Raw genomic sequence first — 72,089 nt, forward strand, 5'->3', positions numbered from 1 at the left:
AGGCACAGCTTCATCCTCCTTCTCCTCGGTAGCCTTCTCCTCGTCAGCCTTCTCCTCGTCGCTATCCTCCAAGAAGGTCTTGACTAAACCTTCGAGCCCGGTTACCGAAGCAGACATCTCCACTACAACAGAGAAACAAATACATTAGTCGTGAAGATGGCAAGAGTATATTAAATGATAAACAATACAAAACTACAAGACAAAACAGCTCACAAATATAACTCCAAGCGGCCTCCCGTTCACCCATAAGGAGGTGGGGGTTCACGGGGTTCTTCCCAAAAATCGCAAATAACACGTCGGCAATTCTCTTATTTACAGGAGACATCCCCTTGTAGGTCACCTTAATAAAGGTGTTCGACCCCGCCCCGAAGCTCCAATACGTCGGGATGAGGCGTTCTCCCTCTAGCGACAACCAAAAGGGATGGCGACCTTTGACGGGACGAACTTTGAAATATTTGTCCTTGAACCCATGATAGGAGTGCTCGAACAAACCAAATATCCTCCGACCTTGGGCAGATCGGAAAGACAGGAACCCTTTCCTCGCTTTCCCTTGTTTGGAAGGGTTAGTAAGATTGAAGAAGAAGAGAAAGACATCCACCGACACCGGCAGCTCAAGATATTCACAAACCATCTCGAAACAGCGGATAGAGGCCCAGCTGTTCGGATGAAGCTGCGACTGTGGCACGGATATCCGATTAAGAAGCGACATCTGGAAGCCGAAAAACGGTATGCGAACGCCGACCTGGGTGAACATGGCTTTGTAAAACCAAATCCAGTCGGCAACCCAGGGGGAGTGAAAATTAATCTCATACAGCCGCTCATGGGGGGCAGGAACGAAGGATTTATAATTGGCCTCCTCGTCTGTCCCCCCCGCACAGATACTCGGCTTGCCGGAACTTTGTCAACTCCTCCAGATCCATCTGATTCAGCGAGTCCTTCACATCGGAGGTCACCCAGGCGTAGAGGTCATAGTTCGCGGTGGAAGGAGAAGCCCGGGAAATGACGCGAGGCATACCTACAGTGGGGGTACCACTCCATTAGTCTATGAGGTCGAGAGTTCAGGAAAAACCCAGGAACTATGTCCATCCTATTCAACAGTTAAGATCAAGCATGGCTAAAGCTATATCTATCATGCAAGCCACCTAAAAGCCTACCCTGAAATGGTACCCCTCCCCTAACGCATTTACTTGACACTAGAAAGCCATCTAGCAACAAAGATCAAACAAAAATAGCAAGAACATGAAGCAAATGCAAGCAGTAAACGTACGACAATGAAGCAGAAAAGAGAAAGGATCAAAGATTAACTGAATCGGTTGCGAAAACTGAGAAGGAAGAAGAAAAGATGCACGAAGACGCCAGAACAAAGCTCTGAGATTTTCTGAGTGAAGAAGAAGGAGATGGTAGGGAGATAGTAGGAGCAAGAGTGTAAAGGGAAAGATCAAAGCAAAACTGTTTAAAACTGCCACCCAGGAAGCGCGAAAGACCTGGGGGCAAAATAGTCTTTGCATATGGAGTTTTCCAGCCCATTATGAGCATTAAATGCCCTGCGCGAAGAACGAGGTGACAAACGGTCGTTCCAACAACGAACAAACACGCGCGCAAGAGGCACGTCCACCCCACGGACGGCCGACCTGACGACAACGCACGAGAGGGGAGATGACGCGCCACCAACGATCCTCACGGTCGTCGCTAGCGCGTCGGGGGCACTGTTACGGCCTGGCCCAAGCAGTTTACGGGCCGGCCCGACCCAAGCAGCACCTGACCCGAACGGTCGGAGGCGAGACGCTCAGAGGCCGACCCGGACACGCGTCCCTGACACGCGTCCCTAACAGCTTCGCCCCAGCTGTGCGAGGGAGGCCTCGAAGAAGGTGGGCCTGTCCTTGCAGGGCCCACCTTTGACACGATATATATGGGGAAGGACCTGCCCTTCCCCCAAGGTACGTCACACATCATTCTACCCCTTTTCGGCTGCACACTCACTAACTAGAGCGTCGGAGTGTCTTTGCAGGTGACACCCCCTTCCACGTGAAGTGCTCGGGGGCCCGCCTACTCTAGCCCGGTGGCCTACGACCAGACGATACCTACCCGAACTGTCCGGTACCCGACCTACCGAACACAAATCAAGAACAGCAAACCACAACAAGAACAATTTATAAAATTAACAATTTATCAAAAGGTCAAGAACAACACAACAACCTAAAATTTAAAAGTTAAGAACAGCACTAAAATATTAATTTATCAAATTAACAAGTTAATAAGATCAATTAAAACTGAAAATCAAAATAACAAGAACAACTAAAGCTTTAAAATATAGCAAATTAAACCAACAACAAAACAAGAACTGGAACAACATACTAATCATTAAAAATAACAATTAAATAAAATAATAACTGAATAATTAATACAAGAAAGAACAAGTAAAGGAAAATAAATTACCTAAGGCTGGAGCATGTTCCGAAATTCGAACAGAACAGGGAGAGGGAGCTGGAGCTTTGAAATGCGACGAAGATGGTTGAACAGAAATAGAACGGTGGTTGAACGGCAGCTCTAACACGTGAGGAGAGGTCGGAACAGAGGGCTAAGCAGGTCGAACAGAAGGACAGGGGCTGGAGTGCGGGAAAACAGAGCTTGAAGAGCGGTAGAACCTCAGCGAGACAGCGGTGGAAGCTCGGCCAAAAAGGAGGCAGAACACGCGTTGTGACGACGCTGTTGGCCTGTTGCAGTGCAGACGACAGCGGTGGTTGGACGTTGAAGAACGGCGACGAAGAAGAACGGCAGCGGTGGCAAAACGTTCCAGTTCAAAGGTTGAAGAAGAAGAATGTGGGAGTAAGGGAGGAGATCGAGATGAGAGGCGCAGGTGAGAGGAAGGAAAAGGAATGACTGAGTGAGTGAGAGAGTGCGTAGCTTTGGTTAGGGTTTCAATGAATGAAACAGCGCCGTTTGAGCGAAAAATTAAAAACCGGCCGGGTCCCGATTCGGTTCGATCGGACGGTTTCCGACCGGTTCGATGGTTCAACTCTGATTTTCAAATTCACCTATTATGCTTTCTATTCGATCCGTCTTTCTTGTTGGTTCAACCGGTTTGAACTGGTTTTCAAAACCATCGAGGAAACAAAACATCATTCTTGATGTTTTTTTTTTTGTCATTCTGAGACTTCTAAGGGGAGAGGCAGGACGGGAATGAATCCTCTCAATTGTTAAAAAAAATTGCTCTCTCCTTCATATTTATTTTTGGTTCCACTTATAAAATTAATGGTGGGAGATCACACTTTACTCCCTCAATTGTTAAAAAAAATTGAGAGGATCCATTTTTGAGGGAGGACAAATGTAATGTGAGTTATGACTCATCGGCATCATTATTGATGCCTTATCGGTTTATTTATGTTTATGTTCAATCCTTCGGGTTAGAGAATTTTGCAACTAGGGCTACTCCAATAAGAAGGCCATCATTTGTGGATTATGGAAATTATATGGGGCTTGTAGCATTCGAGACCCAAAAATATCGTTAATATTGTGAAATAAATAAGGAAGATGTTCTAAATATAAAATAAAGATATGTAAATAGAAGACTCTAATATTAATATAATTAACTCGATAAAATAATTTATATATTTATATGCAGTAACGTAAAGATATATATATATAGAGAGAGAGAGAGAGAAAGAAACTATTAGTAGTGTATAAAAGAGAAGATAATTTTATTGTTGTAAAGAGAGAGAGAGAAAGGGGAGTATTTGTAATTGTGTGTATAATCTTTTTTCCACGTTCATGCTTTTCTAGGCAAACAAATTCTACTTTTCAAACTTCATTAATTATGCTTTGTCATGAAAACTTGCTCCTTTTAGCATAGAAAAACTGATCCGCCCATAAATGGGCATCCATCCTTATCCATCCTTGTTGTAACACTCCCCCTTGGATGCTCATTTAGGAAAATGCCCCATTAAACCCTTACTAAAGAAAAACCCATTGGGAAAAAACCTTAGTGAAGGAAAAAGAGTAAAATGTCCTTTGTGATAGGGACTGCCTCATTAAAAACTTTGTCAAGAAAAACCCAATGGAAAAAAAACTTGACCAAGGGAAAAAGAGTACAGTCTCCCCCTCTTGTCGACATCATTTAATGTCTCGAAATCGGCGCATCCCAATCTTATGTACCAATCTTTCAAAGGAGGATTTTGGGAGTGACTTTGTGAATAAATCTGCCAGATTGTCACTTGAGCAGATCTGTTGGATATCAATTGTCTCTTGATTTTGAAGATCATGAGTGAAGAAGAATTTAGGAGAAATATGCTTTGTTCTATCACCTTTAATGTATCCACCTTTAAGCTAAGTGATGAGCGGATAATTTATACGCTTTTTGACATTGTTTTTAGTATGTTTTTAGTAGGATCTAGTTACTTTTAGGGATGTTTTCATTAGTTTTTATGTTAAATTCACATTTCTGGACTTTACTATGAGTTTGTGTGTTTTTCTGTGATTTCAGGTATTTTCTGGCTGAAATTGAGGGACTTGAGCAGAAATCAGATTCAGAGGTTGAAAAAGGACTACTGATGCTGTTGGATTCTGACCTCCCTGCACTCAAAATGGATTTTCTGGAGCTACAGAACTCGAAATGGCGCGCTTCCAATTGCGTTGGAAAGTAAACATCTAGGGCTTTCTAGCATTGTATAATAGTTCATACTTTGGCCAAGTTTAGATGACGCAAACTGGCGTTCAACGCCAGCTCTCTGCCCAATTCTGGCGTCCAGCGCCAGAAAAGGAGCCAAAACCAGAGTTGAACGCCCAAACTGGCACAAAAGCGGGCGTTCAACTCCAAGAAGGACCTCTACACGTGCAACACTCAAGCTCAGCCCAAGCACACACCAAGTGGGCCCCGAAAGTGGATTTATGCATCAATTACTTACTTCTGTAAACCCTAGTAGCTAGTTTATTATAAATAGGACCTTTTACTAGTCTTTTGACCATCCAGAGTCTTTTTGACAATCCCGGATTGTATTTTGATCCTGTGATCACGTTTTAGGGGGCTGGCCATCTCGGCCATGCCTGGACCTTTCACTTATGTATTTTTAACGGTAGAGTTTCTACACTCCATAGATTAAGGTGTGGAGCTCTGCTGTTCCTCAAAGATTAATGTAAAGTACTACTATTTTCTATTCAATTCTTCTTATTTCGCTTCTAAGATATTCATTCGTACTTCAATCTGAATGTGATGAACGTGACAATCATCATCATTCCCTATGAACGCGTGCCTGACAACCACTTCCGTTCTACCTTCGACTGAATGAGTATCTCTTAGATCTCTTAATCAGAATCTTCGTGGCGTAAGCTAGAATGATGGCGGCATTCAAGAGAATCCGGAAAGTCTAAACCTTGTCTGTGGTATTTCGAGTAGGATTCAATGAATGAATGACTGTGACGAGCTCCAAACTCGCGATTGCAGGGCGTTAGTGACAGACGCAAAAGGATAGTAAATCCTATTCCAGCATGATTGAGAACCGACAGATGAATAGCCGTGCCGTGACAGGGTGCGTTGACCATTTTCACTGAGAGGATAAGATGAAGCCATTGACAAGGGTGATGCCTCCAGACGATTAGTCGTGCCGTGACAGGGCATTGGATCATTTTCCCGAGAGATGATCGAAAGTAGCCATTGATAGTGGTGATGTATCACATAAAGCCAGCCATGGAAAGGAGTAAGACTAATTGGATGAAGATAGCAGGAAAGCAGAGGTTCTGAGGAACGAAAGCATCTCCATTCGCTTATCTGAAATTCTCACCAATGAATTACATAAGTATTTCTATCCCCATTTTATTATATTAAATTCGAAAACACCATTATCAATTTATATCTGCCTAACTGAGATTTGCAAGGTGACCATAGCTTGCTTCCTACCAACAATCTCCGTGGGATTCGACCCTTACTCACGTAAGGTATTACTTGGACGACCCAGTGCACTTGCTAGTCAGTTACACGGAGTTGTAAACCGTGGTTTTGGCATCATGTTTTTGGCGCCATTCCCAGGGAAAGAAAGAGCAATGAACTTTACATAATTAAAGTGTAATCACGATTCCGCGTACCACTGAGCAATGCATGTTGTATTATCTTCAAACAGGATAGTTGGAGCTATCTTATGATCAATCAGTCCACATAATGACAGAATATATTGGATCAAACTCCTGAGCCAAAAACACTCGCGACTTGCTTCATGAATCGCTAGTATTTCGGCATGATTAGAGGATGTTGCAGCAATTGTCTGTTTCGTGGACCTTCATGATATAGCTGTTCCACCATATGTGAACAGGTATCCTGTTTGAGATTTTCCTTTATGTGAATCAGACAAATATCCTGCATCTGCATAGCCAACTAGTTGTGACTTAGATCCATAGGGATAAAACAATCCCATATCAACTGTTCCATGAAGATATCGAAAGATTTGCTTGATTCCACTACAATGTCTTCTAGTTGGAGGGGAACTACACCTTGCTAGTAAATTCACCGCGAATGATATGTCAGGTCGTGTATTATTAGCAAGATACATTAGCGCTCCAATGGCACTAAGATATGGTACTTCAGGACCAAGGATATCTTTATTCTCTTCTTTAGGACGGAATTGATCATTTTCCATATCCAAATATCTTACAATCATTGGGGTACTTAATGGATGTGACTTATTCATATAAAATCTCTTCAAGATCTTTCCGTATATGTTGTTTGATGAATAAAGATTCCATTTTTTGTATGTTTGATCTGCAGGCCGAGACAAAATTTAGTCTTTCTAAGATCTTTCATCTCAAACTCTTTTTTTAGAGTTTTTATAATTGTTGGAATCTCTTCAAGAGTTCCAATGACATTTAAATCATCAACGTACACAGCAATTATAATGAACCCAGATGCAGATTTTTTTATGAAAATACACGGGCAGATATTATCATTCTTGAATCCATTTTTTTTTAGATTCAAAATTTTTAAGAATGAATTCTAGTGTTTCATGAAGCATGCGAAGCCTGGCTGGCTATAAAGCCATGTCTAAATTTATTTGGACTGAGGCAGCAATTTGTTATCAAGAGCAAGCTAGTTGTTGTTAATCCACCTGCTACTGTTCCTGATTTACATGCTAAAGCTTGGCTGGCCATTGGCCATGTCTAGTGTTTTGGACCGGAGCTTTCATTGAAAGCTTGGCTGGCTAGTGAGCCATGTCTAATTCCTGGACTGAAGCTTTAGACTAAATATGGCAAGATTCCTGGAATTCATGTTAAAAATTTTGGAATCCTTATTTTTTCTTTTTTCATATAATTTTTGAAATAAAAATCCAAAAAAAAATTAGAAAATCATAAAAATCAAAAATAATTTTTGTGTTTCTTGTTTGAGTCTTGAGTCATATCATAAGTTTGGTGTCACTTGCATATGCATCTTGCATTTTTCGAAAATATCATGCATTCATAGTGTTCTTCATGATCTTCAAGTTGTTCTTGGTAAGTCCTCTTGTTTGATCTTGATGTTTTCATGTTTTGTGTCTTTTCTTGTTTTACATGTGCATTTTTCGTTTCTTAGAGTCTAAACATGAAAGATTTCTAAGTTTGGTGTCTTACATGTTTTCTTTGCATCAAAAATTTTTCAAAAATATGTTCTTGATGTTCATCTTGACATTCAAAGTGTTCTTGGTGTTCATCTTGACATTCATATCATTCATGCATGCATTCATTGTTTTGATTCAAAATTTTCATGCATTGAGTCTTTTTGTTGTTTTTCTCTCTCATCATAAAAATTCAAAAATCAAAAAAATATCTTTCCCTTTTTCTCTCATCAAATTCAAAAATTTGGATTGACTTTTTCAAAAATTTTTAAAATCAAATTGTTTCTCATGAGTCAAATCAAATTTTCAATTTGAAAATCTTATCTTTTTCAAAAATCTTTTTCAAAAATCAAATCTTTTTCAAAATTCTTAGTTATTTTCGAAAATTCCAAAAATATTTTTCAAAAATCTTTTTCTTATTTTTTTACCAAATTTTCGAAAATAACAATAACAATTAATGTTTTGATTCAAAAATTTCAAGTTTGTTACTTGCTTGTTAAGAAAGATTCAAACTTTGAGTTCTAGAATCATATCTTGTGATTTCTTATAAATCAAGTCATTAATTGTGATTTTAAAAATCAAATCTTTTTCAAAAACTAATTTCAATCATATCTTTTCAAAAATATCTTCTTATCTTATCTTTTTCAAAAATATCTTTTCAAAATATCTTTTCCAACTTCCTAACTTTTTATCTTTTCAAAATTTGTTTCAACTAACTAACTAACTTTTTGTTTGTTTCTTATCTTTTTCAAAACTACCTAACTAACTCTCTCTCTCTATTTTCGAAAATATCTTCCCCTTTTTTTAAAAATTTCTTTTAATTAACTAATTATTTTATTTTTATTTTGAATTTTCGAAAAAAAAAAAAACTACTAACCTTTTTCAAAAACTATTTTCAAAAATCACTAACTCTTTTTCAAAAATTATTTTCGAAAGTTCCCCTCTCTCATCTTATTCTATTGATTTATTCATCTACTAACATCTCTCCCTCACCCACCAAAAATCCAAACCCTCTCTCTCTCTTTCTGAGTTCAGATTTTTCTCCTCTTCTTTTCTTCTACTAACAATAAGGAACCTCTTTACTGTGACATAGAGGATTCCTCTTCTTTTCTTTTTCTCTCCTCTTTCTTATGAGTAGGGACAGAGAAAAAGGCATTCTTGTTGAAGCTAATCCAGAACCTGAAAGGACTCTGAAGAGGAAATTAAGAGAAGCTAAATTACAACAATCCAGAGACAACTTGATTGAAAATTTCGAACAAGTAAAGGAGATGGCAGCCGAACCCAACAACAATGCAAGGAGAATGCTTGGTGACTTTACTGCACCAAATTCCAATTTACATGGAAGAAGCATCTCCATTCCTGCCATTGGAGCAAACAACTTTGAGCTGAAACCTCAATTAGTTTCTCTGATGCAGCAGAACTGCAAGTTTCATGGACTTCCATCTGAAGATCCTTTTCAGTTCTTAACTGAATTCTTGCAGATATGTGATACTGTTAAGACTAATGGAGTAGATCCTGAAGTCTACAGGCTCATGCTTTTCCCTTTTGCTGTAAGAGACAGAGCTAGAGTATGGTTGGACTCTCAACCTAAGGATAGCCTGAACTCTTGGGATAAGCTGGTCAAGGCTTTCCTAGCCAAGTTCTTTCCTCCTCAAAAGCTGAGCAAGCTTAGAGTGGATGTTCAAACCTTCAGACAGAAAGAAGGTGAATCCCTCTATGAAGCTTGGGAGAGATACAAAGGACTGACCAAAAAGTGTCCTTCTGACATGCTTTCAGAATGGATCATCCTGGATATATTCTATGATGGTCTGTCTGAGTTATCTAAGATGTCATTGGATACTTCTGCAGGTGGATCCATTCACCTAAAGAAAACGCCTGCAGAAGCTCAAGAACTCATTGACATGGTTGCTAATAACCAGTTCATGTACACCTCTGAAAGGAATCCTGTGAGTAATGGGACGCCTATGAAGAAGGGAGTTCTTGAAGTTGATACTCTGAATGCCATATTGGCTCAGAATAAAATATTGACTCAGCAAGTCAATATGATCTCTCAGAGTCTGCATGGAATGCAAGCTGCATCCAACAGTACTCAAGAGGCTTCTTATGAAGAAGAAGCTTATGATCCTGAGAACCCTGCAATAGCAGAGGTGAATTACTTAGGTGAACCTTATGGAAACACCTATAACTCATCATGGAAAAATCATCCAAATTTCTCATGGAAGGATCAAAAGCCTCAACAAGGCTTTAATAATGGTGGAAGAAACAGGTTTAACAATAATAAACCTTTTCCATCATCCACTCAGCAACAGACAGAGAACTCTGAACAAAATGCTTCTAATTTAGCAAATCTAGTCTCTGATCTATCCAAGGCCACTGTGAGCTTCATGAATGAAACAAGGTCTTCCATTAGAAATTTGGAAGCACAAGTGGGCCAGCTGAGTAAAAGGATCACTGAAATCCCTCCCAGTACTCTCCCAAGCAATACAGAAGAGAACCCAAAAGGAGAGTGCAAGGCCATTGACATAAGCACCATGGCCGAACCTACAAGGGGAGTGGAGGACGTGAATCCCAAGGAGGAAGACCTCCTGGGACGTCCAGTGATCAATAAGAAGCTTCCCTCTGAGGAACAAAAGGACTCTGAGGCTCATCTAGAGACCATAGAGATTCCATTGAACCTCCTTATGCCCTTCATGAGCTCTGATGAGTATTCCTCTTCTGAAGAGAATGAGGATGTTACTGAAGAACAAACTGCCAAGTTTCTTGGTGCAATCATGAAGCTGAATGCCAAATTATTTGGCATTGATACTTGGGAAGTTGAACCTCCCTTGTTCATCAATGAACTAAGTGATCTGGATCAACTGACATTGCCTCAGAAGAGACAGGATCCTGGAAAGTTCATAATACCCTGTACCATAGGCACCATGATCTTTAAGGCTCTATGTGACCTTGGTTCAGGAATAAACCTCATGCCCCTCTCTGTAATAGAGAAATTGGGAATCTATGGGGTGCAAGCTGCTAAAATCTCATTAGAGATGGCAGACAGTTCAAGAAAACAGGCTTATGGACAAGTAGAGGACGTGTTAGTAAAGGTTGAAGGCCTTTACATCCCTGCTGATTTCATAGTCCTGGATACTGGAAAGGAAGAGGATGAATCCATCATCCTAGGAAGACCTTTCCTAGCCACAGCAAGAGCTGTGATTGATGTTGACAGAGGTGAAATAGTCCTTCAATGGAATGAGGACTCCCTTGTGTTTAAAACTCAAGGATCTCCCTCTGCAATCATGGAGAGGAAGCATGAAAAGCTTCTCTCAAAGCAGAGTCAACCCAAGCCCCCACAGTCAAACTCTAAGTTTGGTGTTGGGAGGCCACAACCAAACTCTAAGTTTGGTGTTGAACTCCCATATCCAAACTCTAAGTTTGGTGTTGGAGAGTTTCAACAATGCTCTGAACATCTGTAAGGCTCCATGAGAGCCCACTGTCAAGCTATTGACATTAAAGAAGCGCTTGTTGGGAGGCAACCCAATTTTTATTTATCTAACTATATTTTTCTTAGTTATATGTCTTTATAGGTTCATGATCATGTGGAGTCACAAAATAAATATAAAAATTGAAAACGAAATCAAAAACAGCAGAAGAAAAATCACACCCTGGAGGAGCATCTGTCTGGCGTTCAGCGCCAGAACAGAGCATGGTTCCGGCGCTGAACGCCCAAAATGGGCAGCTTCTGGGCGCTGAACGCCAGAACAGGCATGGTTCTGGCGTTCAACGCCAGAAATGGCACACAAATGGGCGTTGAACGCCCAAAATGGCCACCAACCTGGCGCTGAACGCCCAGAGTTGTGTGCAAAGGCATTTTTACATGCCTAATGGGTGCAGGGATGTAAATCCTTGAACAACTCAGGATCTGTGGACCCCACAGGATCCCCACCTACCTCCACTCACTTCTTCTCACCACTCTCTTTCACACAACCCCATAAACACTCTTCCCCATAAACCTACCTCATAAACTCCACCTACCTTCAAAAATTCAGAACCAATTTCCCACCCAAACCCACCCGTATGGCCGAAACCTTTTCCCCCCTCCCTTCCCTATATAAAGCCCTCTATTCTTCATCAAATTCACACAACACACCCCTCTACACCCTTCTTGGCCGAAACACTTCCCACTCTCCCTCTCCTCCATTTCTTCTTCTTCTTCATCTATTCTTTCTTTTATTGCTGGAGGGCGAGCAAAATTCTAAGTTTGGTGTGGTAAAAGCATAAGCTTTTTGTTTTTCCATTACCATTGATGGCACCTAAGACCGGAGAATCCTCTAGAAAGGGGAAAGGGAAGACAAAAGCTTCCACATCCAAGTCATGGGAGATGGAAAGGTTCATCTCCAAAGCCCATCAAGACCACTTCTATAATGTTGTGGCCAAAAAGAAGGTGATCCCTGAGGTCCCTTTCAAACTCAAAAGAAATGAGTATCCGGAGATCCGACATGAAATTCAAAGAAGAGGTTGGGAAGTTCTAACAAACCCCATCCAACAAGTCGGCATCCTAATGGTTCAAGAGTTCTATGCCAATGCATGGATCACCAAGAACCATGATCAAAGTAAGAACCCGGATCCAAAGAACTATGTTACAATGGTTCGGGGGAAATACTTAGATTTTAGTCCGGAAAATGTGAGGTTGGCATTCAACTTGCCCATGATGCAAGGAGATGAATGCCCCTACACTAGAAGGGTTAACTTTAATCAAAGGTTGGACCGAGTCCTTATAGACATATGTGTAGAAGGAGCTCAATGGAAGATTGACTCCAAAGGCAAACCGGTTCAACTAAGAAGATTGGACCTCAAGCCTGTGGCTAGAGGATGGTTGGAGTTCATTCAATGCTCAATCATTCCCACTAGCAACCGGTCTGAAGTTACTATAGACCGGGCCATCATGATCCATAGCATCATGATTGGAGAAGAGGTGGAAGTTCATGAGATTATACCTCAAGAACTCTACAAGGTGGCTGACAAGTCCTCCACTATGGCAAGGTTAGCCTTTCCTCACCTCATCTGCCACCTATGCAATTCGGCTGGGATTGACATAGAGGGAGATATCCTCATCAAAGAGGACAAGCCCATCACTAAGAAAAAGATGGAGCAAGCAAGAGAGCCCATTCATGGAGCTCAAGAGGCGTATGAAGCTCATCACCATGAGATCCCGGAAATGCCTCAAATGCATTTTTCTCCACAAAACTATTGGGAGCAAATCAACACCTCCCTAGGAGAATTGAGTTCCAATATGGGACAACTAAGGGTGGAACATCAAGAGCACTCCATCATCCTTCATGAAATAAGAAAAGATCAAAAAGCAATGAGGGAGGAGCAACAAAGACAAGGAAGAGACATAGAAGAGCTCAAGGACATCATTGGTTCCTCAAGAAGGAAACGCCACCATCACTAAGGTGGATTCATTCCTTGTTCTTGTTTCTTCTGTTTTTTGTTTTCTATGTTATGTGCTTATCTATGTTTGTGTCTTCATTACATGATCATTAGTAGTTAGTAACTATGTCTTAAAGTTATGAATGTCCTATGAATTCATCACCTCTCTTAAATGAAAAATATTTTAATTCAAAAGAACAAGAAGTACATGAGTTTCGAATTTATCCTTGAACTTAGCTTAATTATATTGATGTGGTGACAATGCTTCTTGTTTTCTGAATGAATGCTTGAACAGTGCATATGTCTTTTGAAGTTGTTGTTTAAGAATGTTAAACATGTTGGCTCTTGAAAGAATGATGACTAGGAGACATGTTATTTGATAATCTGAAAAATCATAAAAATGATTCTTGAAGCAAGAAAAAGCAGCAAAGAACAAAGCTTGCAGAAAAAAAAAAGGGGCAAAAAAAAAAAGAAAGAAAAAGCAAGCAGAAAAAGCCAAAAGCTCTTAAAACCAAGAGGCAAGAGCAAAAAGCCAATAACCCTTAAAACCAAAAGGCAAGGGCAATAAAAAGGATCCCAAGGCTTTGAGCATCAGTGGATAGGAGGGCCTAAAGGAATAAAATCCTGGCCTAAGCGGCTAAACCAAGCTGTCCCTAACCATGTGCTTGTGGCGTGTAGGTGTCAAGTGAAAACTTGAGACTGAGCGGTTAAAGTCAAGGTCCAAAGAAAAAAAAGAGTGTGCTTAAGAACCCTGGACACCTCTAATTGGGGACTTTAGCAAAGCTGAGTCACAATCTGAAAAGGTTCACCCAATTATGTGTCTGTGGCATTTATGTATCCGGTGGTAATACTGGAAAACAAAGTGCTTAGGGCCACGGCCAAGACTCATGAAATAGCTGTGTTCAAGAATCATCATACTGAACTAGGAGAATCAATAACACTATCTGAACTCTGAGTTCCTATAGATGCCAATCATTCTGAACCTCAATGGATAAAGTGAGATGCCAAAACTATTCAAGAGGCAAAAAGCTATAAGTCCCGCTCATTTGATTGAAGCTATGTTTCATTGATAGTTTGGAATTTATAGTATATTCTCTTCTTTTTATCCTATTTGATTTTCAGTTGCTTGGGGACAAGCAACAATTTAAGTTTGGTGTTGTGATGAGCGGATAATTTATACGCTTTTTGACATTGTTTTTAGTATGTTTTTAGTAGGATCTAGTTACTTTTAGGGATATTTTCATTAGTTTTTATGTTAAATTCACATTTCTGGACTTTACTATGAGTTTGTGTGTCTTTTTGTGATTTCAGGTATTTTCTGGCTGAAATTGAGGGACTTGAGTAGAAATCAGATTCAGAGGTTGAAAAAGGACTGCTGATGCTGTTGGATTCTGACCTCCCTGCACTCAAAATGGATTTTCTGGAGCTACAGAACTCGAAATGGCGCGCTTCCAATTGCGTTGGAAAGTAGACATCCAGGGCTTTCCATAAATGTATAATAGTCCATACTTTGGCCAAGTTTTAATGACGCAAACTGGCGTTCAACGCCAGCTCTCTGCCCAATTCTGGTGTCCAGCGCCAGAAAAGGAGCCAAAACCAGAGTTGAACGCCCAAACTGGCACAAAAGCTGGCGTTCAACTCCAAGAAGGACCTCTACACGTGCAACACTCAAGCTCAGCCCAAGCACACACTAAGTGGGCCCCGGAAGTGGATTTATGCATCAATTACTTACTTCTATAAACCCTAGTAGCTAGTTTATTATAAATAGGACCTTTTACTAGTCTTTTGACCATCCAGAGTCTTTTTGACAATCCCGGATTGTATTTTGATCCTGTGATCATGTTTTAGGAGGCTGGCCATCTCGGCCATGCCTGGACCTTTCACTTATGTATTTTTAACGGTAGAGTTTCTACACTCCATAGATTAAGGTGTGGAGCTCTGCTGTTCCTCAAAGATTAATGCAAAGTACTACTGTTTTCTATTCAATTCTTCTTATTTCGCTTCTAAGATATTCATTCGTACTTCAATTTGAATGTGATGAACGTGACAATCATCATCATTCCCTATGAACGCGTGCCTGACAACCACTTCCGTTCTACCTTCGACTGAATGAGTATCTCTTAGATCTCTTAATCAGAATCTTCATGGCGTAAGCTAGAATGATGGCGGCATTCAAGAGAATTCGGAAATTCTAAACCTTGTCTGTGGTATTCCGAGTAGGATTCAATGAATGAATGACTATGACGAGCTCCAAACTCGCGATTGTAGGGCGTTAGTGACAGACGCAAAAGGATAGTAAATCCTATTCCAGCATGATCGAGAACTGACAGATGAATAACCGTGCCGTGACAGGGTGCGTTGACCATTTTCACTGAGAGGATAAGATGAAGCCATTGACAAGGGTGATGCCTCTAGACGATTAGCCGTGCCGTGACAGGGCATTGGATCATTTTCCCGAGAGATGACTGAAAGTAGCCATTGATAGTGGTGATGTATCACATAAAGCCAGCCATGGAAAGGAGTAAGACTGATTGGATGAAGATAGCAGAAAAGCAGAGGTTCAGAGGAACGAAAGCATCTCCATTCGCTTATCTGAAATTCTCACCAATGAATTACATAAGTATTTCTATCCCCATTTTATTATATTAAATTCGAAAACACCATTATCAATTTATATCTGCCTAACTGAGATTTGCAAGGTGACCATAACTTGCTTCATACCAACAATCTCCGTAGGATTCGACCCTTACTCACGTAAGGTATTACTTGGACGACCCAGTGCACTTGCTGGTCAGTTACACGGAGTTGTGAACCGTGGTTTTGGCATCATGTTTTTGGCGCCATTCCCAGGGAAAGAAAGAGCAATGAACTTTACATAATTAAAGTGTAATCACGATTCCGCGTACCACTGAGCAATGCATGTTGTATTATCTTCAAACAGGATAGTTGGAGCTATCTTATGATCAATCAGTCCACATAATGACCGAATATATTGGATCAAACTCCTGAGCCAAAAACACTCGCGACTTGCTTCATGAATCGCTAGTATTTCGGCATGATTAGAGGATGTTGCAGCAATTGTCTGTTTCGTGGACCTTCATGATATAGTTGTTCCACCATATGTGAACAGGTATCCTGTTTGAGATTTTCCTTTATGTGAATCAGACAAATATCCTGCATCTGCATAGCCAACTAGTTGTGACTTAGATCCATAGGGATAAAACAATCCCATATCAACTGTTCCATGAAGATATCGAAAGATTTGCTTGATTCCACTACAATATCTTCTAGTTGGAGGGGAACTACACCTTGCTAGTAAATTCACCGCGAATGATATGTCAGGTCGTGTATTATTAGCAAGATACATTAGCGCTCCAATGGCACTAAGATATGGTACTTCAGGACCAAGGATATCTTTATTCTCTTCTTTAGGACGGAATTGATCATTTTCCATATCCAAATATCTTACAATCATTGGGGTACTTAATGGATGTGACTTATTCATATAAAATCTCTTCAAGATCTTTCCGTATATGTTGTTTGATGAATAAAGATTCCATTTTTTGTATGTTTGATCTGCAGGCCGAGACAAAATTTAGTCTTTCTAAGATCTTTCATCTCAAACTCTTTTTTTAGAGTTTTTATAATTGTTGGAATCTCTTCAAGAGTTCCAATGACATTTAAATCATCAACGTACACAGCAATTATAATGAACCCAGATGCAGATTTTTTTATGAAAATACACGGGCAGATATTATCATTCTTGAATCCATTTTTGGCCAGATACTCAGTAAGACGATTATACCACATTCGTCCAGATTGCTTTAGACCATATAAAGATATTTGTAATTTAACTGAGAATAACCCCTTCGAATATTCATTGGATGGTTTGGACATCTTTAGTCCTTCAGGGACTTTCATATAGATATCCCAATCTAATGAGCCGTATAAGTAGAATGTTACCACATCCATTAAATGCATATGCAGTTTATGATATGCAGATAAACTGACCAAATAACGCAATGTGATCACATCCACTACAGGGGAATACGTTTCTTCATAATCTATACCGGGCCTTTGTGAAAAACCTTGTGCCACACGTCGGGCTTTATAGCGCACAACTTCATTTTCCTCATTTCGTTTTCTCACAAATACCTATCGGTATCCAACAAGTTTTACATCTTCTGGTGTACGGACTACAGGTCCAAAGACTTCACGTTTTGCAAGTGAGTCTAACTTAGCCTTCATGGCTTCTTCCCATTTTGGCCAATCATTTCTTTGTCGACATTCTTCGACTGGTCTTGGCTCAAGATCCTTACTTTCATGCATGATATTTAATGCCACTTATATGCAAATATTTCATTGACAATTGTCTTATTTCGATCCCATTTCTCTCCTATAAAAACATAATTTATCGAGATCTTGTCATTTTCACAATTTTTAGGTACCTGAATGTCTTCTGGCATTAAAACTATATTAGAATTTTGGACAACTGCATGTGTCTTTACTATGTCTTTTTCAATAGGAATAGTATTTACCTCTTTTCTTTTTCGAGAATTTTTGTCTTTGGAACCGACAGGCCTGCCACGCTTCTGGCGTGAATTTACTTCAGTGGCTATTTGTCCGATTGGGACATAAATTCGAATTGGGGCATTTTCGCTGGTATATAAGATTTGGTTATCCTCTTTGTATCGGAAAATGCATCAGGCAATTAATTTGCTATTCTTTACAAATGTATAATCTTTTGAACTTCTAGTTCACATTGCCTTGATCGAGGATCTAAATGCATCAAGGATGATGCATTCCAATTAAATTCTTTTTCAAGAAGCTTATTCTCTCCCCCTAATATTGGAAATTTTGATTCATCAAAATGACAACCTGCAAACCGGGATTTAAACACATCTCCAGTTTGTATCTCAAGATACCTCACTATAGAAGGATAATCATATCCAACATATATCTCCAATTTTCTTTGGGGTCCCATTTTGGTGCGAGAAAGTGGTGCAATGGGAACATATATTGCACACCCGAATATTCTTAAATGGGAAACATTTGGCTGCTGGCCAAAATCTAATTGCATAGGAGAGAACTGATGGTAACTTGTTGGTCTCAAACGAATAAGTGCTGCGGCATGCAAAATAGCATTCTCCCAAGCCGAAGTTGGGAGATTTGTTCTCATAAGTAAGGGTCTAGCAATTAATTGGAGGTATTTAATAAGTGATTCTGCTAACCCATTTTGTGTGTGAACATGAGCTACTGGATGTTCAACACTTTTTTCATTAGCCATACAATAAGCATCAAAATCTTGGGAAGTAAATTCACCAGCATTATCAAGACGAATTGCTTTGATTGGATTTTCTGGAAATTGTTCTTTTAATCGAATAATTTGAGCAAGTAATATCACAAACGCCAGGTTGTGAGAAGACAATAAGCACACATGTAACAATCTCGAAGATGTGTCTATTAGGACCCTAAAATGTCTAAAAGATCCACTTGGTGGATGAATAGGTCCACATATATCGCCTTGAATCCTTTCTATGAATTCAGGGGACTCAAATCCAATCTTTACTGGTGATGACCTTAAAATTAACTTTTCCTGAGAACATGCAACACAATGAAATTCACTAGATGTAAGAATCTTCTGGTTCTTTAGTGAATGTCCATGAGAGTTTTCAATAATTCTCCGCATCATGATTGTTCCCGGATAACCCAATCGGTCGTGCCAAGTTATGAATTCATTTGGACTAGTAAACTTCTGGTTTATAATGGCATGTGATTTAATTGCACTAATTTTGGTATAATATATCCCAGATGAAAGTGAGGGTAACTTTTCTAGTATAATCTTCTTATTTGAATCATGAGTTGTGATACATAAGTACTCATGATTTTCCTCATTCATAATTTCAATATGATATCCATTTCGACGAATATCTTGGAAACTCAACAAATTCCTCAAAGACTTGGTAGATAATAGTGCGTTATTTATTATTACTTTTGTTCCTCCGGGAAACAAAATTATAACTCTTCCAAAATCTTCTATCACATTGCCTGAGCCAATAATAGTATTAACATATTCTTCTTTTGGCACAAGATGGGTAAAATATATATCACTTTTAAGAATGTTGTGCAAACTTGCACTATCCGCAAGGCATACATCTTCATTATATATCCTTGCCATTTCCTTCAAAGATAAATAATAATAAAATAAGTAGTAATACATGCACAGTCAAATTGAATTCTTGACTGGAATTATTTTTCTAAGAAACACTGTACGTAATGTCATATACTAAAATTTTATTATTATCACTATTATTATTATTATTATTATTATTATTATTATTATTATTATTATTATTATTATTATTATTTAAAATTTGACACATTTAATGATTTCAAAATTCTTAAATATAAACATTAATATTTCATTATTTATATACATCATATTTGAAACTTAAATATATAGAAAATACAACTTAACAATAAGTTTCTTATATTATTTATTTACATGAATACTTAACAATTTCACGTATTAAACTATTCCATCATTGATCAAATGACCAATATTTTTTTCAGGATCCTCAAAGAAATCAGATACATCATAATGAGTGGTAGAATTTTCAGCATCATTTGAAACGAAATTCGTTTCCTTTCCTTTGTCATCCTTTTTCAAAGACGCTTGATAAAGATCGACTAGGTGCCTTGGTGTATGACAGGTACGTGACCAATGGCCCTTTTCACCACAACGAAAACACTTATCCTCTGTTGATTTATTTTGCCCAATATTTCTTTCTTTATCCCACTTCTGGTGAGATCCTCTCTTTTAAACATAATTCATTTTCCTTCCAAAATTTTTCTTGTTACCAAAACCTTGTCATTTATCTCTTCTGGGGTAATGATTTGCCGCATTTATTTCAGGAAATGCGGCGGCGCCAGCTGGGCGCGCTTTGTGATTCTTTAAGAGCAACTCATTGTTGCGTTTAGCAACAAGAACGCAAGAATTAGCTCAGAATATTTTTTAAATCATTTTTCTCGATACTGCTGCTGCAAGAGCACATTCGAGACATGGAAGGTTTAGAAAGTTTTCTCTAACATATCATTATCAGATATCTTTTACCTGCATAATTTCATTCGTGAGGTGATTTGAAACATTGCTGAATTATATTCATTTATGAATTTAAAATCCTGTAGACGCAAGTGCGTCCATTCATATCGGACTTGAGGAAATATCACCGTCTTTTGATGATTATACCTTTGTTCAAGGTCTTTCCAAAGATCTGCAAGATCTTTTAATATGAGATATTCATTTTTCAATCCTTCGTCAAGATGACGACGAAAAAAAATATTGGCTTTGGCTTTATCCTTCTGGGATGCATTATTTTCAGTCTTAATGGTATCTCCAAGATCCATTAAATCAAGATGGATTTCAGCATCTAATATCCATGATAAATAATTATTTCCAGATATATCAAGAGTATTAAATTCAAGATGAGAGAGCTTCGACATAATAAAAATTTGTTACCTGAGTCTTCCTAAAATTTGATCAGAGTCTCGTACTGATAACGTGTTGTGAAATAAATAAGGAAGATGTTCTAAATATAAAATAAAGATATGTAAATAGAAGACTTTAATATTAATATAATTAACTCGATAAAATAATTTATATATTTATATGCACTAACGTAAAGATAGAGAAAGAGAGAGAGAAACTATTAGTAATGTATAAAAGAGAAGATAATTTTATTACTGTAAAAAGAGAAAAAGGAGAGTATTTGTAATTGTGTGTATAATCTTTTTGCCACGTTCATGCTTTTATAGGCAAACAAATTTTACTTATCATTAATTGTGCTTTGTCATGAGAACTTGTTCCTTTCAGCATAGGAAAACGGATCCGCTCATAAATAGGCATTCATCCTTATCCATCCTTGTTGTAACAGTTAAATGGTGACAAACTTTAAAAGTAAAAAAATTACAATTCCTAAATTTTTAAATTACAAGATATAAATCAATCCTAAATTTTTAAAAGATGACTTTTTCGTCTCCACTTTAAATTATCAAAATTTGTAAAAAGACAAAAAGAGAACTAATATCTCTTACAATTCAAAAGTTCAAGGGCTAACAGCTAATAAACAAGATCAAAAACTAAAATGACTACATAATAGTTTGGAAATCAATTTAACATTTTATTGAGTTTTAATTGTTTTGATTTGAAAAAACGATTTTTTGGATTTATGAGATAGTTTACCTAGATAGACATCGAAAGTACACATTGGATTAAAAAAACACAGGACTGCAGTATTACACAATGCCCTCTCATTCTTTTTTTTTTATAATTGAGGAAGTAAAATAATGTAATTTTTAACCTTTTAACATTTTTTCTCATTTTTTTTTTTAGTCCTACTTATAAATTGTATAATGAAAAATCACATTTTACTCTCTCAAATGAGAAAAAAATAAAGAGGATTCAATCCCATACCACCTGAGATTTATTATACTAGTGCTACAAATATAGTAATACTTGTTCAAAGTCGCACACCACATTAATCCAGCGATCTAAAGAATCAATGATTGTTCACCGATGTTTTTGGTTTGATCAAATTTTGATTTAACTATTTATTAATCAATAAAAATAAATTCTTGCCAAATAGTTCTTAAATCAGATTTTTAAAACATTACATCTAACAACTGCTTGCTGAAGAAGTGCTGGATTATCCTCATGCTTCACATAGAACAACCCTGATCAAACAAGACTCCTAATAATACGTTTGGTTAGGGGGATAAAAATGGAACAGAGAATTTTCACGAATGAAAAATTACATTGTAAATTAATTACACATAGTTCATTTGTGAAGCATTTCATTCCCTTTTTACCTCTACAAAGAAGTAACTTGCTTAAACTACATAACAATACGATAATTATTAAAGTAAACACCCTAAGGATAAGCACTTCAACCATTTTAAACATGGGTCCCTCAAAGCCATAACAATCCGTAAATTATGATATTAATGAACTTTTCTTTTTGTCGCGACATTCAAGTGGGTAACTCTTCTGCTTTGAATTTATACACGCAAAGGAAGAAAAAAATAATTAAAAAAACAACAAATGTTTGGGTTTCATGTTTCTGTTCCATTCTATCCTTTTGTCAAAACTAAACGTATTCACAATTAATAAGAAGAAATTATATGTTTAGCAAGCATCATTCAGAATTAGCCCCATGCCATAGAACATGCGTAGTTGACCACCAATTTGCCATCAAAACCAAAATTCTGGAAAATAAAAACCAAACAAAGGAGAAAAGAAAATACTCAAATGACAATCTGACAAATAAATTGCATGATTAGGTATATAAAGCAGCACCAAAAACATCTAAACAGTAATTAGAATATTGACTGCCATTGCTACTCTAGCATTTTTGGGCTAAACACCTGTAATATACAAAGAGAGATGGAGAAAAAGGAACGACCCGGAAAAAACACAATATTTACTAACAGAAATTCTAGAAAAATTCCAACGTTTTGCAAAAGCAAATCTATCATAGCAAATAGTTTAATTAAACTAAAAACCCAGATGAATTATTCAAGGTTGAACCATGACCATTACTTTCATTTTACTCTCTGGTTGAAGGCCAACTTATGCGTATGATAACCTAGGTCCTGGGTTACATGGATATGGGTACAATAACCAGTACTAGTTGACTAGTTTTTACAAGAATATTATACAAACTACAGATCTGTAAAATAGTATAAGATGATTGTCCTTCCAACACCAAATTTTTTCAATAAAACTTCGTAAATCGTGAATTAACAGACTTTTATATTGTACAGGACTAGCATGCACTTAAATGACACTAGCTTATTGTAATGCTTGAATAGGAAGTACCAATGGTATTTTGAAGAAAGATTCAAAAGAAAACAAGGGTACTTATCCATGTGCACCCAAGAAATACCTAATCTACTGCATGCTCAATCTAATTAACCAAGGGATAGCAGGTGGCCTCATCATTTTTCTTTTAAATACATATTATTCTATCTTCCTTCTCTCAGAAAAATTTTAATTGGTTAAGTATTATGATTCTTTTTTTTCCCCCACAATCAAATTACTTACAAACTATAAGATCCAGTAGTTATAAAAACTAATAGAAAAGGGGATCCAGTAGTTTCTTACAGTATACAAATCAATGATCGATTCATCAGGATTGGGTGAAAAAGCACTGTTGACATATACAAACTGCAAAACCAGGAAACAAATTTGAGTATGCAGATCCTTTAGAGTTTAGACAACTATACAGGTAAAATACACAGTGATTGTTTACCAATGTTTCCCTGTGGAGTTGCCGTCTAAGAAAGTCTATAACCTTTGCAAATTTATCAGCTCCTGCTATCTGCAATATCAAATATAAAGACATCATTTTATATTTCAAGATTTCAAGAAGAATGCATGTAGAAAACTAACAATTCATTCTTGCTAGCAATCCTCGTAATCATTACTTTCAGATTTGACTTTACAACTATTAAGATCTGCATGTTCCATTTCTGATCAGTTCTATATTCAAACTTGTATCAGCCACAGAAAATTCAGGCAGATACAAGTCTACAGCTTTCTTTCCCCTTATATCAGTGACGAAACTTCATTGGGACAGGAGAGGGAAGCTCGCCTCACCCCCTCCCCCCCCCCCCCCCCTTTTCTCCCTCCCCTTTCCGCTCCTAAACTTCAAATTTTCATTTACATATATGGTGTATACTTTCACTGATACACTGTAAAAGATTTTAACAAAAGTAATGTGGTCTTATATGATCCCCTAAGATTTGAGTCATCCTTCATCACTGGTTGGAATTGCAATATCAGTTATACAATACAAATAAAAATAACATGGGTAGCACAGTGCAAAACAAATAGAAGATGGCCATTTTAAGGGGTCAGAATATGAAAATGTGTCCCCAATAACATTAAATTGTGTACCTAATGAAAGTAACGAAGGCAGATAGAATTGCAAAAGTAACAGAAGGAAAATGTAATGAAGACATGTAATAAAATATTGATACAGAGCCATCTATTCTTTAGTTCATATGGTTAGTTTGTTTAACATGATGCAGAAGCTAAACACCTAGCTGTTTATCAGTGACCACATGATACAGAATTTTAATAGCAAATTATTTTGTACACACAAAGTGATTGCTTCTCTTGCATAATAGCATATTCTTTTCACCATCAAAGTCTTCAAAAACCCTCTATTTTCCATCACATAAATCTAACACCAGAATTTAGGACAACAAATTAAATGAAATACGAATGATCTACATTCACTTACTAAAATGTGTAATCTTCATCTATAGTTCTCATGAAAATTACAAACATAGAGAGACACAAAGTTTTGGGAGCACAAGATAGTGCACCATAGGACACACTATAGTGCACCCTAGGACACAAATTTCTAGGATTTTCTATCCTAATAAAATGTGTGGATAGAAGAGACTTTTTTTTTTCTGTTTCTCGGTCTTTGTATTTGTATCATGTTTGAATAACTAAATTTTCTTATAAGGTATGTTTGATTCCTAACCTGGAGCAAAAAGGATGAAGACAGTGAATCAGTAGAGACATATCTTTCTTTTTGAAGGTATAGAAACATGTTTTTTGTGTTGCTAGATTCTGGAAGTGCATAAATTTTCTTAAAAATTGTCTGAAGCGGCTAAGTAATTTCTTTTTGTTCTTAACATTTCTGTCTCATCTATGTTGGGAGTCAGAACAGTAACCAAACTACAACTAAACTCAATATGCTAAATTTTCACAGCCAATCCAACATATGTTCGCTTCCACAAAGAAAATCATGAATGCAGACTCGAATAGAAGGTCGATCATCAAATTACAGTGTAACGATTAAGATGAGTTATGTGGCTAACCCAAACTAATACTTAGACAAAATATTGTAAACAATTACAATTCAGATTCAAACAAATCATAGTCCACATTCAAAAGTTTGAATTAGAAACTAAAAAAGAAACTGAAAAAGCACATAGATCACAATAAGCAATGAGAAAGCACAGAGATTACGATAAGCAAACAAAATCATATGAATTTTGAGTTGAAGTCTGGGAAAAATATAATGCTGCCATTACGAAGATCACCTTGAATTTAGATTGCTTGAGAATAGGAGCATCACCAGTGGCTCTCAGATGAACAACCACTGCCACAAAACCAAAACCCTAGTTCACGAACCCAAGCAAATAATAATAAAGAAATAAATAAATAAATAAATAAATAAATAAAACCTGTTTGATTGATTCAGAATACAGAAAAACGAGAGATTGGGAAGCAACCTTTACGAACGGAACTTGGTGACTCAGCAGCCATTGCTGACACTTGAATACCTGAATATTCTTTATATTTTTCTTTTAACTCCAATAGAGATCAAGAACGATGGCCGAATAGCCGAAATAGGGTGAGGAAGGGGTATTTGCTTTGAGAGAATATGAGTAGAAATTGGGGAGAGGTCCGCAACACTGGGACGGTGGAGAGAGGCTCATCGACGGCTCCTCCGGTGAGGCAGCCGCCGCTAAATGAACGAAGGACGAAGAGAGAATGGAGAGAGGTAAGGTGTCGGACAGTGGGAGTATACGACTGGTTAAACCAAAATCAGATTAATTTCTAACCCGGTTCAGTATTGAAACCGGGTAAATATATTTATAGTCGGCTTTGACCCGTTTCAATTCAACTGGGCCTTTCCCCAAATGTGTTGGGTCTTTCGGTTAGACCAGGTTCTGTACACCTTCGAAAATTAACGGGTAAGAGAAAAACCAAACAAAAAAAAATTTTTATTGTTCATTTTTTTCCAACCTTAGAAGTAAAAAAAAATATTAGCATAGTCTAAAGTATATAATTTGTCACAATTTTAATTTGATTGGTTTTGATATTTATTTTAAATTTGATCCTGTCTGATCCAAACTATTAAGATTTGAATTGGTTTGCTTTATTCGGTTTTTATAAAACAAAATTTTAGGATTTTATTATTGAAAAATATAAATAATTTTATATTGATAAAATAAAAAAATCTTATTTTACATTAACAAAATAATTATTAAATAATAATAATAGATGAAATTATGATAAAATTGTGTGACAAATTCAATATATTATCAGTAAAATATTAAATTTAATAAGAAAATAATAGTATTATATTATTTTATAGACTTACGTAACATGAATTTGATTGGACCTTTAAAAAGTAGATTTAAAATCTAAATCAATTTATGCAATTTGCTAAAAAAAAAAAAAGAATTTGTTCTGATAGTTACCTGAAACTAAGTGGCCTTTGGACTTGTAAGTGAGGCCCAAATCTTCAATGGGAGGAATTCCGACTTAGTCCACGTCTGGTGGCCGTCGTCCGAGTTGTTAGTGAGAAAGTGGGAGGTGGTACCTGCAAAACACGCCGATACTTAAGTTAGCAAGGGTCTTAGCAGGTTTAAGTGTGTTAAAACTTAGTTATACCTGAGGAGTTTCAGTATATTTATAGATGACGAGCCAATAACCACCATTTGAGTAGTTCCACTTCTGATGGTGGATAACCGCCCCTTTATCTTAGGGTTGTTAAGATCTCACTTCCAAAAATGGATGAGAGATATTTTGGGTTAGTTGTAACCCTTCTAGGGGGAGTTATCAACCCGTAGTATTCTTATCCAACTTCTCAGGAGGTCGGTCGTACGGTAGATATCTCTCGGGCCTTTGTACGTTTGTGGGCTTGGCTGATACTTTTGGGCCAGGTATGAAAAGTGCCGTTACTTGAGTCCGATCTTTTGCTTAAGTCGGATTTAAGTGTAAAGTCGAAAAGTCGACGTGATATGCAAGCCGAAAACCGACGTGATTTCAGAATGCAAACCGTTACACCTCTTGGCTTCTTCTTTGGACACGTGGGATGCGGTTACGTTTGTAACCATGCATGTCATTTAATGGAGGAGGGGTTTTTACAATATTTTCCCTTGGGTCTTTTAAATATTCCTCCCCTTTCTCTTTCTTCCTTTTCATCTCTTTGAAATCTCTGCGACACTCGCGCTCTTTCATTTCTTCCACTCCTTTTCTTCTTTTGCTCTAAGATCTTATTCTTTCTCTGAAAAGCTTTGAAGGACGTGGTTTGTTTGAGGAAACTTGCTTGCCCCTCTACTGTGCCGTTGGCATCTTTTATCTTTTTTCAAAAAGGTTAGTTCTTCTTTCTATTTCCATAGTGTCTTCGTTGTTTTTGGTCTCCATTGTTGAGATGCGATTTCTGTGTTGATGTACTTGTATTTGTTAGGTAGTTTTAATGTATCTTTGTTGCCGTATCGTTGTGTTTTCCCGTGTGATGCCTCCAAGATTGTTGTGTTTACTATGTTTTTCCAAAAATTATTTTCGTGGCTATTGGTTGCACCCCCTTTTTCCTTTTTGTAAAAAAGAAGGTTTGCTGTGTTTCACACTTGTGTGTAATGCTTTCTTTTGTGTAATGTAGATATTTTCTTCTATATTTCTCTTCCTATTCCTCCAAATATATCCTCCAAGGTTTCTGAAGCATTATTGAGGGTAGACTCGTCTGTTCTCTATTCCCATCCCATAGTTGATAGTGTTTTTGTGAAGGAACTCCGTAAATACCATAGGATTTGTAGCTATGTTGAGGATAAGGCAAAATATGAGATAGTGGTCCCTAACCTTGAGGACCGAGTTTGTTTTGGGCGAGCCCTTGAGACAAAACCCCATTTTATCTTTATGTATCACTGCCTGTTTACTGGACATGGGGTCACCTTCCCCTTTTTTGATTTCGAAATAGAGGTATTATCCCATTGTAGAGTGGCTCCTCCGCAACTCCATTCAAACTCTTGGGGATTTCTTAAAATTTATCAACTCGTTAGTCGTGAACTCGAGTTCCCAATCCCTCTAAAAGTCTTTTTCTATCTCCTCCATTTAACGCTCGAACAAACAACAATGGATTTTTTCCGGGATATTCAAGGTTGGAAGGTGTTTTCTATCTTTGATGAGTCGTTCCATGACTTTAAGAACTTCTTTTTTAAAGTTCGTGCTATTTTAGGTCACCATCTCTTTTTTCTGAATGAGAATAGTGAGCCCCACTTTCAGTTGTACTGGGTAGAGACAGCCCCTGTTGAAAAATACAATTTGATAGATTTGGACGAGGTAGAGGAGGCTGTGGTTGAATTTTTTCCGAGAGGCTTGGGGACGCGCTCCAAACTATGACACTAAAAAGTTCCTTCTCGGGACTCCAAGTTTTGTCCGTATTGAGCTAGGTAGCTTTTAACATTATTTCATAGATAGCTTGCTTGTTTTCTGACTTGTATGTTGATGTTTATCATTCTTTTTTCTAGAAAAAATGAAAAGCGATTCCAAGGTTTACCAAAAAGTTCAAGAAGCTAAAAGGAATGCACGTGCCCAAGCTGCTCAGCTGCAGGAGAGTAGCAAATCGGATACCTCCTCTCCGACTAAGTCCACCTCGGGGACCTCTTCTCATAGCAAATCGGTAAACCATCTTCCTCCTCCTCCTCCTCCTCCTCCTTCTCCTTTATATCTAGCGCTTACTCCCCCAGTTCCTCCCTTCTCGGAGCCGAGTTCTAAAAAGAGGAAGACCTCGGAATCTGGCGTCCTTAATATTAATGACATTGGTTTTGATGGGGTGAAGTTTTGTGAGAGACACATCCTTCCTCATAGTTTTATTGCTATGAATGATGTTTCTATCAAAAATCACCTTAAAGTATTAATCTGGGGAGCGGGATCCGAACTGCTGGAGTATGCTCTACCCTACTAAAAGAGTTGGAGAGGGCCCCTTTGAATGCTACTCAACATTGTTTGGAGGCCCTTAAGGCCGAGGTGGCCACTCTTCGGGAGGCCGAGAAAGGATTGGAGGAGGAAAAGATAAGTCTGGAAGCCGAGATCTTCAAAGCTTGGGATCGGGAAAGGGAATCTGCAGCTTCCTGTGCTTTGGCCGAGGGTTTGTTAAGGAAGGCCAAGAAGAACTATGTTAGAGTTTTTAGGGAGAATTTGGATTTGAAGAGGCAAATGGATCGCTTAGGGAGGATTACATTGACTTGGAGGAGTCAGTTGCTAAGGGGACGGAGGAGGTGTTTGAAATTTTGAAGAATCAAGTTCGAGTTCTTGCTCCCGACTTAGACTTGTCCCCCTTTCACCTCGACAAAATTTGTAGTTGATGGGGAGATCGTCTTTCTACCTCGTCCTCCTACCGACTCCGAGCTCAAGACTGCTGGGCAGCATTTGGTTGAATCTCCTCCCCAAGAGGTCGTTGCTTCTGAGGAGGTGATGCTGAGTTCTTCCTCTCAGCCAGAAGCAGCTCCAATCAAGGAAAATCCTCCGACCTCCTCTGCCGAACCTGATTCCTCTCGAGCTCCTAATCAGAATCCTTTAATTAGCCCTGTTTGATATTTTAGTTGCGGCCCGGCTTGTGGGTCTTTGTTATGAACACTTTTATCTTGTGCTTTTTATATGCCTTGACTTTGGTCCATTTTGAAGGACCTTTAACAACTTTTGTTTTGCTGTGCTTAGTTCTTTTTTAATAGGACTTTAATAACTTTTCTTAACTATGAGTAGTTATAATGATTTTAAAAGGGCTTCTATGTTTTTGAGTTTCCCTTTTGTCTTCGGATAACTTGTTTACTGTTTGAGCTATTTGTGACGCTTTTATGAAAGCCTTTTATGAGTACCTTTTACCTCAGGCTTTTAAAGAAAGGTTTTTGTTTTCCATTACTTTGGTGCAAACGACCAATTAGTTTTGTTATTGAATTATTTTCGTAACTTAGGTTATTTTTGCGATGCATTTTATTCTGCTCGTCCGCTTTCCGACTTATAAGTTGTTTGGCTCCGAGCTTTTTCATGACCGTCATTTATAACCTATTTACACCGACTTATACCTCGTCGCTTTATCTGGCTGACCATGTAGGTCGGACAACATATTTTTGCGCTTTTTTAGCTTAAGTCAGTGTGTATCGTAGAAAATGGTAATGGAATAAAAAGAAAGAGACATTGTTATTGATGAAATGTAACTTACAAAGATGCCTTGCTACCACAGGATAACTTTATTGCCCCTAGTACCTGCTTTGATGCCTCGTTAAAACCCGCTTCAGAAAAATCCTTTTTTGGGAAAAAACCGTGAAGTCGGGAAAAAGAGTACATTAGGGAGCGGGGTGTGCTACTTGCTATAATATCTCTTTAAATTACATGCGTGCCACGACCTTAGGAACTCGGCTCCGTTCGGTTCGGACACTTTATAATAACCTTTTTTCAAGACTTTAGCTATCTTGTAAGGTCCTTTCCAGTTGGCAGCAAGCTTCCCCTCGCCCGACTTGATTACCCGATATCATTTCTTATCAGGACCAGGTCGCTCGTGGCGGAGTTCCTTCGTACGACCATTTTATTATATCTGGCCGACATCCTTTGCTTCAGCGCCGCTTCTCTTATCCTTTGATTGGTTGCAGAGGGAGAAGTTTCTTAGTGTGGCAGATTTTCCTGTAGACATCCACGAGGAAAACTCGTAGCGTGGTTTAATTGTGATACCTCCTAGGTTTCTCCAAGTTGTACTCTTCTTTCTTCTTAGGCTCTTTTTCTTTTTCTCGTGCTAGGTGAGGGTTTCCTGGTCGCCAGTTTGGTTCTCGCAGCCTGGTGTTTTCTTTTATATTGATGTACTTTTCAGCTCGTTCTTGTATATCGCTCAAAGAAGTCGGATGTCTCTTTGAAATTGACTGGGAAAAGGGACCTTCTCGGAGACCATTGACTAGCCCCATTATTATCGCCTCGGTAGGTAAATCCTAGATTTCCAAACATGCCTTGTTGAATCTCTCCACATATTCTTTGAGGGATTCACCGACTTCCTGTTTGACTCCGAGTAGACTGGACGCATGCTTGACCTTGTCCTTCTGAATTGAAAATCTCGCAAGGAATTTTTGTGCAAGATCGTCGAAACTGGTAACCGACCTAGGCGGCATGCTGTCGAAGCACTTCATGGCCGACTTTGTCAAAGTTATCGGGAAGGCCTTGCAGCAAGTTGCATCCAAGGTGTCGGCCAAATACATCCGACTTTTGAAATTACTTAGGTGATGTCTTGGGTCGATCGTCCCGTCGTACAAATGCATGTCCAGGCTTTTGAAGTTTCTAGGAACTCTAGCCCACATGATATCTTCTGTGAAAGGATCTTCTTCTCCTAACGGGGTGTCTTCTCGAGTTGTACTCGAATTCCTACCTCGGATATCGGATTTTAACTTCGAGAGCTTTTCCTCCAGCTCTCTTCGTCGCTCGATTTCTATTCTCAAATTTCTTTCCGCCTCCCGCCGTCGTTCTAGCTCTTGCTCTAGTTGCTCAAGTCGGCCATGATGTCCGTGTAGTAATCTCATGAAATCGGTAGAATGGGGTTGTTCTTCCCCCTCATGGTGGTGGCGAACCTCTGAGGGGATCCTTCTGTGGTGATGATCGCCCGAGGTGCCTTCGACGTATGGTTCTTTTGTTCTTGGAGGAGGTACCACAAGGGCTTGATCATTGTTGACCATGTCTTGGTGTTCTGGTTCTGACTTAGATGCTGTGTGTCCGTCTTCATAGTGATCATCCGTCATAAGGCGTCAATCCACAGGTCCCGGGCAACGGTGCCAATGTTCCGAGGGTTACCTGAAACTGGGTGGCCTTTGGGCTTGAAAGTGAGGCTCAAATCCTCAATGGAAGGAATTTTGACTTAGTCCACGTCTGGTGGCCATTGTCCGAGTTGTTAGTGAGAAGGTGGAAGGTGGTACCTGCAAAACACTCCGATGCTTAAGTCAGCAAAGGTCTTAGCAGGTTTAAGTATATTGGAACTTAATTATACCTGAGGAGTTTCAGTATATTTATAGATGACGAACCAATAACCACCATTGGAGTAGTTTCACTTCTGATGGTAGATAACCGCCCCTTTATCTTAGGGTTGTTAAGATCTCTCTTCTAAAAGTGGATGAGAGATATTTGGGGTTAGTTGTAACTCTTCTAGGGGGGAGTTATCAACCTATAGCATTCTTGTCCGACTTCTCAAGAGGTCGATCGTGCGGTAGATATCTCTCAAGTTTTTGTAGGTTTTTGGGCCTAACTGATGCTTTTGGACCACGTATGAACAAAATCCAATTTAATTCAAATTAGTGTGAATAGTTTTATCTAGTTTGGTTTGAATTTAAATAAATGCCGAGAGATTGTGCTACAAAACAAGAGAATACTGCTACAACCTTCTCCTTAATGAAGCAGTCAACACACACTACTCAAAACTAAAAATGTCCATAACTTGCCCAGTGAGTCAGTGACATGTAGGTAACTAACACTTTTTACTTATTTTTCTTTGAGCTAACACTAACTAACTCTCTACTTTTCTATGATAAAAGTATTAACTTCTAACATTTTTCATAAATAATAATAGGATTTTTCAGAATTTAGATATGCTTAAGAAATATGCTACATGTATTTTACTGAACTTACAAGATATATAAATGCTTGTTAAAGATATACAAATTATTTTTTATATTCGCTTTTTGTTACGGCGATGAATATTATTGTGTAAAATTATTATCGTTATACTTCTAACCACAGAATGTGTGTGGTGGGAAAAATTATAAATATTTTTTAAAAATTTTAAAATAAAAATATCATATTCTCATAAAATAAAAATATCATATTTCTATGTTTGGTTTAAAATTTGAAAAGTTATTTTCAAACAAATTTAATTTCAAAACATTAAAATACCATCATTTTAATTTTTATCTTTTTTTTTAATATATTTAATTCTCATAAAAATAAAATTTAAATAATAAAATAATACTTTAACCACCCATCCCTAAAGTGCTTAACCAAACTTTGATCTCACATCCGATAGTACAATGCTGTTCTTTGAACAGTTGACTGCCACCATGCGTTACTTTGCTCAGTTTGTTGCATTATTCCAATAGATCAGATTCTTGATATTGACACATTTCAATTATTCCAATATGATTCTATATGATTTGACTAAATAAAAATTGGTAGAATTTAATTAAGTCACATGAACCAATTTTATAAATCACATTAATCACAATATGGTTGTCAAATTCGCTAATTAGCTCATAAAACCATCATAGTTTGTGTCTAAGTAAGTAATAGAATTAAGTTGACTTGGTCTCAAATTCATTTTTAGATAGACTTAGCTAAATTCAGACAAACCTACTCAAATTTGCGAGTTTATGAGTTAGCAAATTTGGTTTTACCTCCATTTTGAGACAAAACAGATTCGTTTGGTCTTAAAAAATAAAAAAGTGTAGGACCAGCAACTTTATTAAATTCTCATCAGCATGTAACTAGTAGAAGAAAAGTAGATCATTAGATGAAATCTCACACTAATCTCATATCATTAAAATCATCATTGATGGCTACTTGATGACTACAAATTATAAAAGTTGCTGCCCTCTAACACTCAAAAAAAAAACATGCGTTTTTTCTTAGGGTTGCACTAAACCCTCACTCACTCTCCTCTTTCCTTTGTTTGTTCTGCCGCTGGTGGTTGTCATATTCCACTGCTCCTGGACTCCTTTTCCTTTCATGCTTCTCGGCCTTCTCCTTTAATCCTTCCTACCTCAATTATGTTTTGTCGTTTACTCATTCTGCTTCTCCTTTGTCATTTTGGGCGTCACTAGTTGTTATTGTTGCATTTGCTTTTTATTAGAGCTTTTGAGTTCTGCCCCCTAATAATTATTCCTGCTTTTGTTTTGCTTCCATCGAGTTACTACAACAGTTTATGTATGTGTTATTTTTTTGCCACTAATAGCCTATTACAAATTTATAGTCTTGTAACTTATAATTTTTTTATTGTTCAATGTAAATAGTTTATTTAAATTATGCTTCATGGTTGTTATTTGTTACTAATTTTTTATTATTTAATATTGTTGACCTTGGATGTTTAATTGTCAATTGTTATGATGCTGGTTCTTTAGACTTGACTTAAAGATTTTAATTATATATGGCTATTAAATGATTCTGAATTGGTTTGACATTTTTGGAGTACGTTTAGATTTGAGTAAATATGTATCTAATTTTATATATAATATTTTTTATAAAAAAAAATCTTAATAGTTTATAAGTTTATGGATAGAATTCATAAATTAAATCTAGGTAAAATCTATAAATTTATTTAGACTTGTGATTCGTGAATTTGATAATCTTAAAATATATTTAAAAGATGAGTAGTATTAGGGGATTAAAAGATTTTATGATTTATAATCATTATTAATATTTTTAATAGTGTGAAATTATTATTCATATTTTTTTATTAGTTAAGTATTAGTCAAATTTTAATAAAAGTGCTGATTCTCTAATTTTTTTTTAAATTAAAAATACTATTTATATATTAAAACTAATATATATTTTATATTTTAATATATATTTTACATTAATAATTAATTTTAGTGTATATCTAATATAATTGTTAAAAGATATATATACGGTCAACTACTAGCCATTAAAATATTAGATAAACATATAACCGTTTATATCAATATTATACATCTGTTGTGAGACATACAAAAATGTGTACATAAACTAATATGAGTCGCATTTCTAAAGGTGATGGATTTGGTCAATCATTTTAAAAATTCAAACACTAAATTAACTCGTTTATATATTATACTATCTCAATAAAAAACAGGGAGATGTAACTTGAGTTTAGCTGAGCTATAGCTCCAACCAAAAGAATATACAACATTGCTCACTTAGATGATTAAATTATAAAATAAGAGAGGAATAGGTCTTCTCAAAATTTTTTAATTATTTTATTATGATTTTTTACCATATACAGTTTAAGTAAGTTAAGAAAAAACGATAAAGGGTGAAAAATTATACTTTAAAAAAAATAAGAAAATCCATTCTGGTGATGAGAGCTCTTATACAACTTTAATACAATATCTTCATTTTTCATTACAAGATGAAGGAACAACATTTTTCAGCCGAAACCTAGCTCATTCATAACCATTTCTAAAATATTATTAAACAAAACAAATAATCCACACACATTGTGTTTTTCTTGTTCTTTTTTTGCCATATTATTAATAAGTGTTTGTTTTTTCAAAGCCAATCAAATCCAGACTCTATAATATTTTCCATGTGTTGAAAATCAAAATCCGTATCATACAATGAATCACTCCAAGGCCAATGGAAATGGGTGTCATTGAATGATAATTTTGGATATAACTGCCCTACTGCTTTATCAACTGTGCTAATAATATGTTTGTTATTATTATTATTATTATTACCACTTCCTTCCAACATGTTATTTTCCAAACATGATGATGCTTCTGCAAAGTCCATCTTGAGAAGCTCCGAATAAAGATTATTTCCCTCCGTTTGAAAATCCGCCATGAAATCCAACGCTTCCTCGATATTTTTGTTGTTGTTATTGTTGTTGTTGTCGTTGATATTGGTGTTACTCTCTGAAGATGGTGACACCGGAGACGAAGACGATGAACCCTTCATCTTATAATCCGTGGCATTAACATTATTATTAATGTGATGATTATGGACCATGCCTTCATTATTTTGTTTTGTGATAATTTCTTTGGTGAGTATGACCTTATTATTATTAGGCCATCTTGTGGCTTTAGTCTGGACCAAACAAGAACCAATATTATTTTGTAGGTAATTATTAGGGCATGGCCATTCTCGGGTTTTCGGATTTGGGTTCGGATCCAGTTGGAGCAAGTTTGATGATGAACAATTTTGGGTACCATTTTGAAGCTTTCTTCCAATGTTGGTATTCCAATAGTTCTTGATTTCATTGTCTGTTCGTCCTGGAAGCCTCCCAGCAATCAAGGACCACCTAAGATTATTAATAATAATACATTCATTTAATTGTTACTTATATTAGCATCTACGGCTAAAAAAAAAAACAGAAATTATATATATTTAATTTGTATTAGAAAAGTATATTCATCACTTATATTTACAATAATCAAAATATTTTAAAAGTAAAGTTTAATTATTTTTTTATTTTTATAGTTTTATTAAATTTACAATTAAATTTTATATATTTTTTAATTGAGTCTCTACACTATTTTAAATTTTATAATTAGATTATTCTTAATGTAAAAAATATTAGAATTAACTAAATATTTATTCGTAAATTAAAGGTATATATCCACAATTAAGAACTAGTTGGATATTTGACTATATATTTTTTTTTTAGAAAAATATTTTGTTAATTTTAATATTTTAGTTATTAAAAGAATCTAATTACAAAATTAAAAATAGTGTAGAAATTCAATTGACAAAGAAAAAATATAAAAATTTAATTATAAATTTAGTAAAATTATAAAAACTAAAAAAATAATTATATTATAAACCTAATAAAAGTAATTAAGATAAATTAGTTATGAGTGTTTTTGGAATATACATTAAATATGTTCTACAAAGATATTTATAAATTAGAATTAAATGATATCAATCTCAATTTAACTAAAGTTATACTGTTGAATAACCATTTTAACGGGGCAATTTTTTATAAAAGTTTATAGATCATGTCTATGAAATTAAATTTCATGTCAATCTAAACTAATTTGCTATACTTTGTATTGATAAAAAATTACCGTAATACAAAAGTTTAAAATGTCTATGAGTATGAAATGTTAGATATAGTCTTATTGATATTCAGCTGTCACAAAATGTATAAATAATCTTTATTATAGGTGATTGTAATTCAACGATGAGATTGATAAAAATTAACTATTTTAATTTCATGAAAGTATATGAGTAGTGTAACTTTAGTTGAATTGATATGATATTCGTGTCAACTTATATATTATCTAATTATATATGTCAGTCTTCAAAAAAAAAAAAAAAACACTTACAAAGTCGAAATACAGATATTTAAGAATATTATTATTTGCAATATTGTTGGTTGATAATAATAACAACAATTTTGTTACTTTATTATCTAAGAAAATAATTATGTTATATGGAGATAAAATATCACCAGTTACTGACTAGTCACTCTTATTATAAAGATACATATTAGTATATAGAATGATCATCAAATATTTACATTTAATTTATAATTAGATTGTATAAAGGAATATTTCAAACTCTATATATATTATAATCAAGCAACACCAAGTATATTTAAATTTTTCGTTTAGGGCCATGCATGGAAGATATAAAGTTTAGGACTTTCGCTATATTTACATTTTCTTTTCTTTTCACACCTTTTGTTTCTAACTCCTGAAAAGGCATGGCACCTTTAAAAGAAAAACAAAAATTGAGATCACTGTTAAGGAAAAAAATATGTGGCAACTTAATTAAAGCACATGTGGAAACTTCGAAATTAAAAACTTGATGACGACTTCACAATTATATAAAAAAAGACATAAAAGGTATAAGAGAATAAAAGAAGAAAAGGACGTTAAGAGAAAAAGAAGCCAGGTTGTTATTTTGTCCTACCTAAATATTTTAGTAAGTATTAATAATGATACTATTAATGTTTCTCATCTTATTTATTCAAAATATTTTTAAAGTAATTTAATGTTATTTCACTATAAATTTTGTCAAAAATTATCAACAGAATTGCTGACATGAAAAAAGTACACACAATAATATTTCTAGTTGAACCTATAATTTTTTCCATAGTTTATTGCCTTGGCTCTCCTCTCCTATGAAGATGAGGAATTGATAAATATAAGATAACTTGTATAATAAAATAGTATCATTATTATTATATAAGTCCCTAATAAAATATTATTAGAAAAATTAGTCTTTAACTCTTTTGAAAAATGATAAAATGGTCCTTAATTTATCTAAACAGTAGTATATATAGTAGTTGATGAGGAATTATTAAATTGTCTAAAACTTTAAAAAATTAAAAATTAATTTGTCAATTCGCTTTGTTAGAGATTAATTTGTCCTACGAATTTATAGTATCATCAAATTTCATAGATGTCATAAGAAAAATGAGTTAAAATGCAAATATTTTCATGAAAACAAAATATTAAAAGGTGAGAATTACTTATAAGAGGCGAGAACAAACCAACAAAAAAATAAAAATGTTTTTAGTAGGGACTAGGGAGCGACAATAAACAAACAAAAAAATGGGGCCATGATAATAACTTGCCCAGATATTTTTCCTTTACTTTTTGAAAATATTAAAAACTCAATTGTTTTGTAATTTTTATGTAAAGTTTTTTATATGTTAATAATTTATTTACTTGTGGTGGCATTAGGGATAATAATTAGATAAGAATTAAGATCGTATATAAAAGATTATTATTTGCTTAGAATGAGGATTTTTAATTATATATTTATACATGTTAATTAAAAGAGAAATCTTTGATACAAAAATGAATATTATTGAACATTATGTTAACTCGATAGATAATTCATGAATCCAATAAAAACATCATAATCAGTAGTAAAGTATATTCACCTAATATAATTTTATGCGAATGTACGTATATTATTTATTTATTTATTTATTTATATTATTACAAATATATTTTTGATAATTTTATTCAATTAGAATATAAAGTTATCACAAAAAAAAAAAAATAGGATGATAATAATAAGTTGACAAAGAAGGCTAATATATACATAAAGAAAAAGTATAGGTAAATAATGAAAATATTAAACAATGTAAATAATAGATATATTGGATGTTCATTTTATTAGTGTACGGATGATTATTTTAATATTAAAATTTAGAGAATTAATTTGGAGGTGTAGTATGTTTTTATTTGATTGGTAGTTGTTCATATTATTCAACAAAATCATTCTCCCCCTAACATTCTCCATAAAAAAATAATTAAAATGATTGACCTGTTTCCGAGAAGGTTGTGAAGGCGGATTATAAGCTCTTCTTCATCGTGAGTAATATTTCCTCTTTTAATGCCAGGTCTTAGATAATTCAACCATCTCAGCCTGCAACTTTTTCCGCATCTCTTAAGCCCTATGCATCAAAACATTACATTACATACACTACATTACACAACTACTAAATGTAAATAATTGAAATGCAGTTATATATATAATGACTAATGAGAAATGTTAAGTGAATATCACTTTTTTCTTTTTGTCTTACATTTGAACTAATATTCACTGATTCTCCAAATTTTTACACTAAAAATGTTGGTCGACTAGCATTTTTCATAACTAATAACACATTTTTTTTAATTATATGTAATTTTTTACATTAAAAATGTTAGTCACCTAGCATTTTTCAAAACGAATAACACATTTTTTTTCGATTCCCAGTAATAAAACTATGAAAAAATAAAAAATAAAAAGATGAAAAATATTGTATTTTGTATTTTTTGATTGATTGTTAATTGATTGAATTGTAAATTATGAAAGTAAAACTAAATATATTTAAAATATTGACCTATGAAAAATAAAAGCAAATAAAGATAAGATAAAAATAAAATAAGATAAAATAATAAAAACTAAAATTGTAACTGAATTTATGTATTCTGTTGAGTTGAATTTGTGAATTATGAGACTTTTTTTTTTATTGTTGTCATGAGTTAAAATGAAAGAGTGGTTTAATACTCAGTATGAAAAAATATTTATATACTGACCTGCTCTTTTGGGTAAGTGTCTCCATTTTCCTTCACCATGAATCTTAATGTAGTCTGTGAGAATTTTGTCTTCCATAGCTGTCCATGCTCCTTTGTTCAAACCTTCCTTAGAACAGCAAGGACTCCTTCCCATATCTTTCAGTGCAATTAAGAAAGAGAGTGACAATGCAAGAGGCCAAGGCCACAAAGAAAAAGTAAAATCTATGTCAAGAGATGTGTCGCTGTTACCTCCTTTCTCTCAACATATATATACAATTCTACATTAATACACTACTCTTTATATTATCAAAGTAATTAATTAATAATTACAAGCCTTGCTGGCTAGCTCTCCACCACCAATTATTTGCTTAATAACATATTTTTCCCAAATTTGTGCATGTCTAGAGTGGGGTCATACATATATTTGCCTGTCCTTACCTTTTACTTTATTATGGAATAAAACAAAATAAATCATGTTAATTAATACTAAAATTTATTATTAAAGTAGTCTTTACATATTTATTAATATTTATATAAAGATAAAGTATAGGAAGCCAATGGTCTAAGCGTACAATGTGTACACTGGAGGTTTAAGAAGTATTAGATATGATCATTAGTGTTACATTATCATGTCAGGTTACGCTAATTGGGATGAGTGGTTTCATAATATGGTATTAGAGTTCTAGATCCGAAAGATCAAGAGTTCAATCCTTGGTGAATCCCAAAATCAGCTTACTCTTTTGGGATGAGTTGTTTTATGACATGAGATGTTTATTATTCCTACTATTGGGATGGTTATTCTGGATAGTATGAGTGATGTTCATTTTATTCATGGACTAAAGATTTAGCCCATTATATACATTGTACGCTTAGGCCATTGGCTCCCTAGCACTACTCTTATATAAATTATTCTCTTCAACTATTAGAAGAATTAAATTTATCAAAACAATATAATCAAATTTTTTATAAATATACAAAATTAACCACTATTTTTTTTCATTTTATTTATATTTTTATTATAAATATAAATTTAATTTAATTATATTACTTATAACGTTTGATTATTAGTATGAATTAAGATGTTATTGTTTGTAAAGTTTGATCATAAATATAAAGAATAAATGACCATTTATAGTCATAAAAGATGAAAATACTGACATATGTATTCATGTTAGATCGAAATTGATCTTGTACCCATGAAAGATACACTCCGTATAACAAAAGTATCCTATCTTAAATATGCACTTACTTTGTAGTGATCTAAACCTACGTGGCACTCCAACTCTCCAAAACCCTATCTAGGAGAACCAGAAAATTGGGACATTTGAGTTGGTTCCGTACTGTGTGACGGTGCCGCCTCTGAAACCTTTGCCGTAGGTGTTGAAGCCTTCCTCGACAATGTTGGTGCCTTTAGCATAGCCCGTAAAGGTCTCGCTGTTCCCACCGGAGCTTCGGCTGTAGGAGCAGAACTCGTTCACCCCAGGGTTGAAAAAGTCATCGGAGTAGTTCTTGAAGTCATTGACGCTTCTGGCACCACCTACCAATGCCGTAGCTGGAGAAGTTCTGGCCCTCTTCGTAGCCGATGAAGCTTTGGTTTGGTTGTTGGAGGGTTGGAGTATCACGTAAGTTTGGATCATCACGAAGTAAGTACATATTTAAGATATAGTATTTTTGTCACACGGAGTGCATCTTCTGTGGATATAAGATTAGTTTCGATCTATCATGAGTATATATGTCAGCGTTTTTTCATTTTTTAAGGGTACAAATAATCATTTATTCTAAATATAAATATGTGATCATTTATATTTTTGATAATATTATATATGTAATATCTATAATTATATATTTATTATATTTAATATTATTTAATTATTTAAACAATAATTAAAAAATATAAAATAAAATTATTTTAAATTCATCTATATAATTATACATAAAATTTAGACGTTAATTCAAGTAAAGTAATTTTAATTATTATTACTTTAGCATAACCGATCATAATTAAAATCATAATTAAATATACATATCCGTCATTCATATAATATAAGAATCACTGTATAGATACTTTTGCTTCTATCTAACTTTCTCTCACGCTCTTGAAAGTTTGTTGGATGTAAATTTTCTTATATCGCTATATAATTAATTAAGCACGTTTACATAACGCGGAGAGAAACGTACTGTGAAGAATAAGTGCTCTCATATTTTTTGTATTTTGTTTTTTTACCTTGTCTTCAGAATTCAATACTCAAACATCATAATTTTGTACTAGAATATTAATAAAAAATGTTGTAGGCATTTTGCCTCAATCTGAATTTATTTCATATACAGAATAATGTAAAGACACTACAAACCATGATTGATGATTCTTTAGTGACATTTGAAGAAATTTACTAAATTATACAAAAGTGAAGCTATATAAACAAGTAGCATTTTTATAAGCGAGCTAATGCTACACGAAAATTTTCAAATGTTCTTAGAATATCAGTTTTAGTAATTTTAACCATTGATTTCAATTAATATTGTTAGGAATAAGTAGTATGACCACAATTCAATCAATCACGTGTTAAATAATTTGTTATTGTTATTATATTAAAATGTTAATATAATTTGTTATTGTTATTATATTAAAATGTTAATATAATAACGTCCTTGATTAAATTTAGAGATTTATTATTGTGATAGTGATTACAATATTGAGAGATGAATTTTTTATAATTTAATCTAAATTGTTCTTGGTTATAGAATTATTAAAAAGGACATTAATAATCCGAAAAGATCAATATATATATAATGGTCTTCATTGGATGGAGATTAATAGATCTCATTTATTAAATTATATATATAGATGGTGCATATAGAGATATGACCATTGAACTGACTCACTCTGAGAATTCCTAATGGTTATAATTACCGCATATTTGTCAATAGGATATTTTCAAGATGAGATGAATATAATAATAGAGTTTCATTTGACATACGACTGTCATAGTAATTAATAATGTATTTATTATACTTTGATTCCGGACACTAATACCCTAGGATGCTAGTTAAATGGATATTGGGTATGATTTAAATACTTGTAGAATTAATGATTTGTCAATAAGGAATCCGTCAACCCTTGGTAAAGAGTTTGAGCTCTATGATTATAATGACTGAGATGAATAAAACCTTGGTCAAGAGGATTGAATGAAGGAAGAAATGAGTTTCTTAGGTCATTCACAGTTCATTATAATAATGATAACAAATTAGAGTTTGACAATTAAACCATACTCTAAGGGTTAACCAAGAGCTGGAAAGATGGAAGGAATTATACTTTGTTCTTCTGAGGTTCTTAGTAAAAATATATTACTTCATACTATCGGGTCGTTGAGAAGTGTTGCTAGACGCCAACCTTGATTAGTAAATTTAGTATGACTAATTTACTACCCGCTTAGTATTGAACCTATGGGGTCACACACTAACGAGTATTCTAATATTTGCTTAGAATTATTTAATTATTATTTTGATTTGATCAAATAAATAATTATATTAATTTAAATAGAATATTATTATATTCTTTGCTAGCACTAAGAATATAATAATAGTATGATAATTGAGAATATTATATGAGATTTGAGAATAATTAGTTATTCTATTTCTAAACTTGATTTCTAAATTTTGATGAGATCCTAACTGATTTTGTTTCAAATTGAGTTATAATATGATTCATAAATTTGAAAGATTCAAGTTTAAAATAACAAGATATGATTTAAATTTGAATTGAGAATCAAATTTAAAATCAGTAACAAATCTCATACTATATATATGTATGCCAAGAGTAGAGGAAGGTGACAGACGAAAATAACAAGAGTTTTATTCCGTTACCTCTATACACATAAACGTATGTGAGCTTGATTCTTGGAGAAGAACTTTATGGCGTGCAAAGAGTTGCAAGAGGTTTCTCAATTTAAATCAGATGTCCATTGGTCAAAGAGTTGACAGCAAATGTTGGTCTCAGTGTGGATACGCATATAGCGACTTCGTACTATCGACGGAGAAAGTGATTTTTACTAAAGCGTCTAAAGGTATTTAAATCTGATCTATATATATTATTGGAATAAAGTTTAAGCACAAAATAGATCTTTAAGGATTACTTTCTTTTCTTCCGCTGCATGTTATGAACACATGATAATCCTTCAAATATTATTAGAACAGATATTTTAAAAATATTTAAAAAATTTTTCTATATATGTTAATAAAATGGTTTTAACTTTTATATATTTTTTATTCTCTTTAAGAACAACAGCATTTATAACTAACTTAGATTGATTAATTGGTTAGTTCACTCGTCCGCTTAAATAAGTATATAAAAGGTTTGAATTTCGCCTAGGGCAAGCAATAATTTATTAGCCAGCGACGAATCTTTAAATAAAGATCAAATATGCGACGAATTAGTTCTTAACCTATCGAGTTAAATGATACCATAACAAATAAAAATAATTATCTCCAGTAAAAATAAATTAGGTGATCTATCAAAAGTTTATTTTTTGATGTGTTATAAAATATGTCTAGATTTAAGTTATTTTAGAATCCTAAATTTGTTAATAAATTAAGTTTAGATTCATGAAATAGTATGATTGGTTTGTCAAGCATACTTGAGTCCATTAAAACAAAAATAACTTATAAATAAAAAAATAATCTAGGGTATATTCGTTTCTTTACAAAAAAAAAAATTAGTTATTTTTCTTAAATATTATAAAAGTTAATCTTTCTTAACAATTTTGATATTAATTTTTTTTAATAATAAATCTTTCTAAGGATCATTTTAGAATATTTTTTCTTAAAATTTATTAGAGACCAATAAAATGTGTAAAATCAGATTTGAGTGTCTATGCTAAATATATAATATTATTTAGAATAAGTATAATAAATTTAAAATATTCAAATTAAACTTCACCATAAATAAATTTTTGTAATTGGGATAAATTATTTATAAAGTTGTTTTTATCTTAATAGGATGAAGTATGCTTGCCGGATAAATTACTATTTGACAAATCTAAACCTAATCGATTAACAAATTTAGGATTCTAACAAAAATTAAACCTAAATCTATTTTATAACACATCAAAAAATAAACTCTCCAAGGTCATCTAATCTATTTTTATTTAAGATAATTATTTTTTATTTATGGTACCTCTCAATTTAATAACTCAATAATAATTAATTTGTTTTACATATGAGTTCTATATATCTAAAAATTTAATACTAACAAATAAATTACTATCAAATTTGTAAACACAAAATAATATTTGAAATTCTATACTTATTTAAACGGGCAAGTAAACTAACTTGTTCACCAAACGTAATCTTTCATTACAAACAAAGTCTATAGGAATGTTTATGAGTAAAGTATCGTTTTTATCCTTAACGTTTGGAGTAAATTTTATTCGTGTCCCTAACGTTTAAATCGTCCTATTTGTATCCCTAACGTTTGTAAAAGTGATTCAATGTTATCCTGCCGTCAATTACACATCATGAGCGCTTTAGTTTGAGTTTTAAAAATCTCTTCTTGAAGTTAGAATACAAATGTTTGGAATAGAATCGATGATCTACTTCGAAAAATAGCTCATCAAATGTTGAAACTAATTCCTACAACATTTACATAATTTACTTTTCTAGGTATATAATTGAATCTAAACATAAATAGTGGGTATAATATTAAAATCGAACACATCCAAGTGAGACCTAATTGAGAATGAATACATCCAAGTGAGAATAATTGAAAAATATAATCTGATTTATTAGTATAATTGATAGTAGGATAACATTAAATCACTTTTATAAACGTTAAGGATATAAATAGGACGATTAAAAATAAGACTTACCCCAAACGTTGGAGACAAAAACGATACTTTACCGGAATGTTTATTTATATTATATAATAGAATACAATATCTTATACTATTTTACCCTGCCGTCTTATTTTGTTAGATAACGGGAGGGAGGAATATAACTGAAAGATTGAATAAAAGTGTCTAATTTGAGGTAAATTCCAATTCTTTTTAAATTTAAGATACAGTTTTTTTTTTTTTTTTTTCCGACAGAAGATGTTTCTTCTTCAATAATTTAGAATACATAATAATTTCTACGGTAGAAACTGTGGTCCGACTTGTAAATTTCATTTGTTTGAACTTTACAGATTCTTTTGTTTGTCATTTTCTAAATTCGGATTCCCCAAATAGATAAAATATATTATTTAAAAATGCTTTTGAAAATTTGAATTGCAGTCAAGGAACAACAAATATAGGAAAGAGACATAAGCACATCCACGAAACTGTAAATGTATGTACTTCAGTGCAGATACTATTGCCGAAGAAGGTTCAACAGAATTTTATGTGTCGAGAAATAAAAAAAAAAAATTACTAATAGTATCATTATACTCCCGTAAAAAAAAATTGTTATATATATATAGCTAAAGTATATTATTAGAGCTAATAGAATATTTTTTTAAAAAATTAAAGGTATCTACAATTAAAATTTTAATTAAATTTTTGATCATATATTTTTTACAATATTCTATTAATTTTAATATTTTTGATACGAAAAAAATTTAATTACTAAACTAAAGGTAGTATAAGAACTCAACTAAAAGAAAAAAAAATATAAAAACTTAATTCTAAATTTGATGAAATTATAAAAATTAACAGAATAATTAAATTTATTTATTATTATAGTGCCGTTAAAATTAAGATCATACTTTTTATATTTTGACAATTTTATTATTTTTATTTTTTAATTAAAAAATATTGTCAAATAATAAAAAAAATTATTTTAATTATAATGAGATCTTTAAAATGTTGTCAACATTGCATAAATATCATAGCCCCATACTAATAACCATTATAGCATGGACCACAATGACAATGGCTATTATTGTTGTAGTAGTGATTGGTGGCAGATTGGAGCTACACGATGAAATTAATTTCTAAATTAAGATATTGGCTATATTATGTAAATTTAGCTGGAAATCTAGATATGTTTTGAATATGAAACAAATCCAGAGCTTTGTCGATTGTCGTTACCAAAAGGAAAAAGAAAAATTAAGAGCTGATGACCACATAGTTAAGTAGCAGTGTATCTTACTAGGAAGTGGAAAGCATGAATCATTTGCTTTTACATTGTATTGAAGAGTTTAATTTTGATACACCGACAATTATATATATTCTTTTGAATGATCATTCACGTAATTAATGTAAAAAGTAGTTATTTTTACTGATATGACATTACGTAATTAGACACATATGTAAAACTACTTTACATTAACGGTATATCAAAATTAAATTTGGAATCGAATGGGGTTATGCCAAATAATTTAAAAGATAGAAAGAAGAAGGTGGATTATTGCCAGTTTGGGTGAGGTAGTGGAACTGGAATCAAAGAAACAATCAATTTTGAAAAGAGCATGGGGAATATGAATCAAGGACAAAGTACTCTCATGATGATGTGGATCAATAATCATCAAGAGCAAAGAGAAATGCTGGATATGTGCTGAATTATTTATCCCAAGTTCTAGAATGTTTTTGCAACTTGGTGGAGTGGGGTAGGGTGGGATTTATTTTCTTATTTTCTTTGATTTATTGAGTATGTGACTCTACGTTATTACTAGGATTTTCATCAGACATATTATAATTTTACACTTCTCAATCGCATACACAATTACAACACAAAACCATGCACAAATCGTGATACAAAATGTAGAATTTGACAATTTTTAATAAAGATATCCCATTAAACGTGTCAATTTGTTATATAGGTTTTTATGTTTTGCAAATTAAAGATAATTGAAACTTAAGGTTCGTGATTTATATTTGTGGAGCAGAACCAAATTTCTCTTTGCGAGTACTAATTTTGTTAGAAATGCATCAAAATCTCCCGTTTAGCATAAAGAAGTTAACAAAGAAGAGAGCAAATTTGGCAGAATCAAACATGTATCCAAATAATTAAACGTATCCAAATAATTAAACATGAAGACAAACTAATAATTGTGTATTTAGATATAACAAACTAAACAAGTAACACTTTACAGAATAAAAAATATGTTTTCAGTACATAATTTAGAATCTTCGCAAAATTTCAAAGGATTCAAATGGAAAAGGGAGTAGACTTTGACAAAGTTAAATAAAAGAGACTTGCACAAATGTAAACCGCAGGGAAGATGGATTCTTTTCAATTTTTTTACAATTGAGAGAGTAAAGTGTGATCTCTCACCATTAATTTTATAAGTAGGATCAATAATAAATATGAGAGAGAGCAATGAAGAGTTAGAGATCACACTTTACATTGTCAATTTTTTTTAACAATTGAGAGGATATATTCCCAAGAAAAGTAAAGAACAAAATAAAGAAAAATGGAAGCTAAGAAACCTTACTCAAAAACTAACTTTAGCCAATCACAAAAATGGTTGGGATATGTGAGAAAGTAAGTGTATTTCTAGGGAGAAATTTCAAACCTTTATTCTTTGTTCCCATCCCTGTTTATAAATACTTGACCAATTCCTTATCATCACATAATAATTCACAGTTTCTTCATCCATAACCATTTCCAGCAAGACATACTCAACCCTCCGATCATTAATCGAAGCCTCCCTTTGACTTGATCCCTTTGCGCAACACTTCCTTGTCAATTCGAAACTTAACTGTAAACCACCTTGAATCATTATCAAGAACTCATTTCTATATCTCCCACCTAACCTTGATCATTCCTTCTACTCGACTTTCCACACATTTTGTTGAGTAACAGTTTCACAACAAAATATTTGTTATAAAGATAAAATAAATTTAGTCAAAATCTAACTATACAAATTTTAGTTATTGTTTCACTTGAATTTTGGTAATCTCGACAGGGTGTCGAATCAAGCTTGTATCAAGATTTTTGTTCGAAAAGCAGATACGACTCTTTTAAAAAAGAGTAAACTCGACCCAGAAATTAATTAGTATTTGTGTCAAGAAAGAAAAATGTATAAAATTCGACCAAGTTAGATGTCGAATCGAAAAATAGATAGAACCTAAACAAAATAATATAGTTGAAGTTTACAAAATGGAATACTTGACTAGACAAGGAGAATTAAAACAAATATAAATACATAATAAAATAACTGAGATTTAAAGTAAACAGACATTAGTGTACTTGAACGAGATAAATTGAAAATGTCAGAACAGATAAATTTAAAATAAAAGAAACAAAACCAATAAAGGAAATAAATAAAAGGTTGACTCCAGACATTCACATGCGCACATTTCACGATCTTCCGTTACATCGCTGGAATTGGAAATGTTTGCAGAGTTTTTGTGTGATGATGAAGTGTTTTGATTAAAGTCCCCTTTATTCTTCTAAACGTCTTCTATTTATAGACCTTTAGGATAGATTTGTTCCTGAAGAACCTTGACCACGACCTAGTTCTTTTTTTTCTTCAGGCCACGACCTTGTCTTGACCCTGAAGAATATTCATAGTGGACTCCCCACATTCTGTCTTGTCTTGGTCTCCAAACCCCACATTCTTGCATTGTACTCACATTTAATCACATGGTTTATCTGATTTTGAACCTGATTCTTGACTCATTTCGAATCATCAAGTCCTCGACTTCGACTATTATTCCTATTGTCGTCGAAGGTGGATTTTTCTATAGTCAAATATATGATCCGTCGATCGTGTCCTAAACTCCTATGGATCGTAGTTGAATTTCTTCCTAGGTCGAAATTCGTACCAACAGTTATAACAACTTTTTTTAGTTGATAAATTATAAAAAATTTATTGGTGTTAAAAAAATATTATATGATATGTGTTTTAAATGTTCATAATATAAATAGATCAAGTATTATTTAGAAGTTATTAATTTACATTTTTAGAATGTTCAATTTAATTTGATATATTTTGATTTTGTTTATTTAGTTGCTAAATTGGGATTATGTTACGGGTTTAGGTTTTCTTTATTTTAACCTAATAAGAGGTTATAAATACCTCATAAATTATTGTAGTCGTTATTCAATGATTAAAGGTATGAAATATCCCTTTTTAGTTTCGTGATGAAACCATGATGTAGACAGGTAAGGTTGAGTGAGTCATTCTCTTGTTACATCGAGAAATTGGGTAGCAGGTTGAGGAGTCCATTGGCGTGGACAAGTTAGGTTAAGGAGTCACTTTCTTGTTGCATCAAGAAATCGGGTAGAAAGTAAAGTGGTTCTCTTTGTATTCAATTTCAATCTATGTCTTTTATTTTCTATTTCAATTTCAATGTATATTTTTCATTCGATTTGAATTTTTATCTTCTTGTTTATCTTTTTTTGCTTATCACTATATGTACATTAAAAATTAACTATCGAAATAATTACTATGTATTTATGTATATTTATATATGAGGAATACTAAGAAACTATCAGAATTTATTATTTTTGGTCATCACTTAACCATCAACTTAATTTCTTAGTCTAATTTCTTTAGTCTAATAATCTAACAGCATAGTTCCTCTCTCTATTACTCTGCTAGGGCACGACACCTAACAGAAATGTGGAGGGTAGTGATAGAAAGTCCGTGTACACTGTCGTGAACCAGATCCGATTGTACCTAATCGTGTGTTTGCGCCAAGTGCTGATCAAAGCCTGCAATGGAAACATCTACATCAGTAAATAGAACAGAAAATCCAAAACCAAAAGATACATATGAAGAAGAGGAAGAATCATTTATAATATACGATGAAGAGGATATCGCTGAAGGAGTCCAAAAATGCAAATATAGTATTGTGGGGAAGCTATTAATTGAGAAGACTATCAACCCTAGTTGGGTTCAAAATGCAATGTACAACATATAGAGAAAACCTGAGGGCTTTCAGATGAAAGAAATCTAAAATAAAATCTACTATTTTTTCTTCAAGAAAGAAGGAGACATGAAGAGAGTACTAAAAGGAAGCCCATGGATATTTAGGAACTCATGGCTGATAATGGAGAAATGGGAGAGGAACATAAACATAGAGGAAATGGAGTTCACTAAACCAGAGGTAAATGTCCAGATCTGGAATATATTGGATCATTGTAAAACAATAAAACTGGGTTGGAAGCTAGCAGCAATGGCAGGAGAAGTCCTAGAGTGTAACCTATATGATGGAGGTAATGGACAGGGGCTATTTATCAAAGCAAAAGTAAAGATAGATGTAAACCAACCAATCAAGAGAGGAACAAACATAGGAAGCAAGAAAGATGGGATAGCTTGGGGGACTTTAAGTATGAAAAACTACCCACTGGACATGATGAAGAAACATGTGAAGAGGCAGAAGAAAAAGAAGATGGGAGCAAACAAAAATTCAAGGGTCTTGGAACTTGGATAAGAGCTGATACCATGGGGATAAGGGTCAGTGATAGTCGGGAAAATAAAGGGAAAGTTGGGGAAGGAACAAGATCTGAAAAAGATGGGAGAAACCAACAAAAAGAGAGTCAACAAAGACTGTTAAACAAACTGGCTAATCTAACAGTAACAGACAACAGATAATCCAAGCAAAACACAAGCAACAACAAAGCCATTACTCAAGTGCAAACAACCAAGAAAGATAATGGAAAAGAGAATGAAAAGAAAGGAAAAGGATTGGAGAAAGACAAAGACACACAAACAAGCCAAACACTGAGACAACAAAACAAAGAAGAAACAAAAAAAGGAGAGAAGCCCAAGGAAGAAGCCAGAAATGAAGAGATAAGCATTGAAGAGGAAAACGCGACAGAGGTACAGGGAAAATAGGAGAGGAAAAGATGGAAAAGAAGAGCCAGAGAATCAGAAAATAACAACTCAAACAAAGAAGAAAAATGAGTACAGATGCAAAGAGGAAGCTGGCAGAAGAAGTACCTGTGGAGATTAAAGAGGAAGAGAAGAAAACAAAGAAACATCAATCAAACCCACCAACGGTAGTGGTTGCTAAGCAACCCTGCCGAGACCAATGAAGCTTGTTAGTTGGAACTGTCGTGGGCTTGGGAACCCATGGACAGTTAGAGCTCTTAATAAGCTCTTGAAACAAAAAGATCCCAATTTGTTTTCCTAATGAAAACAAGGAAGAAAACTAATGAAATTAACACTCTAAGAAGAAGAGGAGGTTCGGAGAATGTTATAGGAGTGGATTGCAGAGGGGAAGGCAATCGGGAGGACTAGCGGTCATATGGGGGAAGGAGCTAACAGTTGAGATAAAATCAATGTCGCTAAACCACATTGATATAGTAGTTAAAGAAGAAGGGAACAACAGGCAATGGAGAGCCACAAGATTCTACGGATGCCCAGAAATAACTAACAAGCACAAATTATGGGAACTCCTAAGATCTCTAGGACAAGCAAACAATATGCCATGGATGGTATTTGGGGACTTCAACCAAGTACTCGAACAAAAAAAGAAGTAAGGAGGATTGTCGGTGACATTTTCACAAACAAGAGGTTTCAAGGAGGCACTTCAAACAAATGAACTACTGGACCTTGGGTTTGTTGGCCACGCATTTACTTGGACAAACAATCAAGGAGGGAATCAAAATGTATAGGAAAGGTTAGATAGAGCCACTGTAAATATCAGTTGGAAGGAGGCTTTTCCTAGAACTGTGGTACAACATTTGCAAAGATATAGGTCCGACCATAGTCCAATTCTCATAGATATGGTGGGAGATTCAACTTTCAAGAAAAAGAGGGTAAAAAAGTTCAGATTTAAAGATGTGTGGCTGGAAAAGGAAGAGTGTGAAGAAATTGTCAAAAGAACTTGGATCTCGAGCAACAGTAGAGTGAAAAGGAAGCTAAAAATTTGTAGTAAATCGTTGGAAGAATGGGGGAAGAATCAATTCGAGCAGATTCCAAAGGTGATTGTAGAAAAACAGAAGAGACTAGAAGATGTGCAGCAAGGTCCTCAAACAGAACAAGCAGTGGCTAAAGCAAAGATGTTGCAAGGAGAACTAGATGAGCTGCTAAAGTAAGAAGAGATTTGGTGGGCGCAAAGGTCGAGAGCCTCATGGTTGAAAGCCGGTGATCGCAGTACGAAATTCTTTCATAAAAAAGTCACACAAAGGATGAGGAGAAATAGAATCCAAAAAATTACAGATGCAACTGGAGTTGTTCATGAGGAGGAAGGAAAAATAGAAGTGGTTATAACAGAATTTTTTGAGACTCTTTTTGCAGGGAAAGGTATTGAAAATGTGAAGAAAGTCACTGAAGTAGTTAGGGACAAAATTTCAAATGAAAGGCTAAGCATTATCCAAGAGGACTTCTCAAAAGAAGAAGCAAAGAAAGCTCTTAGCCAAATGCACCCAACCAAGGCGCCAGGCCCGGATGGAATGCCGGCACTGTTTAATCAGAGAATGTGGAGCATAATTGGAGAAGATGTGACCAGTTGGGCTCTTGATGTGTTGAATAATAGAGCAGATTCTACAGAGGTAAATAAAACTCATAGATGTCTAATCCCAAAGACTAGCAATCCAACTCACACAAAATATTTCAGGCTAATATCACTTTGCAATGTGCTATTCAAGATTGTCACTAAGACGATTGTGAATAGATTGAAGATTATTTTACCCGAAATTGTGGGAGAATATCAAAGTGCCTTCATCCCCGGAAGACTTATAACTGAAAATGGGTTAGCAGCTTTTGAGATATTCCATTTCATGAAGAAAAAAAAGGATGGAAGCAAAGGTTACATGGGACTGAATTAGATATGGAGAAAGCATACGATAGGGTGGAGTGGGCCTTTTTAATTGAAGTGATGAGAGCTATGGGGTTTCTGCAACGATGGCTAGACCTTATATGGAGGTGTATAAGCTCGGTAACTTTCTCTATTCTACTCAATAGGAGCCCATCAAAAGAGTTTAAACCCGAAAGAGGAATCAGACAAGGGGATCCACTATCCCCTTATCTATTCATTTTGTGTGCGGAAGTGTTCTCCAATCTTTTGAGGAGAGCACAAGAAAGAAACGCCATTCAAGGCATCAAGATAGCCAGATCAGCCCCAGAAATTTCTCATTTGTTATTTGCTGACGACAGCATAGTCTTTCTCAGAACATCAGATCAAAGCATCTTGATAGTGGTAAAGATTCTTAAAGCCTACCAACTAGCTTCAGGACAGAGAATTAACCTGGCCAAGTCGGAGATTTTCTTTAGCCGAAATGTGCCTCCTACCAGACAAATTCTTATCCAAGATTGGTTGAATATTAAGGTAGTGAAAAATCACTCAAAATACTTGGGAATCCCAACAGTTGTTGGGATGAGTTTGTCCAAGAGAGGACCTAGAAGAAGCTAAAAGGATGGAAAGAGAAATCGTTATCTAAGGTGGGGAAAGAAGTCTTAATTAAGTCAGTGGCGCAATCAATTCCTTCCTACATAATGAGTTGTTTTCAGTTACCAAAGAGTCTATGCAACCATCTGGAAAGAATCATCAGCAATTTCTACTGGGAAAGTAAAGAGGGAGAGAGGAAGATTTACTGGGTGGCGTAGGATAAGATGTGTGAAGCAAAGAATGAAAGTGGATTTGGGTTCCGGAATTTCGAAACTTTCAACCAAGCGCTTTTGGCCAAACAGGGATGGCGCCTAATTAAAAATCCGGAATCCCTAACAGTTAGAATGTTGAAGGCAAAGTATTTTGCAAGAAAGAAGTTCACATGCGCAGACATAGGTTTCAACCCTAGTTACACTTGGAGGAGTACTTGGGGGGCAAAATGGGTTTTGGACCTGGGTGGACTTTGGCAGATCGGTTCAGGCAAAGATGTGAGAATTTGGGGTGATTTGCGGCTTCCTAACTAAAACGGTTTTAAGGTATGTAGTACTAGAACAGGTTTTGACAAGGAAGCTACAGTGGACAACCTATTCAACATAGAAGACAGAAGCTGGAACCAAGACATAATCAGAAATACCTTTCTACCTTTTGAAATTGAACAAATTCTAGCTATCCCCATAAACAATCAGGCATAACATGACAACTACTTTTGAAAATTCAACAAGAAAGGAGAGTATGAGGTAAAAGGAGCGTACCATCTTATTAGAAGCCACAACAAGGGACCAGAGAACAACAGTGCATTAATCCAAACAGAACAACAATTCTAGAAAAAGCTTTGGAAGATGAACAAATCGCTACCTACAGGAAACAATTTGCAGAGGAGAGGAATTAGATGCTCAGGAATTTGCCCTAGATGTTGGAAAAAGGAGGAATAAGATACTCACCTTTTAAGAGACTATGAGTGGGTACAAAGGCTCTGGTTTATCTCGCCCCTCACGCTAAGGACAGAAGCGGCGACTGAAATTCTTCTCCAAGATTGGATTCGTTCCATGTTGGTCAAAATTGGGGAGGAAATGAGTGATTTTTTTTTTGTGTGTGCGCTCCATAGTATTTGGCAAGGGAGGAACAAACTTGTCTTTGAGAATGTTCAAATGGCACTGGAAGATCTTCTCCAAAAAACTCAGAAAGCGCTCAAAGACACAATCCATCCCGTACACTCTACGACAGCGATGCAGAAGACGCCTCCTGGGAGTTTGAGCTCTAGCACTTGGATCGTGCCTCCCCCCTAGATAGTACAAGATGAATGTTGATGCGGCTGTGATTAATGGAAAAAACGGTAGTGTAGGTATGGTAATTAGAGATTGGGAGGGGGTAGTTATGGATGTTGCCACGTTGGAGACTCATTACTTACTTTCAGTTATAGAAGCAGAGGCAATGGCAATATTTATGAGCTTGAATATAGCAGTCCAAGGATTTTTTTTGATTTGGAAATAAAAGGTGATAACATTGGAGTTGTAGAGGCTTTAGTCTCAACACATAACCTTACTAATCCTTTTGGCACCATCATAACAAACTGTAAAGCTCTTTTGAATAGGTTTAGGCTTTACAAATTTTTACATGTGAAAAGAAGAGACAATTTAGTAGCGCGCTCTCTAGCTAATTTAGCATTTATCAGACCAAACTTAATATGGCTTGAAAAAACTCTCTTAGAAATTTGTAATCTGGTCCATTTAGATATTTTGGGCCTTGCTGTTTAATAGAAAGTTTCCTTTCAAAAAAAAATAATCTAACAACATATTTTATCCAATAATTTTAAATATTGATGCTAACTAATTAATTATTAGAATAATAAAAATTATTTGCCGTAATAAAACAATCAAACTTTATATACCAAACTTTTCTATTACAATAAAAGTCGTTCATAACCAATTAAGTTATAGGACACAAGTCTACTACGATTTAAAATGACAATTTCAAGCGTAATAAATAAAAAAAAGGTGGACGTGAAGTCGACTTTATGTGAAGTTGATACCTGAGAGCCATTAAATGATTTGACTGATTTAACTAAATTTTCATCCAACGACTCTCAGGTATCAACTTTACGTAAAGTCGACTTTACCTGAGTTTTCACCATAAAAAAATGCTAAATGATAAAATTGCTCAAGGCCAATATGTGTATTAAGAATTAACTCATAAGGAAAAGGAAAAAAAAAAAAAAAAGTGTTGCGCGATACAGTAAATACTAAATAGAATAAACAGAACGGCGATCACATACAAAGTTTGGAAAGTTCAGATTTCAGAAGAACATGTGCCCAATATATTGGAATGTTGAACCAAGAAGGCGATCCATCCAAAACAAAAAGAAAAGAAAAGAACACACAGTAACTCACATGCAAGATAGTTACATAACCGTACCATGCTTCAATTTGATCCAGCATATTTTATATGTGGTCAAAAGAGGACATGGAACTAGACAAAATGAAATGATTACAAAGGGAAAACCATTCTCGATTGAAACCCTCTTGTCGGGAATAATGCAAATAATGGCATGTATTGTTTGAGAAGTAACGGCAACTTCGCCTTACATTTCCTTCATTTTCTAACACATTATAACTATTATACAATATGAAAGATTGTCAGATATACCACTTTACTTTTTTGAACATTAATATTCCGGTCCTCATCATTATTGAGATTTATTTATTAAATAATTTATATATTTACCAAAGTGGAGAAAAAATTTTAGGCTACGAGATTTCAGTTTAATTAACAAGTATTTCATGTTTATTATGATATGCTATTAGAAAGTTGACACTATAATAATAATAATAATAATAATAATAATAATAATAATAATAATAATAGTAAATATTTTTTTTAATCTTTGATTATCATTTCGAAAGACAATAAATTCTTCTATAATCAAAATTTTTTTTAATTTATCTTAACTATTCATATAATTAGACTTGGTTTGGTAAAACTTTTTGAAGAGATGCTTGTACTTTTTAAAAGTTCATACTCATTATTTTGTGTTTGATAAATCAAAAAGACCATGTGCTTGTGCTTGCAGCTTTTAAAAGATGGGGTACTTTTGAAAGCATCTAAAATAGAGCTTTTCAAAGTTAGCTTGTACTTTTTAAAATTTAAAAGTTTAATATAACCTCATATGTTAACTAATTTCAAATTTAATGCTTGCATTTATGTCTATTATAGAATTTTTAAATTTTAAAAATTATTTTACCAAACGCAATTGTTGTTGCTTGTGTTTATTGAAAGTTGTTTTTAATTTGATTTACCGAACATAAATGTTACTACTTTTAAAAAACCATCTTTTAAAAATTAACTTTTATAAGCTACTTTTGAAAAGTAAAAATTTTACCAAATTAAGTTTTAGTTTAAACGATTTATGTTATTGGTCTAAAAGACCTCTAAAATATCAGTAGTTCGTCGTTTATAAGAGCCGCTTAGATCAATAATGGAAGTCACTTATACCAATTATTTAAATAATTAGAGATTGGTTAAAAAAATTTTAAATTATAAAAAAACGTCTTATCATTCCAACAAATATTCAAAAATTGCAAAGATGATTTACTCTAATAATAATAATAATAATAATAATAATAATAATAATAATAATAATAATAATAATAATAATAATAATAGTAGTAGTAGTTATATTTGGCCATCTTACTTATTTGGACTGAAAAATAAGTTAGAGCAAGTCCTACGAAGATAAATTCCGCGGCAAAAATTATCTCATTAAGAAAGGGAAGAAGAAGATGGGTTTTGTTTTGAGATCACAAAACTGGTTGGTCTGTGATTTCAATTATCTTACTTTTGTTATACCTTTAGCGTATAAATTAAAATTACTTTTATTTAAAGTAAAGTTTTTCGTTTAATTCATTAAATTATATTGCTTAGTGTGCATGTGTATGTATATAAAGATGTTTGACATGTTTGGATTAGAAAGCTTTTTTTTGGTTTTCTCATGTTTGGTCTTTTTCTTTTTAAATAATACCAATGTAACTACAAGTAATAACTTTTCATTCATATGATTTTTTATAAAAAGCCAACATTGAATTATAAATTTATAACTTATAAGAAATCTTTAATTATAATATGTCATGTATGTAAATAAAAAAAAAACATATGATATTTTTTTATATACCTAAAAAATATGATATATGTAAAAGGTCTATATTTATAAGAACTATTTGTGCATGTACACAACTAATTGTGCCTAATTTTGGTGAAATTTGTCATAGATGCATGATCTTTTTATCCTGGATTATTTTATTTATTATGTGATTAAATGATAAAATCAATAAAATGTAATTCTATAATAAGCCATATATAAGCAGTATTGTAAGTTTGTAACTGATGTCATCTTATTTGAACTCATATGTGAAATTAATTACATATATAAAATATTTAATTTTAATGCACATTTTTATTAATAAAAAACTTACTTAATGTAATACTGATGGAAAATAATTTTGATTAATTAATTTATTTTTATTTCTAGTCCATAAGGAAATTATTTTTTCCTTAAAACTAAAAATGTATTTCAGTTTGATGTTGGAATATTAATTAGAGTTGAATAAAGTTGGTAAAGTGCATGAAAAACAAGAATTTTGTAAATGGAACATACTGAAAAACCTTCAGAGTAAGGTGATTGGATGTTCGCCACTATAAATACTAGAGGTGGATTAAATTAATATTTAACTCGAATGTGGTTTTGAACTAAGTGAACAAATATTGTTCTTAAATATTTATTTATTAGTTTAAAATTTGAAAGTAGAAAAAGTATAGGTATCAACATATTATCTGCCAACTTATTACTAACAATAATTAATTATTATATTTTAAATACATATATAAAGAGACACATCCAGAAAATATATCTATAAAGATACTTCTATTAAACACAACCATAAAAAAAATATTTTTATTAGATACATCCACGAAGATACTTCTATGAAACACAATTATAAATAAGAGTTGACAGAAGTTGGCAGATATGCTATTGATAACGTAGCGGGACCGTTTGAAAGTAAGGCTATTGTTTGAGAAATAAACTTGCCAATAATAATTATGACATATTAGTGAAAAGAGTTAAGGTCGTTATCATGAATACGATCGAAAACAAGTCGAGTTTAATTGAATCAGGTTAAACTTTAGCTCACGAAAAACTAAGCTCGATTAATTAATAATTGAGTTTGTGTGTAAAATTCAAGCATGGTTGATCATAAATTCACAATTAAATATATATAAAATTAAAATTTACATTAAAAAAAGTATCGATTGTATATATATTTATCAATCCATTATAGTTTATGTCATTTATATAATTATATATAAAATTATATATTATTATATAAATTAAAAAAATAAAATACATAATATATGTATTAATATAAATAATTATATAAGTAATATATAGTTAATATATATATTGCATGTTATGGTAACTACGGTCTTTCTCGTTGAATTTGGTGTTGTCTTCTTTATGTTTTTTTCTATTGTTGTTGTTGGTGAATCGTTAGAGGTGGAAATGTGGAACTGGCCGGGGGAGTTCACAACTTCACATATAGTAGCGACGAAATTTGGTTTATTTTTTTTAGTGAAAGAACTATTTAAAAATTTATTATAACGTTAGAAATATTTTGCATCGTAGATGATGTTGATTTTGAATATAAACTTTAAAGTTTAAACACTAAAACAGTAATTTATGCTAAAAACTAAAATAAGTCTTAACCTTAAAAAGTTATGTTAGATCAATTAAAATATCATAGACCAAATTAAATCTCTACTTCAATTCAGCTTAATTTGAAAAGTTTCATGACTAGCCACTTTATCATTATGAACCAAGAGACTAAATTAAAATAAAAAATAAAAACTCAGCTTGCATGTTAAAATTGTGTAGATCATAGAGATAATAATAAAATTAATTTGAGTTGATTTAATAATTAATTCACTGATTTATTTAAATAAGTGTTGAAAATTTAAATTTTACTTTGTACATACAATAATTTATTAACTAGTAATAAATTTTTAAATAGTAAATTTTCTACCTACAACAAATTAATTTTTGACACGATGAGAAACAAAAAAAAAAAAGAGAGACAATAATGAAGATAACAGTATATGTCGATGAAGGAATTCAAAAGCGTAATTGATTGAGGCAGCGAATTGACCCCAAAAGAAGAAATTATAATGGTGGGGTTATCAGTTATCAGTTATCACTCACTGAGTCTCGGAGACATGCATTGAACATTGTCAGTGTTCAAACCACAAAAGGCTACTGAAAATTGAAAATTGTGGTCTCCCTCTCTATAATCTTCGTGAAAATTATTGTCACATGACGAGAAAGTTCAGTCTACCTTTTCGCTCTATGGAATGATGATATTGATGAGGTACTTAATTAAGGCTTCAGAAAATAAATGTTTGTTGATCATAAAATATTTAAATTTTGACAATTTTAATCACTTATATGATAATTTAATTTCGATGTGCATACAGATTAGTCTAATCACATATATTTTTTAAAATAATTATTTACATAGTTATAATATAATAAAATAGTTGATTTTATTGATGTGATATCATATAATTATATGTATGTATAAAATTATTTTATATTGATAATATATTAAAATTAAATTTTTATATTAACTGTTTTAATATTATAAAAATATTAAATTACTCTGAAAAACAACCTAGAAGCTAGAATAGTCTTGGTAGTTCATTTCGTAATTTTGTCAAACTAATTATGAACATTGAATTAATTTATATTGTTTATGAATAGAATTGTTAAAAAATTTAAAATGTTCAACATGATAATTTATTCAAAACAAAGTAAGATAAATTAAAGGGAAGTAATAATAGATAGATACTCCCATGACTGCACAGATGCCTAAGTTACAACATCTATCTCTTGGAGATGAGACCTAGTTGTTAGCTTTTAATATTATATTTAGATAAGTTTTTATGTGATGATTATAAACAAAATATTTGGCAATTTTGATGTGTGTATTTGTTCTTAATTAGAAAAAATGGTAAAGTATTAAATTGTTTTTTTTACATTTTTATCGTAATTTTATTTTAGTTTTAAAATTTAAAGGTGTTCTATTTGAATTTAAAAAAATTTTATTTAACTTTAATATAATCTCATCGTGAGGTCAAAATTAAATAATTAACGAAATGTTGTACATAACAACAGTACAATAATAAAGTCGATAATTTAGAGAACAAGTACAAGCTCCAGACATACAAAATCAACTGTAGATACATCAATACATTTTATTTATTATTCTTTTTATAATTTAAATGAAATATTTTCTATAGAACTAAAGAGATAAATAAATGTATTGATGCATCTACGGTTGATTTTGTGTTTTTGGAGCTTGTATTTATTCTTCAAATTATCGACTTTATTTTTGTATTACTGTTATGCAGGATATTTTGTTAAATATTTAACTTTGACTTCGTAATAAGACTACATTAAAACTAAATAATTTTTTTTTAAATTCAAATAAGACACTTTAAACATTAAAAAATAAAATAAAATTACACCTAATTATAAAGTTACGGAACAATTCAATATTTTACTCTTCAAAAAATTATATATGGAACACATATATGAATCATATTGAGCATCGAGAGGAATGAGCAAATGAAGAGTAAACGAATGAACGAATTTAACAACAATTATGTTAACCGTAAAAAAAAATTAACTATTAAATCAAGTTAAATTATGACATATCTTACTATTATTAAATAAAATAAAATAAAATAATTTATTATAATTAATTCTAATTTTTAATTTAACTTAAATTTTATTAATTTAATCAATTAATCACGATATAAATTTTTTTTGCAAATTATAAAAATTATTAAAAAAGTTTAATTTTATAATTTTTTTAAATTATATATTTATTAATTAATTTCAATCATAAAATTAAAAAATTCAAAAAACATAAAAATAAAAATAAAATTTAAGAGGCGCAAAAAATTTTAAATTTTCTCTTTTTTGCTTTCATAATTTTTTTTTCAAAAATTTTTTTTATTGTTCTTATTAACTAATTATATCTATTTATTATCCGTCATTTTTGTAGACCAATTAATAAATTATTTTACACGACATACACATGTATTAATTCATGGTAACTACGTTCTGTTCACATTTTGGTATTTTCTTTTTTCTTGTTCTTCATATACGTATCTTCTAGTGCATTTTAGTTTGCCGGCATCGTAATCATGCCTTCATGGCTATGTTGAGTAACAACGGCTCTAGTTTGAAAAAAAATTTAAAAAAATTATTATTGTTTTAAAATATTTTCAACGGATCTAATTTCATTGTTAAGAGGAATGAAAAAGATTTTTGAAAGAACGAAAAAAATAAGAGAAAATTATTAAAAAAGCGTTTTGGGAATTTTACATATTGTGTTTCTTCAATTTTTATATTTATTTTTTTTTAACTTTTTATTTTTTGGTTGAAATTAATAGATGTGTGATTTAAAAAAATAAAAAATCATAAAATAGAATTTCTCTAATGATTTTTATAATTTTTAAAATAGTTATATTATAGTTAATTGATTAGGTTAACAAAATTTAGATTAGATTAAGAATTTAACCATGATAAACTAACTTATTTCATCCAATAATAATAAGATATATATCATGCATAAAGAAATAAGTTATCTTTTATTTTAGAGAAAGTTAAATAGAATTTATTTTAAATCAATTATCTATAAGAATATATATTAAATTATAAAATATATATTAAAATTAATTAAATAATTTATATATTTATATATAAATAAATAATAACTAATATATTAAGGTGAATTCTACTCAATTCTTTTTTAAATAAAAGATAAATTATTTTTTATAACATATTTAATAATTATTAAATAAAATAGATTGTATCATCATGATTAACATTGATTCTTAATTTGACTTGAGGTTTATTACCTTAACTAATTAACCAATATTTTTTTTGTAAATTACAGAATTATTTGAAAACTCATATTTTATAATTTTTTTAAATCACTTATTTAATGATAAGTTCCAACACAGAAAAAAAAAAAAAAAAAACTCCAATGCTACATAATTTTTTTGCTTTTAAAAAAATCTTGTTTTTCTATTGAAGCAAAACTACAATAGTCGTGCATCTAGTCTATCTCAAAATTTTAAATGATAAATATTTTGGGCTAACCTAAAGCAAAATTAAAAAGCATATATATCTAGAAGTTATATGCTAATAATCAAATATTTTATATCATATGCAAATTAAATTATAGAACTTTACTATAAAAAATTTAAAAACTAAAAAGGAAGTCACTTAATTTGGCTATAGTAAACCTACTTATAAGTTAAAATATTGTTCTAAGGTATAATATAATGTTACATACTATTGCGATTTTTCTTCAATGGAAAACAAAATTTTTTCGAAAGAAAAACTTTAATTTGCATCAATTTAGTTTCAATGAAAGAATCACTGTTGTCTTTTGTCTTTTGTTTTTTTGTTCCTCTTAGTATTTGAGTTTTTGTTTTTCTTTTGGAATTGATTAATAAATCGATGGTTTGGGAAAAAAATTGTAAAGTAAGAATTTTTTTAGTAATTTTTGTAATTTTTAAAAAAATTATTATAATTAATTAGTTAAATAATCAAAATTTAAGTTAAATTAAGAGTTAGTATATATATTAACTATAATGATATAATTTATTTTATTTAATAATTATTAGATATATCATAAAAAATAATTAATTTTTTATTTAAGAGAAAAAGTTAGGTATATATATATAGTATTTTTAATTTAAAAATTGGCAAACCAAAGATCAGGGAAGCAAATATCATTATTCAAAAGTGAATTCAAGATGATATATATATATATGAAGACTAAGGAATTTTTTTCAAAAATAAAATAAAAAAATTCATATTTTTTCAAACATCATTTTTGAACGTTAATTTTTTAAATACAATTTTTTTTTGTTTAGAGCAAATTTTCCGCACTTCCGGCAAAATCTATAAAAATTATAGAGTTCATTTTATCCCTGGCGAGCTCCCTTCAAATATTTTAAACCCCACGTTTTTAATCCATTTTAATACATTATCATCATCTGATCTCCAAATAGTATATAAGAGTACACAAAAATACATAGATAACAAGTATGGCTTCTTCAAGGATTTTTTTTAAGGTTTAGTTACTCTGCAGGTCCCTATAGTTTCACCGAATTTTCAATTAAGTCCCTATACTTTTTTTTTTCAATTAGGTCCCTATACATTATTTTTTTTCAATTTAGTCTCCGTTAATGTTAAACGTAAAAAAAAAGTTAGTGAATTATGAAATTACTTGTATATCTTTAGGAACCCAATTGAAAAAAAAAATATAAGAACCTAATTGAAAAATCGATAAAACTATAAATATTCAATGAAAGATATTCCTATAATCCTATTCAATGATTCTAAGACATTAAAGATATTTCTATGATCCCTTTTATTTTGTCACTATCATTCTTTTGCGTATTTATATACAAATTGTACCAAAAATATATTTTTTTTTTTACTTTCAAAATACCTTATCTTAAGAACATACCAAAAAAAATGGATAAAATGAAACAGAAATAATAGTAATAAGTATATATAAAATTCAATTTCCACCATTCAAGTAATCATTATGATTATGTAATATTTTATATTTATATGGATTCATGGAATATAGTTTGTATCTTTATCCTATCATGGTACGCCATAGAAAACCATAAGACTATGTAATTTGTGTTATTGAAATTTGAAATCTAAAAACAAAAATCATAGAAAACATTTCGGTGTAATACAAATAATCTAAAAATCAGTTCTTGTGTTGCAACCTCCCACTCTCTGAACCAACATAGGGATCAACAACAACATTGATAAGGCTGATTCTTATGCGACTCATCAAGAGGCTGGCTCGTGGTAAATGTAACAGTTCTAACATGTTTTGCCTCGGATGAGTTTTTTAACGACAGACGGCATACCGGGCAAGTGGATTGTTTCCTCAGCCATATGTCAATGCAAGAAAGATGAAATGTGTGATCACATTTCGGCATGATGCGTAACACTTTTCTTTTTCTGTAATCTGCCAAACATATGACACACCCATAGAAATAATACGAATTAGTTATCCATTCATTGACTCCTTGGTTGAATTTATTTTGAATCCATGAAGTGCTTTTTTAAAAAAATGATGTTAAGATAATTACAATATCTAGAAAATACTAGAAGTTACAATACGAGGTTAGGAACATATGAGATGTAAGTTGTGCATGAACTGAAACTGAGAGACCAAATTTAACTATGTATCTTCAATAGCATAGAAGGCCTCTTGGTTCAATTTCAAAATGGGATTGCATCAAGCATAACAGGCTCGGATTCAGGGTCATTAGCATGATGTTCTGGCTATCATAAACAATAAAAAATTAAAATCTAAATCACCAACTGATAAACAAGTAAAATAAACAAAACCACAACTTAAGTATAAATTAAACTACTAATTAGGCAAAGAATAATATCATCAACTTGAATTATATGATATATGCAGATTCATGAACCTGAAGTATATGATATATGGAATATTGATCTGTAAAAAAATCTCAACCACGTACTCATCTTACAAAAGAATAAAATAAAAGGGCAGTATATACATTGTTCAATACCTATATACCAATTCTACATCTGATTGAAATTTATTGCCAAGTCACAGATTTATTCTAGAAAAAAGATACAACATTTGCATCATTACAACAATCTAAGAACCATGACCAAATAATACATAGTATAGAACTAATTTTCACAAAAATTTGAGCAAAATATCAAAAACTCAAACTCATGTTCACAAATCACAACTCAAAAAAAAAGTTTAATTAATCAGCTCAGGAAAAGAGAGGGGTTTAAAGAGGTGAAATTTTTACCTTTTCTATGTCAATCTTGGATTCAATCTCATACATCATGCGAGATTCAATACTCCCTCTTATCTTTCCACAATTGATTTTTGTGCGCATAAAAACAATAAAAGTGCCACTCATCCCAAACCCAATGACCGTGGTAACCAAATTGGTACCTGAACCCATCATCTCCAATCACCATTTTTCTTTCAAATTTTAACACAAGAAGAAGAAGAAGCGCACGCCGAGTGGCGAATAGGCTTCGACGGCGAGGTGAGGCGAGGCACTTCGAGTGGCAGACAAGACCGACGGAGGAGAAATACACTGCACACACGACTCTCAGAGAGTAAATTAGGAGCCGGTTAGGGGTTTTTTTTTTTCTTTTGGGACAAATTTCAAGGGTGTTTTGGGTATTTTAGAAAAATAGAAACATGTCCAATTAGCATATCTAATCCAAACAAGAGAATATTATTTTTTTAAATAGAATATTCTCACAGTAGGGACTTAATTGAAAAAAAATTAATGTATAAGGACCCAATTGAAAAGAAAAAAGTATAGGGACTTAATTAAAAATTTGGTGAAACTATAGAGACCTGCAGAGTATTTAAACCTTTTTTTAATTAAAAATTAAAAAAATAAGTCATATTTAGCAATAAGAACCATTATCATCGGCTCCAGAAATACACAGGTACACTGGAATAAGCCATATTTAACAAGGATTTTTTTAATTATAAGTCGTATTTTATTTTGAATAAATTTATATTTTTTTAAATTTATTTCAAAATAAAATACGACTTATAATTAAAAAATTCTTGTTAAACATGGCTTATTCCGGTGTTCTTGTATATTTTTGGAAATGATGATAATGGTTATCATTGTTAAATATGGCTTATTTTTTTAATTTATAATTAAAAAAATTCTTAAAGAAGTTATGCTCGTTGTCTGTGTATTTTTGTATACTTCTTATAGATTTATATACTATTTGGAGATGATGATAATAGATTAAAATGGCATGGGTTTAAAATATTTGAAAGATGATTAACAGAGATAAGGCGAACTCTATAATTTTTATAAAGTTTACAGGAATATAACAAACTTGCTCTAAATAAAAAAAAAATCGTATTTAAAAAATTAAAATTTAAAAATAATGTTTGAAAAAATATAAATTTTTTTTATTTTATTTCTAAAAAAAATCCAAGACTAAGCAGCAGAATGTGTGAAATTATAAATTAGTCAATTACCTCATTTATCCAAGTTGGTAAAAATATAAATATGTAAAAAATTGAAGCACGCTGGCGTTAGTGCGTGGTGTCAAAATTTCTGAAAGAGAGAGGAAGAAAGAGAAATAGTACAAAAGGACAAGAGTACAAAAGGGTCAACACTTGGATTAATAGAAGCATAACGAAGAGTGTCCACCAGATAACCACGACAAAAATCAGCTTACCAAACAATCATGAGTTTTAGCATCAGCCTCTTTCAAAAGATCCCCATCATTCGTGTACTTTCTCATAACAATTTTTTTTTTTTTTTTGGGTATACTCTCATTACAATTTTTTAATAATAACTCTTTTTCTTCCCCAATCCCTATATAGGCAAAAAATATTCTATTAAAGCCCATGAGTTAGAGGTGATATATATTTTTTTATAGTATTTTTAATTTGATTGGTCAAAAATTAATTTATCATAGTGTTTCGAATAAAAGAAAATATAATCGATAAAGCGATTAAGGTTATAATCGACTTCATGGGATAACGGTAAATACTGCAACAACCATGTCATTTGATTCTGTAACTATCGAATTTCGACAATAATGAGCACTAAATACTGAAAAAACAACAGCTTTAAAAGGCAAAGACTAAAAGAGAGAAGCAACCAACAGGTAAACATACGAGAAACTCACTTTACTACCTAGCACACTACTGACTTTAGCATTAGAGTGTCTTGCAGGTTATCCTTTCGACCTGGTTCTGTACTTGACGAAGTTGGGATCTCCTGTCTCCACCTTTTCAGATCGTGACCTCGCTTTGAGCACAAACATTTGGCGGCGTCTGTGGGATCCCGCTTTAGTAAGAATCATGGCTGAACGATGGATTCAATCTACCATTAATTTAAAAACCTCGTTGAAAAGCCAACAACGGGTGGATGGACATGAGACAAACGTCACACCAAGTCACGAGGAAGTCCCACTTGGTTACGAGAACCCTGAACCTATAAACCTAGAACCGTCATTTCGCTGCCTGGGAGATGACTATCATCATGCCATGCAAGAAATGTGATACAGGATGCAAAAATTGGAATGCTATCAATTAAAGCTTCAACAACAGTTGGTTGAGTGTTTATTATCCAGGCGGTCCCGTTCTCAAAGTCGCCCTGCCAGAGAACAGGAGGAACCTCATCCCAGAACTCATGAACAAAAGCGCAAACTCCATAGGGCTTCACCTTCTCCCCCACGTCATAGAGACGAAAGAAGGTCACCCTGACGGCACGACGATTCCTGGGCAGGAGAAGAATCACGATCTACCTAGTTTAAAAGGAGGCGGACTCCGCAAATGAGTCCAACACCTAAAAGGCATAGGGAGTCCCGAGAACACGTCATCATGGGTCAAACCCCATTTGCCTCTCATGTTCTTCAAGTTTGATTGCCAAAGCATTTTGACAAGCCAACGGACTTAAAGTATGACGGAAAGACGGATCCCCAAGAGCATATCGATACCTTTAAGGCTAGGATGAACCTAGAAGGGGTTGAAGATGCAATTCGATATAAAGCCTTTCCGATAACATTGTCAGAACCAGCCATGATGTGGTATAATATATTACCTTCTGGATAGATCCTCTCCTTTGTTGACAACAAGGTCAAATTTCTGGCTCACTTTACCACCAAAGGACTCAGGCAAAACACCCAATTTTCTTATTGGGAGTAGAACAAAGGGTGGGTGAGAGCATTCGAGACTACTTGAGTCAGTTCAACAAAGCACTTTTAGAGGTGAACATGCGAACTCTCGAAGTCGTGTGCTTGTGCTTGATTGCTGGATTATTGGAAGGAGACTTCCATAGGCACCTAACTTCCAAGGACGTAAAATCCATGGAAGAAATCCAACAGATCGCTGTGGAGTACATGTGAGATGAGGATGTGTCAAAGGTAGTTTCTACCAAAAGAAAGAACTCAGCATCTCTCCTAAAAGGCGGGAGCTCGGGACAATCCTCAACCCCAAAACTTTTATTTCCTCGAGTTGGAAAGTTCAACTCCTACACTCCCCTAGTGGCCTTACTTGCCGAAAGCAGGCTAGATTCAACCAAGAATCTCATTGAATAAATCTCAGTATTGACAAGTCTCATAGTCACAAGACTGAGGATTGTATTGATCTGAAAGATACTTTGGAGCAATCAATCCAAGATGGAAAGCTTCCTAAATTCGTTCAACACGTACGACCGCCAAAATGGTGTAATAAGGACAAAGATTGGGAAAACAAAAACCCAAGGAGCTCCAGACCTCCAGAGAATACGGAAGATACAGCTCAGGTCGTGGTCAACATGGTAGTTGGAAGAAATGGGTTGCCAAGATCCAACAACGCTGTAAAAAGGAACATTAAAGCCGCAACCTCGGAAGTTCTCAAGGTAACAAGTGTTCCAACAGTTCAATTCACAGCAAAAGACTTTCAGATCGGCATGTCGAATGAGGACGAACCCCTAGTCATCACGGCCAGATTAGAAAATGGCATTGTAAAGAGGATCTTCATCGATAACAGCACGGAATCAAACCTTCTACTTAGAAATGCATTCGATACCCTGGGGTTGAAGGATTGATGATTGGACTTTTGACGGTTTAGAATTCACAAATGAAGGCTCGTTGCAATATAGTTTCTAAACCAACAATAATCTTTTCATGCAAAAATTTGTTTGTCACAAGTAACAAACCCCTAAAATTTATAAACTGAAGTATTGAACCTTGGGTCGTTTTCCCTAGGAATTACAAACAAGTGTTCTTGTTATTGGTTTTGAGTTGTATATTTTGGGGTTTTGGATAAGAAACATGAAAAGTAAATGGAAATGAAATTCAAATAACAAAAGGTATTGGCAAGGTGTGGTGGTTAAGGATCTCTATCCCTATCACTAACCACAACATGAGAATTGGCAAGGATCAACCACATTAAGTCATCCTCTAACTAATAAAGGAAAGTTAAATGAGCTATGTCAATCCAAGTCCATAAGTCCTAGTTCTCCACCAATTCAATTAGTGAGATCTAGAGTTAATGGCTCCCAATCGTCAATCACTTGGACATTAGTAACTCAAGAGTTCCTAAGTTATCTTCCCAAGGCAAGAGCATTAAAATCTACTCTAACATCTTCTCAAGCATTTTGACAAACACTTGGAAGGCAAAAGAATAAAGCATAGTAAATCAACAACAAGAGTAAAATCTAACAACAACTAATTGCAAAGAATTAACAACAACAACTAAAAGAAGCACAATTATTATGAATTACCTCTAATTGAATTGAAGGAGTAGAGAAAGAACAAGAGTAGATCTACAACAAAATATAGAAGCAACATAAAGGAAATTACAACAAAAGAATAGAAGAAGATGATTGCAACAACAAAGAATTAAGAAGTAAAAGTAGAGGGAAGCATGAATGAAAACCTAGATCTAAGAACTAATCCTAATCCTAATTCCTAATCCTAGAGAGAAGAGAGAGCTTCTCTCTCTAGAAACTAACTAAAACTAATCCTAATGTGTGTAAATGATGCTAAGTGTTGATTCCCTTCAATCCTTGGTCCTTTAAATGCATTTTGGTGCCAAAGTTGGTTGCAAATTGGGCCCCATAGCTCTCAGAAATCGCTGGGCACATTTTCTATTAAAAAATCATGTGCGCCCACGGCGTGTACGCGTACAGTGCGCGTGCGCGTCCCTTGCATTTTCGCGATCCACGCGTGCGCGTACAGTGCGCGTGCGCGTGGATGATATTTCTCAAATCTTTGGCTTTTTCATGATTTCTCCACTTTGCATGCTTTTCTCTTCACTCCTTTGATCCATTCCTAGCATTTTCAACCTGAAATCACTTAACAAAACAAATCAAGGCATCCAGTGGAATCAAAGGTGAATTAAATTTGGCTAATTAAAGACCTAGAAAGCATGTTTTCTCACTTAAGCACAAATTAGGAGACAATCATGAAACCATGCTATTTCATTGAATAAATGTGGGTAAAAGGTGATAAAACCCCCTAAAATCAATACAAGATAAACCCTAAATATGAGGTTTATCAAGGATCAGCACCTAAAATCCCATCTTCTGGGAGTTGTTGGCTTGGGAGATCATTATATCAAACCAGATGGAGTCGTGGACCTCTTCTTTACCCTAGGGGAAGGCATGAACATAAGGACAGTACAATGCAAGTTTGTTATCCTTCAAAATTCTACAACCTACAATGTCATTTTGGGGAGGAGGATACTTACTGATTTGTGCACGTTCATCTCGACCAAGTTTTTGGTCATGAAGTTTCTTATAGCGGAAAATCGGGGTGCAATGATTCGAGGAGATTGGGTCTTTACAGTCAAGTGTAGCAAAGCTGGTCTCACACTCTGAGATAAGGCCAAAGAATCGACTGGAGTTTCCTTGTTGACTTAGACACCCAAATTCAAGAGAACCCAAGGCCAGAGCCTAACGGAGAGCTTGAAAAATTTTCAAATTGGGGACAATCCAGAGAAATACACCATGATTAATAAAGAACTACCTTACCCCCCTGAAATTGGAGCTTCAGAATTTCTTGAGAGGTAATGTGGACTTATTCGCTTGGGAACCTACCGATATGTCGGGAATAGACCCTGCATTCATGTCCCGTCAACTGGCTATTGACCCCGCCTTCAAGCCGGTTGCGCAGCAATGTTAAAAGATGTAACCTGACCGAGCAGCCGAGGTCAAAATCCAAGTCCAGGGATTATTGGATGCCGGGTTCATCCAAAAGTTGACTTATTCCACTTGATTGTCCATTGTGGTGATGGTGAAAAATCTAATGGGAAGTGGTGAATGTGTGTAGACTACACAGATAACATGATTGACTCCTCCTCGGGATCGGATTCTAAGCTTCTTGGATACTTATAGTGGTTATAACCAAATCCCAATGCACAAAGCTGATGAGGAGAAAACAATTTTTATTACCCCTTATGGAATTTACTATTATACTGTAATGTCTTTTGGTTTAAAAATGTAGGGGCAACATACCAAAGGCTAATGGCAAAGGTTTTCAAGTAACAGATCGAGAATAATATGGAAGTATACATTGATGATATGTTGATCAAAACTAATGAAGACTCCGATCTGATTAAAGACCTCAAAAAAGTATTTAACTATCTTCGACTTCACAGGATGAGGTTGAACCCAG

The 72,089-nt window shown here is 33.4% G+C and overlaps 2 protein-coding genes, 1 non-coding gene and 1 pseudogene across 3 annotated transcripts; all 4 read right to left on the reverse strand.

Annotated features, from left to right (window-relative positions):
- Positions 1–9,235: 9,235 nt before the first annotated feature.
- Positions 9,236–9,343, reverse strand: LOC148543884 (small nucleolar RNA R71). The gene has a single exon (XR_015901992.1). It is a non-coding gene; the product is annotated as a small nucleolar RNA R71 (small nucleolar RNA).
- A 12,617-nt stretch (positions 9,344–21,960) lies between these two features.
- On the reverse strand, positions 21,961–25,638 carry LOC107619474 (ubiquitin-like protein ATG12). The gene is made up of 5 exons (XM_016321772.3): positions 25,299–25,638; positions 25,107–25,165; positions 23,297–23,365; positions 23,149–23,211; positions 21,961–22,250 (listed from the first exon to the last, which is right to left on the reverse strand). The coding sequence occupies exons 1-5, from the start codon at positions 25,330–25,332 to the stop codon at positions 22,191–22,193; spliced, it is 285 nt and encodes a 94-aa protein (XP_016177258.1). The 5' UTR covers positions 25,333–25,638; the 3' UTR covers positions 21,961–22,190.
- A 9,420-nt stretch (positions 25,639–35,058) lies between these two features.
- Positions 35,059–39,684, reverse strand: LOC107615097 (transcription factor MYB11-like). Its single transcript, XM_021111480.2, has 3 exons — positions 39,552–39,684; positions 38,794–38,923; positions 35,059–35,809 (listed from the first exon to the last, which is right to left on the reverse strand). The coding sequence occupies exons 1-3, from the start codon at positions 39,682–39,684 to the stop codon at positions 35,059–35,061; spliced, it is 1,014 nt and encodes a 337-aa protein (XP_020967139.1).
- Positions 39,685–64,687: 25,003 nt separating this feature from the next.
- LOC110266769 (RING-H2 finger protein ATL46-like) lies at positions 64,688–65,902 on the reverse strand (annotated as a pseudogene).
- Positions 65,903–72,089: the final 6,187 nt, after the last annotated feature.

This window comes from Arachis ipaensis, chromosome B9, assembly GCF_059453495.1.
Source record: "Arachis ipaensis isolate K30076 ecotype BB chromosome B9, ASM5945349v1, whole genome shotgun sequence".
In the NCBI taxonomy this organism is placed as follows: domain Eukaryota; kingdom Viridiplantae; phylum Streptophyta; class Magnoliopsida; order Fabales; family Fabaceae; genus Arachis; species Arachis ipaensis.

Coding starts and splice junctions, on each gene's coding strand:
- LOC107619474 (XM_016321772.3), bottom strand. CDS start 25,332: ATGGCTGCTGAGTCACCAAGTTCCGTTCGTAAAG. Junction 23,366..25,106: donor TCAAGCAATCTAAATTCAAG/GTGATCTTCGTA, acceptor TTGATATTGCAG/ATAGCAGGAGCTGATAAATT. Junction 22,251..23,148: donor CGATCATTGATTTGTATACT/GTAAGAAACTAC, acceptor TTTATTTTCCAG/AATTTTGGTTTTGATGGCAA.
- LOC107615097 (XM_021111480.2), bottom strand. CDS start 39,684: ATGGGAAGGAGTCCTTGCTGTTCTAAGGAAGGTTTGAACAAAGGAGCA. Junction 38,924..39,551: donor ACACTTACCCAAAAGAGCAG/GTCAGTATATAA, acceptor TTTGATGCATAG/GGCTTAAGAGATGCGGAAAA. Junction 35,810..38,793: donor CACAACCTTCTCGGAAACAG/GTCAATCATTTT, acceptor TAATAATCTTAG/GTGGTCCTTGATTGCTGGGA.